The sequence below is a fragment of the Tiliqua scincoides genome, chromosome 5, assembly GCF_035046505.1.
Source record: "Tiliqua scincoides isolate rTilSci1 chromosome 5, rTilSci1.hap2, whole genome shotgun sequence".
In the NCBI taxonomy this organism is placed as follows: Eukaryota; Metazoa; Chordata; class Lepidosauria; order Squamata; family Scincidae; genus Tiliqua; species Tiliqua scincoides.
The window spans coordinates 106,558,179-106,629,472 of record NC_089825.1 but is presented as its reverse complement, the minus strand read 5'-3'; the positions used below and the strand labels follow the sequence as shown (position 1 = coordinate 106,629,472).

Below are 71,294 nucleotides of genomic sequence, written 5' to 3'. Positions count from 1 at the left end.
GGTGTACCCAGGGCTTTTTTTCTAATGGAATGAGGGGGGGGTGGAGTTCCGGCGCCTTTTCCAGGGGCCCCTCCCCTTCGGAGGCATTCCAGGAGGGGGGAGCAAAACAGAGGCATTCACTGGGTGGGTGCTGGGGGTGCAGGGTGGGTGGGTGCCTGGCCCCTGCCTTACCGCACAACGATCCCCTCCTGCCCCATCTCCAAGCTCTCGCCTGAGTCCAGCCTGCCTCCCCTCCCCCCGCACTCTGCTTCCCTGCGCAGCTTCCAAGCCAGTGGAGGGCGCGGGAGACACGTGCCGATGCTAAGGAGGACGGAGAGCCAGCCAGCCAGCCAGCCAGCCAGGGAGACAGGCTGCGGCACCCATGGAACGCGCAGGTAGTGGCTTGGTGGAGGAGGAGGGGAAGGAAGCTTGCTGGTGCAGCCCCCCCCTGCCAATCTGCAGCACGAGCCTAGGCATGTCTACTCAGAAGGAAGTCTCATTGTGCTCAGCGGGGCTTGCTCCTGGGAAAGGGTGAATAGCCTTGCAGCCTGAGAGCCAAAGCCTATGCATTACTCAGAAGTAAGTTCCATTTTGTTCAATAGGGCTTACTCCCAGGAAAGTGTCATAGCCTTGCAGCCTGAGTAGACAGGCAGAGGAAAGGCTCTGAGGCTTCAGTCCTCTACACACCTTCCTGGGAGGAAGCCCCACTGCCTCTACTGGGACTGACTTCTGAGTAGACAGCCATAGGCTTTGGCTCTGAGGCTGCAGTCCTCTGCACACCTTCCTGGCAGGAAGCCCCACTGCCTCTAGTGGGACTGACTTATGAGGAGACAGGCACAGGATTGGGCTCTGAGGCTGCCATCCTATCCACAGTAAGCCCCATTCACTAAAGTGGACTTCTGAGTAGACATGCATAGGATTGGGCTCTTAGGCTGAAATCCTAGGCACTTTCCTGGGAGTAAGCTCCATTGACTAGAATGAGACTTACTTCAGAGTAGACAAACCTAGAATTGGGCTCTTAATCCTGGCAGAGATATATATCTGCACCCGTTTTCACATGCTAAGGGCAGGTGAAAAGGGATTCTATGTGTGTACAACGTGCTATCCAGCCTTGCCAGAGATCCTCCTCATCCTTCCCCCACAAGCATGCCCTCCGCCAGCCAGCGTTTGCAGCTCCTCTCCAGCAATGCACAGCAGCTGCTTAGGGCAGCAGAGAACATACAATTGCATGCCAAGTGCCTTCCCAAAGACACAGAGTATTCTGATGACTGAATTAAACCATATTTAATCGCTTGTCTGCAAATGTAGCTGTTTCTATGTGCACCTAAGGACCCCTCTCAGGTAAGAATTCCTTTTTTGTTCTTACTCCCACAGTTGCTTAGAGTAATTTTACTACATGGAACTCATGTAAGCCATTTTTCAGAATCCATTCACTGCTTCCTCTCCTCAAAGTAGTGCCACACTACATACTACATGCTACAAGTGCACCTGTACAGTATTGTTCCCCATGTGTAGAAAAAGTAGCTAGGGGGAGGGGGATGTGGAGATTGACAGCCCAATCCTATGCATCTCTACTCAGAAGTAAGTTCATCTTTAGGGGGAAGCACATAAAAAATAGTTTATTTCTCCAATAGAAAAAGTTTATAAATAAATAAATAAATAAAAGATTAACAAATTGTGAGTTCCTGCAACTTTTTTTTTTTTTTTTACAAAAAAAGCACTGGGTGTACCTGTCCAAGAATGCATCCCTTGGTTTCTGATGTTAGGAACACCCTCTTTCCCCTGTTAGTGTAATTCAAACCAACCCCATTTTGGTTTAACTACATCTTGGTTTCTGGCTGACATTTTCTGACTGTCAAGAAGGTTGTTTCTCCTCTCAGATGTGTGGTCACAATGTAAATGTGAAATATCATGCTAATTCTTGCCCATTAAGGGTTGCAGCCTGTGGGAGATATGTACATCTCCTTTCCCCTAGGGTCTTGCAAACTTTGGATGCTCCATCCTGACCAATTTGCTGTGCATTTCAATTTCTGAAATTCAAATTATGTTTCACCCCAGCAGTGTCTTTTCTAGTGGCTGTCTGCTCATGTTCTTTTGCTTCTTTTTTGATTGTGAGCCCTTTTGGTACAGGGAGCCATTAATCGTCTGATTTTTCTCTATAAACCACTTTGTGAACTTTTATCCCCATACCCGCAAATAACGAGACCAGACTTCGGCTTGGATGTAAATGGGCCACTTTATTAAAACTCAATTGCAGCAAGGCAATAAACAATAACTATAGACGTGCGAGGCCATATGGGGGAAACAGTCCTAGCTGTCTACTGTAGTGGTGCACAGGCACTAGGCTTTGCGATGCTTTAGCAGTATTTGGTAACAATAACAGCCTCGGGCACACCTGCGGCTACGCAAGAGCAAACTCTTGGCCTTGAATACGCTTGGCATCTAAAAGCCCCGAAGCCTGTCAACAAGACAGTGTTGTGAAGATGTAGCCCTTATCTCAGTCAAAGGAATGTTGTGGTAAGAGCCTAGTAGAAGCTCCTAATAAAATATTTTACCGACAGTAACCTTTTTAGTATTGCAAGGGATTGCGACATGTTTAAAGTATACATAAAGCAGGCAAGAGGCGGAGCAGACTCACTTTCATTCTGATTCTCATTCTAATTCTCCTTCTCATTCTGATGCTCAAATCTGCTCCAGCCTCAAGCCTTTTTCCTACATTTACATTCAAACCTGTCTCTGTTGTCTAATCCTTGCCATGGCTTCTTTGCCACACCAACGCAGCATCTCAAGCTGCTCCTCAAGTAGCACTGAAATGCTACAGTCTACCTTGCCCTGCAAACTCATTGGGCATACCACCTAGCTCGAGGCCCCAGCTGTCAATTGCCAGCCTAGGTCTTTCAATGCCACCCCCAAAGGGGGCAAGGCAGCCAGACTTCAGACCAGTTGCCAGAGCATCACCGGCCTGACAGTCCAGGCAAGGGGTTTGCCTGCCTGCCACCTGGAGCCGGTCAGGCATCATGGGAGCGGTTCAGGCTCGCCCCTTACCTTGCTGCCCTGGATGGACACCGAGCCAGATACCTACCTACCCCGCCCCGCACGTATCCTGCCACAGGGGAGGACAGCCTAGCGCTTGTCCTCACTGCTCCCCATAAGGAGAAAATATCTCAAGCCCTGCTGCAGGTCAGCTAAAAACAAATTGGCCATTGGTGACAGGTGCACCCCATTGCTGTAGAACAGGGCAGGCTGTCTGAACCCAATAGCCGGGTGCTGGATCTCGGCTCCACCCTGCTCAACTACTATCCTCCCCAGATAAGCATTCACCCTCTTCCTAGTAATGTCAATTAGATGGACGCTCCTTGCCCCGCGCCAAACGTGGCGGGGGAGGAGATTGGACCAGAGGATGGTAATCCCCAGGAACCAACTTCTAAGCAATGAGAACTCCCTATGGGCCTGGAGCCTCAACGACATCGAAGTCCTCTGGCCCAGGTCGTTCTCCCCTAAATGTACCACAATTACCTGGGGTGGGGGGGTGCCACCTAAGAACAACATGGGCAAAAATTGTCCCCAGCGCATGCCCCTTCTGGCAGCCCAGGTGACACTGGCCAGGCCACCCAGTCCCAACTGGGAGCCAAAGCTGCTTGCCAATGCTCTTTTCCTGGCCCAAAAGATAATTGAATGACCGCAGATCAGGACCCTCACCGGAGTCAACTGGGGCAGACCTGCAACAGAAAAGGTAACATAAGCCACAGATTCCACTATAACAAGATGCCATTAGGCAACAAAACAGGGACTCCAACCAGACCATCCCTCTGAACTGAACACCGAGGCTTGTGATGCCAGTCAACACGCCCCCCCCAACCACTGGGGGAGCCCGATAACTTGCATTCCGGCCCCCACAACCGGCGGGCCTCAATGAACATACGTAATATTTGAAGGCAGCAGAGCGCCACCACCCAATCCTCCGAATAGCTCCCGCATGGAAGCCCAGTCTGGCTGCCGTCGATGCGGCACCAATTCCAAAAGAATGCAGGCTGAACTGCCCGGCCACCACTCCAAGCCTTCACAAGGCAGTGTTAAAGTTGGCCCTGAACTGATACACTGTCAGGGGGGAAGCATCCTGATGATGGAAAAACAGCCCCTCTCCCCGAGGTGCCACACAGCAGTAATCCACCACTGCCTGGACTGGGCAGATATCCACACAGGCCGCTCTTTTCAGGTGGACCCACTGGTTCTTACCTCTCTGGTCAGTTTTAGAACACCTTAAAAACAGAGAGACACAGTTAACACCCAACTGACAATCACCACATCGTAAGGCCCTGTCCCCGGGGGAGACTTTAGAGACAGACAGTACCTTGCTGGGGCGGAACGCCCCAAAAAACAAGACCAGGCAACAAGCCTTGAACAACACAGCCTTGTATCGTGAGGCACAATGCAGACCAAAGTTGGCACATAAGCCTTGCAATAGGTTTGGGGTGACCGGCCTTTGGGCATCCTGAGGAATGGGGACACTCCATCTGATCCCTTCCAGCATCCGCCGGACCCGGAAATTGGAGGTGTTATCAGCCCATCCCAGGTCCTTGAACTGGCAAGAAAGTGCAGCCAAGTAAACTGATATTGAGCGTGCTGACAGCTCCCTGCTCCTGAGGCCAATCATAAACCGCATTGGGTGGTACACTGGCACAGGCCACGCGTCCTCCAGACGCTGCTGCCTGCAAAAGACCAAAAACTCATGCACCTTCCTCCTGTAACTAACCCTGGTAGTGGATGCTAGGGAGGCCCAGATCATTTGTTGAGCCAAGGCTCCACAGCCATAGGGGCATGGGTTCTGGGTCCAAGCGAGCCTCCGGAGCCAGCTGCCGGAAACGCTCCACCTGAAAACGAGAGAGAGCATCGGCAATGCTGTTCTGAACCCCAGGCACGTGCCTCACCGAAAAGAGGACATTAATTGACAGGCATTGGAGAACAAACACCCTCACTAAGCGCATAACCCTGGGCGACTTAGACGTCTGCTAATTAATAATCGTAACTACCACCTGGTTGTCACACCAGAAACATATGGAGGAGTTGGCAAACTCGTGAGCCCATACATGCACGGCCCCCAGGATAGGGAAAAACTCCAGAAATGTGAGGTCTCTGGTGATGCCTTCTCACACCCATTCTTCTGGCCAGCATGCAGCGCACCAGCTCTCCCTAAAATAAATTCCAAACCCATGGCCGCCGGCCATGTCATATTACACCTGCAGCTCAACCTTGACCAGTTTCTGTGTCCTCCAAAAGGAGATACCATTAAACTGGTCGAGAAGCTGAAGCCACACGGCCACGTCGCCCCGCAGGGTGGACGTGACCCAAGTGCGATGGGAAGGTCTGCGCAGCCCAGCCATTGCCTCACACATGCGCCTTAAAAAGGCCCGTCCCGGTGTTGCAACTCGGCAGGCAAAATTGAGGTGCCCAACCAGCTCCTGCTGCTCCCTCAGAGAAATCTTCTTGGCGACCAGGGCCAGACTGAGCAAGCCCTCCAGCTTGTGCAGCTTGGCCTCTGGGAGCCTGCTACATTGATTGATCGTGTCTAGCTCGATGCCGAGGTACGTAAGCTGAGTGGCGGGGCCCTCGATCTAGTCGTGTGCCAGGTGAACTCCCAACTGCTCGCACAAAGAAACAAAACTTGCGAGCAGCAGCTCACATGTTCCAGTACCTGCCGGTCCCATAAATAAAACATCATCGATATAGTGAGCCGTAGACAACAACCCAGTCCAAAATTGGACAGCCCACTCTAGGAAGGTAATGAAACACTCAAAATCGGCACACAAGATGGCACACCCGATTGGCAGCACTCTATCAGCATAATAGGCACCCTCAAAACAGAACCCCAAGTGGCAAAAATCATCGGGATGGATGGGGAGCAGGCGAAAGTCTGACTCTAGGTCGGCCTTGGCCATCAGCACACCCCTGCAGCAGAACCGCAACCGTCCTACTGCTTGATCTAGTGAAGTGTACCTAACCGAGCACAGGTCACCCGGGATACCATCGTTCATGGAGCTGCCCTCCGGAAATGAAAGATGATGAATCATCCTAAACTCCCCAGGGGCCTTCTTAGGAACTCCCCCAAAGGAGAGACCCTTGTTGTGAATAGGAGGGGTTGAAAAGTGGCCGACCACCCTGCCAGCCTCCACTTCCTTCGCAATCTTTTTCCTGACAACGTGCTCCAATCCCTTAACTGAACGTAAATTCTCGAACAGCACAGGCTCAATGGGCTTTACTGCTGGAATTCGGAAACCCCAAGAAAACCCCTCCACCAAACAAATAGCTGCAACTTTATCAGGATAAAGACCCAACCACAAACATAACAGAGGCAGCTTAATCGGTGTTGGCCCCTTTGTTATTGGGAGGGGGAAGGAAGGGGTGCCTCCTCTATGGCCACTCCCGGGCTACTGTCCGGCACACTGCCTGGGCCCCCCCAACTTGGGGCAGGAAGGCACCAGGTGCTTTGCCCTGCACAAGCCACACACATGCAGGAAAGTGCAGTTATTCCTCCGACACTTCCCTGAGGCGTTGAACTCAAAGCACGTTTGTGGGTTTTGAACCCATGCAGTACCATTGCGTGCCTTGTTGGGTTCAGACTTATTTCTGGCTATGAGGTGCCCGCTATTGGAGCAGTCACCCCAAGTCGGCCTGGAAGGGATAACCAGTTTAGTCCAAAGTTCCCATTGCTGAACGCACCAGTCCAGCGCAGGATCTGGTTTGTAAGGAACTGATAAACACTTGGGCCCTGATGGCATCCACCCTAGAGTTACTAAGGAATTGAAGAATGAAGTTGCTGATCTCTTGACTAAAATATGCAACTTGTTCCTCAAAACGGCCACGGTGCCAGAGGATTGGAGGATAGCAAATGTCATGCTGATCTTTAAAAAGGGAAAGAGGGGGGACCCAGGAAACTATAGGCCAGTCAGCCTAACATCTATACCGGGTAAGATGGTGGAATGCCTCATCCAAGATAGAATCTCAAAACACATAGATGAACAAGCCTTGCTGAGGGAGAATCAGCAAGGCTTCTGTAAGGGTAAGTCTTGCCTCACAAACCTTTTAGAATTCTTTGAAAAGGTCAACAGGCATGTGGATGCGGGAGAACCCATGGACATTATATATCTGGACGTTCAGAAGGCGTTCTACACAGTTCCTCACCAAAGCCTACTGAAAAAACTCCACAGTCAGGGAATTAAAGGGCAGGTCCTCTCCTGGACTGAGACCTGGTTGAAGATCAGGAAACAGAGAATGGGTGTCAATGGGCAATTTTCACAGTGGAGAGAGGTGAAAAGCGGTGTGCCCCAAGGATCTGTCCTGGAACCAGTGCTCTTCAACCTCTCCATAAATGACTTGGAGACAGGGTTGAGCAGTGAGGTGGCTAAGTTTGCAGATGACACCAAACTTTTCCAAGTGGTGAAGACCAGAAGTGATTGTGAGGAGCTCCAGAAGGATCTCTTCAAAATGGCAGAATGGGCAGCAAAATGGAAGATGCGTTTCAATGTCCATGTTGGCATTCTTCAGTCTCGGAATACTATGGTATCACACTCTGAATGGTGGTTCTGGAACAGAGTGTCCTCTCCAGTGTGCGAAGCCTGGGTAAAGTAGGTATGGAGGATAGGCTGTTACCCATGCAGCAAATCCCCCCTCTCCACGTCGCTGAAATGGTCCAATGGAAAGGCAGAAGCCAATACGGTTGGTTCCAGCGGCATCGCAGGAGTTACCAGAACGTGACTGTGTTCAGTCATGAACTGCCTCAGGGACTCCGGCTCCGGATTTTGCCTTGGGGTTGACTCCTGAGGCCTTTTCCATAACTGGATGTAGCCACAAGGCAGTGGAGGTTTGGGATCAGAGTTTTCCTTCTCTCAGATGAGCTGCCTTCCCAGGCTGACAAGTTCCATCTACCCGGTGGCTGTTCAGTCGTCTTTTACGACAAGTACAGCCAATTTTGTACAATTTTGTACAAACAAACATTTTTGTTTCAATGTAAGTAAGTGTAAAGTCATGCACATTGGGGCAAAAAATCAAAACTTCACTTATAGGCTAATGGGTTCTGAGCTGTCTGTGACTGAACAGGAGAGAGATCTTGTGGTGGTGGTGAACAAGTTGATGAAAGTGTTGACCCAATGTGCAGTGGCAGTAAAGAAGGCCAATTCTATGCTTGGGATCATTAGAAAAGATATTGAGAACAAAACAGCTAATATTATAATGTCATAAGAACAGCCCCACTGGATCAGGCCATAGGCCCATCTAGTCCAGCTTCCTGTATCTCACAGCGGCCCACCAAATGCCCCAGGGAGCACACCAGATAACAAGAGACCTCATCCTGGTGCCCTCCCCTACATCTGGCATTCTGACTTAACCCATTTCTAAAATCAGGAGGTTGCACATACACATCATGGCTTGTCCCCCATAATGGATTTTTCCTCCAGAAACTTGTCCAATCCCCTTTTAAAGGCGTCTAGGCTAGACGTCAGCACCACATCGTTTTACAAATCAATGGTAAAGCCACACCTGGAGTATTGTATCCAGTTCTGGTCGCCGCATCTCAAAAAGGATATAGTGGAAATGGAAAAGGTCCAAAAGAGGGCAACTAAGATTATTGCTGGGCTGGGGCATCTTCCTTATGAGGAAAGGCTACAGCATTGGGATATATCCAAATAAAGTGGATAGAGAGATGCTCTTTACACTCTCACATAACTCCAGAACCAGGGGACATCCACCAAAATTGAGTGTTGGGAGAGTTAGGACAGACAAAAGAAAATATTTCTTTTGCATGAAACAGGAGCCTCTGCTGTATCCTAACCCCCTTCTCGGCCTGGCAGCTTTACACAGAGCTGGTTGGATTTTCGCCAGCAGTTTAGCTGGCACAGATTTAAGTAGCCCCATTGGGCAGGCTGCAGTGTTACACAGGGTAAGAGGAAAAATATCCCCTTTCCCCAAATAGACCTAAAGCCTGGTCCTAACTTCTGCAGGATACAGAGTAGGCTACTTGGCCTAGCTGCACCAGCGCAGGTTAGGACCGGGCTGCCCTTCGGCTGCCTGATATTTCCTCCCATTACACAACATGGTTTTTGCTATACTCACAGTCATTATTTCTTAATTGTATTGATCCATCCAAGTTCATTTATTCATTACTTTTTCTTTTTTTAATGCCTTTGTTGCAGAGTGGTGTTGGACTCCTGGGAGCAAATCTCTAGGAACTAATGAGAAAGAGTCATAAATCTCTGCTATTTTTGACTGAAGGAGGATTCAGAGTCTGGACACATGCAGAATATTTCAGTGTCAGTGGACCAGCAAGAAAATTAGAAGAATCCCCAGAACAAGCACTGTAAGCTATTATGTTCTTAATTTTCTTATCATTTTAAGAATGGCTTACGAGGGATCAGTGTAAACTACTCTTTTTACTTTTCTATTTTCTCAACCTTCTAATTTCTCTAATTTTTTTCCAACATCTGCCCATTTATCTTCCCATCTGCCCACTCTGCCTTCCACTCTCGTTTCCTTTTCCTTCTATTGCCTCACTGACTGTGACTAAGTCTGAATACAGGCATATTTTCAGATATTCTCACATCAACGTGCGCATTCCAACATGCATGAAAGCCCTCGTTGATGTCACCTGCTTCACAGATTAATAGATGGATGTACAAGAGCTGCCATCAAAATTTCACTTAAAGCAAAGATCGAAAAGAATTGGGTAATTCCACCTTAGACAAAACATCCAAAGAATCTAACAGCCCAATACTATGCTACCCAGTCACTGGCTCTGTGCACACAGTGCCGGTACTATGTGTTAAGAAGTGCTATATGACACTTTCCAGTTGGCAGGAGACAGCACCGGTGGAGGGGTCCGCACTAGTCAGCCTCAGCACCGGCAGGACACCAGAAGGATCACTGTGTGGTAAGTAATCTAGCTGAGCGGGGCGAAGGATTCTTGGGGCAGGGGAGAGAGGAGGAAGCTGGGGAGGGGGTGGAATGTGGTGGAGAAAGGGAGGACGCAGGTCGCCTCAGTTCTGTGCACAGTTCTGCAAAGGCACATTGGAACCATATGGGGTAAGGGAACTGATATTCCCTTATCCCAAGGAGACCTCTGGCTGCTTCCCTGGCCCTATAGCATACAACAATAACCGTTTCTCCACTGCTGTACTGCTGGGTGCTGAAGAAGCTTTTGCTTGGGCTGCAAAAAGTGAAAAGATGTTTGGTTAGAGCGGTGAACTTCCTGATATAGGAAAAGGACTTCACTGATCCCTCGTAGTCAAAGGATTCTCTGAAATGTTTGGCTAATCTACTGGGATTTAGGGAATGCAAACCTACATACATTGAAATGCCTGTGAGTGGCTTCTTTTTCTGTCATGTTTTGATACCAGATTGTTGGACAACTTGTAAATCAGGTATTTGCACAGCCAATTAGAAATCCAAAGAAGTGAAAAAGTGAAAGAATGAGTGAAAAATTCTGGTGAATTAGGCAAGGAAAAGTTCAAATGCACTTGCTGTGCTCATGACCTCTGTGTCTACTGCTGCTGCTAACATAAAAAACAAAACATGGTTGATTCACCTGTTCTGATATCAGGATAACCACCACTGCACAATATCATCAAATAGCCTTTGTCCTTTTCTTTCAACAGGTTGCATGTATCTTAGAGAGAGCAAACCGTCATCCTCATGACTAACCAGTCCTCTTTGTCTGGGTTTCTGCTCCTGGAATTCACTGAAGTTCGAGAACTGCAGATTCTGCACTTCCTGGTGTTTCTGGTGCTGTACTTGGTAACTGTGGCAGGGAATCTTCTCATCATCTCTGCAGTGGCCTTTGACCATCGCCTGCACACCCCCATGTACTTATTTCTCATGAACTTGGCCATCCAGGACCTTGGTGAAGTTTCAGTCATTATGCCCAAATCCATGGCCAATTCCCTCTTCAATTCCAGGCACATCTCTTATTTTGAATGTGTAGCTCAAGTCTTTTTTCTCTTTCTTTTTATATCATCTGATATTTACCTCCTCACAGCCATGGCCTACGATCGGTATGTGGCCATTTGCAACCCGTTGCAATATGAGATGGTGATGAACAAGCAAGTTTTCATCAAAATGATTGCTGGTATCTGGATTGCTGGCCTTCTAAATGCATCATTAAATGTGACAGGGACTTTTGCAACCCCCTTTTGTTCCAATGTAGTCAATCAATTTTTCTGTGAAGTTCCAGCAATACTTAAACTCTCTTGTTCTGACTTAAACCTACCTGAAATTGGAGCAATTTTCTTTATTATTATTCTTGCTTTTGGTTGCTTTGTCTTTGTCATCATAACTTACGTGCACATTTTCACTGCAGTGCTGAGGATGCCTTCTGTGCAGGGAAGGCAAAAGGCCTTCTCTACTTGCCTCCCACACCTCATTGTTTTCTCTATATTTCTATCCACTGGAGCCTTTGCCAACTTGAAACCCATCCCTGATGTGCCATCAAATCTAGATTTGACATTCACGGTGCTCTATTCCATGGTTCCATCCATGATGAATCCCCTCATATACAGCATAAGAAACAAGGAGATCAAAATGTCCATCTCCAAATTGCTAGGTTGGGTGTATCTGTCCAAAAATGTTCCAGCCTGACAAATCTGCTGTTCATTTCAATTTCTGAACTTCAAATTAAGTTTCACCCCAGCAGTGTCTAGTGGCTTTTTGCTCATGTTCTTTTGCTTCTTTTTTGATTGCAAGCCCTTTTGGGACAGGGAGCCATTAATTGTCTGATTTTTCTCTGTAAACCGCTTTGTGAACTTTTTGTTGAAAAGCGGTATATAATACTGATAATAATAATGTTTCAAATTGTTCCAGAGCCAGGCCACCTGGCAGTCTTCTTCAGTGTCTGGGCCAAGAAGAATCTCCCATCAAGTCCTGAACCTGGAAGTAACACTCACCTGGTCATGCCTTTTGTCCCTCAGGAACTTCTCCATTAGGGAGCTATGCTTTTGTGTGCCCCTCATCTCGCCATTTTGCCAAGGAACCCCCTTTTGCTCTATTTTTCTCTTTTGGATCCTGGAAACTTGCAGCCCTGCCCTTGTATTGTATTTGCGTTGAGACATATATAATGTTTTTTCATTGTAATATCTTTGTATAAATGTCCTTTGTACTGAGACATACAAAATTATGCAGGGGGTAGATAAGAGTGGATAGGGAGATGCTTTTATCCCTCTCACACCGCATCAGAACCAGGACACATCCACTAATACTGAGTGCTGGGAAAGTTAGGGCAAGACAAAAAAAAAATATTTCTTTATCCAGCATGTAATTAGTCTGTGAAATTCATTGCCACAGGATATGGTGATGGCTTGTGGCCTAGAAGCCTTTAAAAGGAGATTGGAATGATTTCTGAAGAAAAAGTCCATCATGGGTTACGAGCCATGATGGGCATGTGCAACCTGATTTCAGAAGTAGACTACTTCAGCATGCCAGATGCAAGGGAGGGCACCAGGATGTAGGTCTTGTTGTCTTTTGTGTTCCCTGAGGCATCTGGTGGGCCATAGTGAGATACAGGAAGCTGGACTAGATGGGTCTATGGCTTGATCCAGCTGGACTCTTCTTATATTCCTTACTGCTTAGAAACCACACCAGCAAGAACAGGATTGGTAATCTCCCCCTGCCCGCTTTTAGATTCCCATAACATTTCTCTCCCCCTCTTTCTCTTTCTCTCTCTCCCCCGCCTCAGTTCTCTCCTTCTCCAACTCACTCCTGCTGTCCAAACACAGCTCTTTGCAAGTATCTCTTCTGCCTATATGTTACCCTGCACATGCCCGATCTTGTTTGATCTCAGAAGCTAAGCAGGGTCAGGCCTGGTTAGTACTTGGATGGGAGACTGCTTGGGAATACCAGGTGCTGTAGGCTTATACCATAGTCTTTTGAGACTGAAGGTTGCCAACCAACCAACCAACCTTCTGCCTATAACCATTTAAAGCTCTGTAACTGATCTTCTGAGCAAAGTAATTGAAAGTAAACATGTCTTTTACTGTCTATATTTCTTTAATAAACCCCATCTTCTTTTGAAATGCTCACTCTGGTGGTTACTGGGTAGCCTAATTCTGAGGCCCCCTGAGGATGTTTGCACTGCTCCCCCATGTCAATGATCCAAAATGGTCACACTGCTACATTTGATCTCTTGCTACGAAAATATTGCTAATTCCCCAATTTTGGTTCAATTTGGTTCATGGCCTAGGTCAGATTGGACCCTAAGTTGAAATGAGAATTTAAAATTAAAGCAGAAGATGATTCTATCACTCAATCAACATTAAGAAAGCCACTCAATCCAATTAGTAAGAAAATTATTTTGAAACATTAAAAAAAATGGCCATAGAAACATAGTGATAGGGCAATCAGAATTCAGTAAAACTAAAATCCTAAAGGTGGTGTTGGTGCCAGCTATTTCTGCCACCAGAGGTAAGCCTGTGGTGTGAGTGGGTGGAATCGGCAGGGTTTAGGGCCTCGGGAAGGCAGGGCGAGCAGAGGGCGGATATTGGTGGCAATGTCTCCACTGATATCCTCCACTCAGCTCTGACCCCGACATATTCCCTTGCCTCTACTTGAACTTGTACCAACTGAAAAGCTGCTGCAGATGAGAATAGACCTGGAGGGGGTAGTTCAGGGAAACCGACCCACCAAATGATTGAGGGCCTGATCCTGAGCCCTGTGCACTGGCTTACCGCCAGTGGACCAACACTGGACCGAGCACTGGGTCGAGCACTGGACCAACTCCAGCGCTGGGCCCGTGGTCCACCTCCTCCTGTATGAAGCATCTGCTATGCTGGGTTGCTCTCCCTGAGGGCCCAGCTGGGAGAGACTTAGGGCACAATCCTAACCCCTTATGTCAGTGCTTTCCAGAACTGGCATAGCAATGCCAATGGGACGTGTGCTGCATCCTGCAGTTGGGTGTCACTCACGGAGGCCTCCTCAAAGTAAGGGAATGTTTGTTCCCTTACCTCAGAGCTGCATTGCCCTTAAGTCAGTGCTGGAGAGCACTGACATAAGGGGTTAGGATTGGTTCCTTAGGGCCCAATCCTTAGCCCTGTGCTTCATCTTACCACCAGCATGCAGTGTCTCAAACATGCCATAAGGGACACCTGTGACACATACCATGGATCCAATGCCGGAGCTAGCCCAGCATAAGCCCAGCAGCTCACTTGGTCTGCTGGGTGGCAGAGAGGAGAGTGGGGGTAGGGAGAGGTGAGGGAGGTATACCGGGGCAGGGGAAGGGTGAGGAGGAGGCATTGCAGGGGAGGGAGCAGGACAGGAGGAGCCAAAAAATGGCTTACATGAGTTCCATGTAGTAAAATTACTCTAAGCAACTGTGGGAGTAAGAACAAAAAAGGAATTCTTACACCAGAGGGGTCCTTAGGTGCACAAAGAAACAGCTATGTTTGCAAACAAGTGATTATATATGATTTAATTCAGGTATCAGAATACACTGTGTCTTTGGGAAGGTGCTTGGCATGCAATTGTATGTTCTCTGCTGCCCTGAGCAGCTGCTGTGCATTGCTGGGGAGGAGCTGCAAATGCTGGCTGGCGGAGGGCATGCTTGTGGGGGAAGGACGAGGAGGATCTCTGGCAAGGCTGGATAGCACGTTGTACACACATAGAATCCCTTTTCACCTGCCATTAGCATGTAAAAACGGGTGCAGATATATATCTCTGCCAGGATTAAGAGCCCAATCCTAGGTATGTCTACTCTGAAGTAAGTCTTATTCTAGTCAATGGAGCTTACTCCCAGGAAACTACCTAGGATTGCAGCCTAAGAGCCCAATCCTATGCATGTCTACTCAGAAGTCCACTTTAGTGAATGGGGCTTACTGTGGATAGGATGGCAGCCTTAGAGTTCAATCCTGTGCCTGTCTACTTAGAAGTAAGTTCCATTATAGTGAATGGGGCTTACTGTGGTTAGGATGGCAGCCTCAGGGCCCAATCCTGTGCCTGTCTACTCAGAAGTCAGTCCCATTAGAGTCAATGGGGCTTCCTCCCAGGAAGGTGTGGAGAGGACAGCAGCCTCAAAACCCCTCCTCTGCCTGTCTCCTGAGAAGTCAGTCCCACTAGAGGCGGTGGGGGTTCCTCCCAGGAAAGTGTGGAGAGGACTGCAGCCTCAGAGCCCTTCCTCTGCCTGTCTACTCAGGCTGCAAGGCTATGACACTTTCCCAGGAGTAAGCCCCATTGAACACAATGTAACTTACTTCTGAGTAGACATGCACAGGCTTGAGCTCTCAGGCTGCAAGGCTATGCACCCTTTCCCAGGAGCAAGCCCCATTGAGCACAATGAGACCTCCTTCTGAGTAGACACGCCTAGGCTCGTGCTGCAGATTGGCACGGGGGCTGCACCAACCAGCTTCCTTCCCCTCCTCCTCCACCAAGCCAGTACCTGGGTGTTCCGTGGGTGCCGCAGCCTGTCTCCCTGGCTGGCTGGCTGTCTGTCCCTCCGTCCATTTTCCTTCTCGGCATCGGTGCGTGTCCCTTGCGCTCTCCACCGGCTTGGAAACATTATTTCTGTGTGTTTATTCTCTTCTCTTCCCAATCATAGCTGAGTACCTCACTATCAAAATTTAGATAGGAGAGACTGTATTTTTGTATATGCTAAGTTCAGCTCAATCTTAACTAAACCCCTCTGCAAATGCTCCTGCACTAGCAAAGTGGTGGTGGGGCAATCAGGAGGCCTGCCAGAGGTAAATACTTTCTACTTACCTCTGCATAGGCTTCCTGTGGAAGTTCCTGTGGAACCTTCCATGCTGAGGTTCTCCTTAGACCTATACCAGCTGTATAGCTATATAGATCAAGGATGGTGTAGTGGTTCTGGTGGTGGACTTAGAACTAGATAGATAGATAGATAGATAGATAGATAGATAGATAGATAGATAGATAGATAGATAGATAGATAGATAGATAGATAGATAGCCAGCCAGCCAGCCAGCCAGCCAGCCAGCCAGCCAGCATTTTTTAAAAAGCAGAAAATAGTTCAGTCACTCATAGCCCAATCCTAACCCACACTGGAATGGGCAGGCCAGCTGGGCTGCCCCGTATCCAGAGTAGGGTTGGGGCTACCTCTGGCTCAGCTCGGGGAAAGGGGCATCCATTGCCCTTACCCCGGATAATGCAGCGGTGACCCCAATACATCTACTCTGATCTGTGCCACCTAGAGAGGTGGCACAGATTTGAGAAGCCTGGCACTGGGCCGGGTTGCCTGAGAGTGAGGTCAGGATCAGGCCTAAATGCCAGATCCTGATCCCACCACTGCTTTGCCCCAGCCTGCGTTGCCCCCACTGCAGACCGCCTCTATTCCACCCTTCCCCACCCTCCCTAAGCCCCCACGCTGGTCTGACTCAGCTGGCACTTCCTCACTGATGTGCCGGCTCCACAGGGCCCCATTGCATAACAAGCCTTTTACTCTACTCAGAAACAATCATTATTTATTAATTGCATGAATCCATCCAAGTTTATTTATTTTTCTTCCTTCTTTTTTGTGTGCCTGCTGCTGAAGCAGTGTTGGACTCCTGGGAGCAAATCTCTAGACACTCAAGAGAAACATTCATAAATCTCTGTTATTGTTGAATGAAAGAGGATTGGAATTAGGTTTTCTCAAAGCCTAGACACATATGGAATTATTTGGTGTCAGTGGACCAGAAAGCAATTCAGAAATTGGAAGAAATCTCAGAAGAAAAACTGTAAGCTACGAGAAAAAATCTCAGAAGAAAAACTGTAAGCTCGTATTTAATTTCTACATTACTTATCATTTTATGAATTTCAGATTTACACCATGAATCTTTTTTTCTTTTTGATTTTTCTCAACCTTCCCATTCATCCTATACTTTTTTTCAAACCCTTTTTGTAAAGGGTCTTCCTTTACCCTTACACCCCCCCCCCCCAAAAGAAGATGTGAGACAGAAGCTTGGAATTAAAACATGGGCCACTTTATTAATTCATTAATACAGAAAAAACTGCAGCAGGGCCGTCCTCAAGCCCACCATGGTATGCGGACACTAACATGGGGAAAACTGCCTCTGCCGTCTGCCACCCCCCAGGCTATTCTTGGGCATGCCACCAACCTCATAACTCAGACCTTGCTGAGCCGAGGGTCAGCTTATCCTTGCCAACCCATGCAACCCATGGGCCGGGGCAGCTTTCCAGGGCAAAATGTCACGGGCTGAACCCCAGCTGGCCCAAGGGGTTGCCAGCCTGCCTCATTGAGCCTGGCTCACAATGTGTGAGTGGTTCTGGCTCACCCCTGAACCCTGCTGCCTGTGGGTGAAAGCCAAGGTTCCAAACTGCCTTCCAACCCGCACGACACCTGCCTAAAGTGACTAGTGCTAACCAGCACTAATTAAACAACCTTTCCTGTTGCATCCTGTGGTAGGCAAAAAACCCACTAGCCTCACAGCCAATCTTGGCTGGGAGCAAAAAATTCCTACCCAGTTCCCCAAAAGAGCAACCAGCTAGTCTCAGGTTGAACATGGGGAGGGAAGGAGGAGCGACTGAGGGGTAAGAAACAGACCCTTCAGTCTGCTCCTCATCCCCAGCCCAGCAACAGTCCTAGAAGCCACTTGGCTGCTCTAAAATTCGCACTTCTGCCCCACACCTTACTGGTGGGTAGGGCAATTTGGCTGTGGTGTGGCAATCATGCCACAGTCTTTCTCCTTCTGAAATTTCCACCTTCACCTTCTCTTTTCCTCTACTTTCTCAGTGACTGTGAACCTATGTGATATATGTTTGCGTACATGAATATTTTTACATATTCACACATCAACATGAGAATCCCAACATGCATTAAAGTCCTCTTCATTAAAGTCTGCATCACAGATGAACAAATGGATGTATCAGAGCTGCCATTAAATTTTACTTGAAGCAAAGATTAAAAACAATTTGGTGATTCCTCCTCAGACAAAACATCTGAGAAATTTCTAAAAATGTTTGGTAAGATAGTGAACTTCCTGATAGAGAAGAAGAACTTCATAGATCCCTAGTAAACATAGGATTATCTGAAATGATTGACAACTATACTGCTATTTAAAGAATGAAAATTTATGCTCATTGACATGCATGTGAATGTCTCTTCTCTGGTGTTTTGATATCAGATTGTTCAACAGTTTGTAAATCAGATTTCTGAACACCCAAATAGAAATCCAAGTAAGTGACAGTGGGGTGAATATCACATTCTCAGGATGGGAGAGAGTGAGAGAGAGAGAGAGAGAGAGAGAGGATATACAATCTGTTAGAATCCAATGTTTGCCTGAATACATTAGGCAAGTAAACAGCAGGAAAATGTCAAATGCACTCATTGGGGTTATTGCCTCGGTAAATAGTGCTGCTACTAACATGAAAATTAAAGATGGTCAACTCTCTTGTTCTATCAGTGTAACTACTCTTATACAGTATCATTTTAGCCTTTGTCCTTTTCTTTCAACAGGTTGCGTGTATCTTACTAGGAACAGTCATAAATCTCTGTATTGTCGACTGAAGGAGTTTGGAATTGTCGCAGCCTGGACACACGCACAATTTTTCAATGTCAGTGAAGCAGCAAGAAAATTAGAAGTTGAAAGAAACCTCAGAACAAGCACTGTAAGTTATTTATGTTCTTAAGGGCACAATCTTAACCAACTTTCCAGCACGGAGGTATGGACAAAGCAGCTCCGAGGTAAGGAAACAAACATTCCCTTACTTTCAGGAGGCCTCTGTGACCGCCCTCCAACTGCAAGATGCAGTACATGCCCTATTGCCACAGCTATGTCTAAGCTGGAAAGCTGTCGGGGATCTGGGCCTGATATGTCAGAATGCCAGATGCAAGGGTGGGCACCAGGATGAGGTCTCTTGTTATCTGGTGTGCTCCCTGGGGCATTTGGTGGGCCGCTGTGAGATACAGGAAGCTGGACTAGATGGGCCTATGGCCTGATCCAGTGGGGCTGTTCTTATGTTCTTATGTTCTTATGATTTACTTATTTTAAGAATTTTTGAATTGCTCCACTGCTTGTTTCTCTTTACTTTTCTGTTTTCTCAACCTTCTAATTTCTCAGTTTTTTGCCCCAACATCTGCCCTTTTTCCTCCTCTAACTTTGCCTTTAACTCTCATGTCCTTTTCCCTCTGTTGCCTCATTGACTGTGACGAGGTCTGGTTATAGGAATATTTTCAGATATTCTCACATCAACATGCACATCCCAACGTGCATGAAAGCCCTCACTTGTTTCATCTGCATCACAAATCAACACATGGACACACAAGAGCTGCCATCAAAATTGCACTTAATGAAAAGATTGAAAGGCATTTGGTGATTCCACCTTAGACATAACATCTGAAGAATCAGAACATTTGAAGAATTCCAATCCTATGCTGCCCGGTTACAAGAGTTGCCATTACAATTTCACTTAAAGCAAAGATTGAAAAGAATTTGGTGATCCCTCCTCAGACAAAACATGAGGAATTTTTTAAAAGCCAAAAGATGTTTGGTAAGATAGCGAACATTCAGGTAGAGCATTCACATTCTCTTGGTGGGGGGAGAGAGAGGATATATTGTCTGACACAATTTTCACAGCAGGAAAATGTCAAATGCACTCTTTAGAACTATGAACTCTGTAAATACTGCTGCTCCTACTAACATAAAAATCTAAGTGTGGTTATGTCTCTTATTCTGATATGCATAATGACTACAGTGTAATATCATCTTAGCCTTTGTCCTTTTCTTTCAACAGGCTGCAAGCATCTTATTAGGAGCAAACCATTATCTTCATGGCTAACCAGACCTCTTTGTCTGAGTTTCTGCTCCTAGAACTCACCGAAGTTCGAGAATTGCAGATTCTGCACTTCCTGGTGTTTCTGGTGTTGTACTTGGCAACAGTCACAGGGAATCTTCTCATCATCTCTGCAGTGACCTTTGACCATCGCCTGCACACCCCCATGTACTTATTTCTCATGAACTTGGCCATCCAGGACCTTGGTGCCATTTCAGTCATTATGCCCAAATCCATGGCCAATTCCCTCTTCAGTACCAGGCACATCTCTTATTTGGGATGTGTAGCTCAAGTCCTTCTGCTCATTCTCTTTTTATCATCTGATATCTACCTCCTCACAGTCATGGCCTATGATCGGTATGTTGCCATTTGCAACCCATTGCAATATGAGATCGTGATGAACAAGCAAGTTTGCATCAAAATGATTGCTGGTGTCTGGGCTGCTGGCCTTATCAATGGCTCATTAAATGCAGCAGGGACTTTTGCAACCCCCTTTTGTTCCAATGTTGTCAATCAATTTTTCTGTGAAATTCCAGCAGTTCTTAAAATCTCTTGTTCTGACTTGAATCTACCTGAACTTGGAGCAATTGTCTTTTGTGCTGTTATCGGTTTATGCTGCTTTGTCTTTGTTACCATAACTTATGTGCACATTTTCACTGCAGTGCTGAGGATGCCTTCTGCGCAGGGAAAGCAAAAGGCCTTCTCTACTTGCCTCCCACACCTCATTGTTTTCTCCACATTTCTATTCACTGCAACCTTTGCCTACCTGAAGCCCATCCCTGATGCTCCATCAAATCTGGATTTGACATTCACTGTGCTCTATTCCATGGTTCCACCCATGATGAATCCCCTCATATACAGCATAAGAAACAAGGAGATCCAAATGTCCATCTCCAAATTGTTAGGTTTGGAATACCTGTCCAAGAATGCATTCCCTGGTTTCTGACGGGCCCTCTTGTTATGAGCACCCTCTTTTCCCCCAAAACTACCTCCATCTTACTTTAAATCCATCTTGGTATTTGCCTGGCATTTTCTGACAGAAAAACCAGCTGTTACATCCCCCACCCCCGCCCACGGTGAGGTCACACTGAAACAGTGGAAGTGTCATCCTTGCCCATTAAATGTTGCAGCCTGTCTCCTTTCCCCCATGTCTTGCCAATTTTGGGTGTTCTATCCTGACAAATTTGCTGTGCATCACAAGCTTTGTATTTTAAATCCAAATTGCCCCAGAGCCAGGCCACCTGGCAGTCTTCTTCATTTCCTGGTCCAACAAGTCTCTCCCATCAAGGACTGAACCTGGGGACAACATTCATCTGGCCATGCTTTTTATTCCTGAGAAACCGATTAGGGTGCAATCTTGCTTTTGTGTGCCTCTTGGAATGGTAGAAATGTTGCATGTTGCATAGATAAGAGAAGCTGGGATTCCTCTGTTTCTTTCATAAAGAGCCCTATGACAAGTTCCTGATCTGGAATCAGAATTTTCTCACTCCTATACTATCTCCTTCTTAGTTTAAGTCCCTCTGGGCATGCCCTTGCTTTGTGTTTCCCAAACAGACGCACCAGTGGATTGCGAGCTGATTTATGGTGGGTCGGGAAAAATTTTGAGAACATTAAAAAAAAAAAAAAAAAGCAAAACTAAGCCCAAAAAGCTTTGTGACTATCTTTGCCCTGTTTTCAGAAGAAAATCATTGGCTAAAATCCTAACCTGTGGTATAAGGTAATCTTTATATGCCCAAATTAAACTGCCACACTTTTGGATTTTCTGTAGTAATTGCAGGGCTTTGGATCACATGTGAACGCAGTTTCAGCTTTTTACATGCCCTGGAAGACCCTAACTGCACATCTAGCTCTCCATGTCAACCTTTTGGGTACCCTGTAATGATTTTTTTAAAAAATATTTTATTTATTTATTACAGATACAGGTAAGGAAAATGGGTTATACTTAGGGCTGGTACTACACAGGTTACACATGAGGGCATTGGCCCTAGATTACAACATGCATCATTCAAAAAAAAAAAAAAAAAAAAAAAGCTATCAAAATGACTGAAAAAATACAATAATCATCAATACAAAGGTTACCATAATTATCAGTATAAAAATTTAGATTTATCGAAACACTCAATACTGTTTAACTAAAAGTATCTATCCAGTCATAAAAGGCTTCCAATATTTTCTTACTCTATCTAAATCTCTCTCTTTCATTCTTTCTGTTAAAACTTCCATTTCTGCTATTTCATAAATTTTGTCTATTAAATTTTCTCTAGTTGGCACGTCTGTAGATTTCCATTTTTGTGCAAACAATATTCTTGCCACTGTAGCAATATATACAATAAGGTATTTCTTACGTTGGTCTTTAATTTCTGATGTCACATTTAGGAGGAATATTTCTGGTTTGAATGGTAATACACAATTCAATATCTCTTGCAACAATTTGTCTATTATTTTCCAGTATTTCTTTGCTTTTTCACATGTCCACCACATATGATAAGAGGTTCCTTCAACCTCTTTACATTTCCAACACTTATTGGATGACCCAGAATACATTTTTGCTAACTTCTCTGGAGTTAGATACCATCTATAAAACATTTTTATATAAATTCTCTTTAAAAGACACTGCTTTAGTTATCTTAATATTTATATTCCAAATTTTCTTCCAGTCATCCATCGATATATTATATCCAAAAAATTTTGTCCACCACAGCATTGCATCTTTAACTGTCTCATCCTCCATTCTTATCTCAAGGAGAAAATTGTACTTTTTTTATATATATACTTCCCCTCATCAATCAAAAATATTTTATCAAAGCTTATATCTTCTTCATAAAAATCTATTTTTTGGTCTTCTCATATATTCTTGTTCTTATTTGCATTTCGTTCCACCAGTTCAGTTTTATTCCTTTCTCTTCTAACTCAAGCTTACTTAGGATCTCTCCTTTAATATTCAGCAGATCGCTGTATGATTTATTTTGGTCTTTTTTAATCCAGTTCAGATTAGTTCCTATTTCAAGCAGTTTTATCCATCTGGGTAATTTAGAATATATCTTGTATTTTATCTCTTCCCATATCAAAATTAAAGATAAGAACATAAGAACAGCCCTACTGGATCAGGCCTTAGGCCCATCTAGACCAGCTTCCTGTATCTCACAGCGGCCCACCAAATGCCCCAGGGAGCACACCAGATACAAGAGACCTCATCCTGGTGCCCTCCCTTGCATCTGGCCTTCTGACATAGCCCATTTTTAAAACCAGGAGGTTGCACATACACATCATGTCTTGTAAACAGTAATGGATTTTCCCTCCAGAAACTTGCCCAATCCCCTTTTATAGATCTTCTTTTCTGAATATTTTCTGAATATCTGAATATTTTCAGATATTCTCACATCAACATGCACATCGCAACGTGCATGAAACCCTCACTTGTTTCATCTGCATCACAAATCAACACATGGACACACAAGAGCTGCCATCAAAATTGCACTTAATGAAAAGATTGAAAGGCATTTGGTGATTCCACCTTAGACATAACATCTGAAGAATCAGAACATTTGAAGAATTCCAATCCTATGCTACCCGGATGCCATGATGAATCCCCTCATATATAGCATAAGAAACAAGGAAATCAAAATGTCCATCTCCAGATTGCTAGGTTTGGTACACCTGTCCAAGAATGCATCCCTTGGTTTCTGATGGGACTCTTGTTAGGAACACCCTCTTTCCCCTCTTAGTGCAATTCAAACTAAGTCCATTTTGGTTTAACTACGTCTTAGTTTCTGGCTGGCATTTTCTGATTGTCAAGCAGGCTGTTGTGCTCCCCCATAGTTGAGGTCAAATTGAAACTGTGCAAGTATGCTAATTCTTGCCCATTAAGGGTTGTAGCCTGTGGGACATCTGTATGTGTATTATAAATAAGCTCGGTAAAATTCAGTCATTCATATAAGCTCTGTCTCTAGTGTATTCACTTATGCAAATTTTTTAAAATTTATTCAAATTTGAAATGTCAATTTTTTCCCGCCCCTTGACATAGTATCAGAGAGATGATGTGGTCGTCATGACAGCTGGGTCAACAAGGACATAGGACAGCTAAACAGCTGTTCTAATACTGTGCTTCCCTATGCTGCAAGATCAGGCCCGTTAAGCATGAAGGCCCCTATCCTGCACTGCATACATGAAGACCTGGCCAAATCTGACGTAGCCCTTGAGATACCCCAAATTCTGCTGATAAGTTGTGGGATTTGTTTTTCATGTCCACAATCCTGCCCAGACTGCTTTGATCAAGTTATGACTTGCGTGAAAGAAGAGGTGGGGGGCAGTGAACTTACGGTGCAATCGTATCCTGTGCTGGAACAGGCAAGCCAATAAGCTTGCGCTGCATCCAGTGCAGGATAGGGCCATAAGCAGTTCAGCCAGAAGCAAGGAAAACCTTTTCCCTTATCTCCGGGTAAGGGCCGTTGGTTCCTATGGGCCTCTGCTGGTCCCTATGGGCCACTTCTTGAGGTGTCGAAAGTCTGAGGAGAGTGGAGCAGCTTGAAGCCACTCCGTTCTCCCCTGGAATGGGGGCAGGGATCCAGCATAATTGCTGGATTCCAGCTCCGCCTCCTGCTCCCCACCCGCCCACTCCCAGGGCCACCCACCACCCACCCTCCCCCGCCCAGGAACACCTCCCACCTGCCTTCTCCCCTCCTCCCCACACCTACCTTTCCAGAGGAAAGGAAATGCAGAGCACAGAGGCTTGCGGCACGGAGGCTTGTGCTGGCCCACCTTCCTCCTGAGGAGGCGCACACGTGCCCTACAGCACATTTGCAACCCTCCTGGGCAGCGCAAGGGACTTGCACCAGCCCAAGTAAAGGGCTGGATTGCACCCTTAATCATAGAGACCCCTCCTTCCTCCCATAATCATGCAGCTGCAATTGTCATCTCACAATTGTCAATGGAGAGACAATTGTCTTTCACAAAAACCCTTGACTTCTGATGGACGAACTTCCCTCAAATGAGGAGGCTGGTTAGAAGGAGGTTGAAAGGGAAGGTAAAAAGAGTCCAATCTTTCCAGAGTGCATGGAGGCTGCTTAAAACAACAGTAATAGGAGCCCAGCAGAGGTGTATACCGCAAAGAAAGAAGAGCTCCACTAAATCCAGGAGGGTGCCCGCATGGCTAACCAGCCAAGTTAGAGAGCCTGTAAAGGGCAAGGAAGCTTCCTTCCATAAATGGAAGTCTTTCCCTAATGAGGAGAATAAAAAGGAACATAAACTGTGGCAAAAGAAATGTAAGAAGGTGATACGGGAGGCCAAGCAAGACCATGAGCAACACATGGCCAGCAACATTAAGGGCAATAATAAAAGCTTCTTCAAATATGTTAGAAGCAGGAAACCCGCCAGAGAAGCGGTTGGCCCTCTGGATGGTGAGGGATGGAAAGGGGAGATAAAAGGAGACTTAGACATGGCAGAGAAATTAAATGAGTTCTTTGCATCTGTCTTCACAGCAGAAGACCTCGGGCAGATACTGCTGTCCGAACGGCCCCTCCTGCTCAAGGAATTAAGTCAGATAGAGGTTAAAAGAGAAGATGTTTCAGACCTCATTGATAAATTAAAGATCAATAAGTCACCGGGCCCGGATGGCATCCACCTAAGAGTAATTAAGGAATTAAAGAATGAAGTTGCTGATCTCTTGACTAAAATATGCAACTTGACAAAAATATGCAACTTGTCCCTCTAAACAGCCACTTTGCCAGAGGATTGGAGGAAAGCAAATATCACACCGATCTTTAAAAAGGGAAAGAGGGGGGACCCGGAAAACTGTAGGCCGGTCAGCCTAACATCTATACCGGGTAAGATGTGGATGCGGTAGAACCCATAGACATTATATATCTGGACTTTCAGAAGGCATTCGACACAGTCCCTCACCAAAGGCTACTAAAAAACTCCACAGTCAGGGAATTAGAGTACAGGTCCTCTCATGGATTGAAAACTGGTTGAAGACCAGGAAACAGAGAGTGGGTGTTTATGGGCAATTTTCACAATGGAGAGAAGTGAAAAGCGGTGTGCCCCAAGGATCTGTCCTGGGACCAGTGCTTTCAACCTCTTCATAAATGACCTGGAGACAGGGTTGAGCAGTGAGGTGGCTAAGTTTGCATATAACACCAAACTTTTCCGAATGGTGAAGTCCAGAAGTGATTGTGAGGAGCTTCAGAAGGATTTCTCAAGATAGGCAGAATGGGCAGCAAAATGACAGATGCACTTCAATGTCAGTAAGTGTAAAGTCATGCACATTGGGGCAAAAAATCAAAACATCACTTATAGGCTGATGGGTTCTGAGCTGTCTGTGACAGATCAGGAGAGACATCTTGGGGTGGTGGTGGACAGGTCGATGAAAGTGTCGACCCAGTGTGCGGCAGCAGTAAAGAAGGCCAATTCTATGCTTGGGATCATTAGAAAAGGTATTGAGAACAAAATGGCTAATATTATAATGCCATTGTACAAATCGATGGTAAGGCCACACCTGGAGTATTGTGTCCAGTTCTGGTTGCCACATCTCAAAAAAGACATAGTGGAAATGGAAAAGGTGCAAAAAAAAAAGCGACTAAGATGATTACTGGTCTGGGGCACCTTCCTTATGAGGAAAGGCTACAGCGTTTGGGCCTCTTCAGCCTACAAAAGAGGCGCCTGAGGGGGGACATGATTAAGACATACAAAATTATGCAGGGCATGGACAGAATGGATACAGAGATGCTCTTTACACTCTCACAAAACACCAGAACCAGGGAACATCCACTAAAATTGAGTGCTGGGAGAGTTAGAACAGACAAAAGAAAATATTTCTTTACTCAGCGTGTGGTTGGTCTGTGGAACTCCTTGCCACAGGATGTGGTGATGGCATCTGGCCTGGATGCCTTTAAAAGGAGATTGGACAAGTTTCTGGAGGAAAAATCCATTATGGGTTACAAGTCATGATGTGTATGTGCAACCTCCTGATTTTAGAAATGGGCTATGTCAGAATGCTAGATGCAAGGTTGAGCACCAGAATGAGTTCTCTTGTTATCTGGTGTGCTCCCTGGGGCATTTGTTGGGCCGCTGTGAGATACAGGAAGCTGGACTTGATAGGCCTATGCCCTGATCCAGTGGGGCTGTTCCTATGTTCTTATGTCATCAGCAGGGCTGGAGCAGAAAGTCTGCCTCAAACATGCCTTCACCAGGGTACTCTTAAAAGGATGGTGTTTCTGTACTTCAAGATGTTCATTCCTTGTGCTCCCTGATGAAGGCAGGATGGAGAGCCAGCACTGAGGAGGCCCTGAAAGTTAGGTCAGTTTGGAGGGCACTCAGAGGGAGCTAAGAGGCAGGATGACAGACAGGTGGGTGCTTAACTGAAGTTGAGTTAAGCAACCCATTCATTTAAATACCCATTCATTTAACTGACATTTCCACCCATTCCATAACAAGCCTTTAGCTGTCCTCAGACAGAGTCATTATTTTTTGTATTAATCTATCCAAGTTCTCTTATTCTTTTTCCCCCCCTTCTTTTTTATGCCTCTGTTGCTGAGAGGTGTTGTACTCCAGGGAGCAAATCACTAGGCACACAAGAGAAACATTCATAAACCTCTGTTATTGTTGACTGAAGGAAGATATAAATTGGGTTTTATCAAAGCCTGGGCACATACACAATTATTCAGTCTCCGTGGATTAGCAAATCTGAAGTTGAAAGAAACCCCAGAAGAAAATCTGTAAGATATTTATCTTCTTAATTTGCTTTTCATTTTCAGATTTTCAGATTTACTCCCCTATTTTTTCTTTCTCTTTCATTTTTCTCAACCTTCTCATTTATCTTATACTTTTTCCAACATCTGTCTTCTTTTCTCTTCTAGTCTCACTTTCTCCTTCTCCCTATTGTCTCAGTTTCTATGAACGTATGAGCTATCTGTCTTGGAATACAAATATTTTTGGATTTTCTCACATCAACATTCACATCCCAACATGCATTAAAGGTCTCTTTAATTTAGTCTGCCTCACGATAAACAAATGGATATTAAAAGAGCTGCCATTATAATTTCACTTAAAGCAAAGATTGAAAAGAATTTGGTGATCCCTCTTCAGACAAAATATATGAGGAATTTTTTAAAAGTCAAAAGATGTTTGGTAAGACAGCGAACTTTCAGGTAGAGCATTCACATTCTCGGGGGGGGGGAGGAGAGAGGATATATTGTCTGATACAATTTTCACAGCAGGAAAATGTCAAATGCACTCTTTAGAACTATTACCTCTGTAACTACTGCTGCTCCTACTAACATAAAAATCTAAGTGTGGTTATGTCTCTTATTCTGATATGCATAATGACTACAGTGTAATATTATCTTAGCCTTTGTCCTTTTCTGTCAACAGGCTGCAAGCATCTTATTAGGAGCAAACCATTATCTTCATGGCTAACCAGACCTCTTTGTCTGAGTTTCTGCTCCTGGAATTCACCGAAGTTCGAGAATTGCAGATTCTGCACTTCCTGGTGTTTCTGGTGTTGTACTTGGCAACTGTCACAGGGAATCTTCTCATCATCTCTGCAGTGGCCTTTGACCATCGCCTGCACACCCCCATGTACTTATTTCTCATGAACTTGGCCGTCCAGGACCTTGGTACAATTTCAGTCATTATGCCCAAATCCATGGCCAATTCCCTCTTCAATACCAGGCACATCTCTTATTTGGGATGTGTAGCTCAAGTCCTTCTGCTCATTCTCTTTTTATCATCTGATATCTACCTCCTCACAGTCATGGCCTATGATCGGTATGTTGCCATTTGCAAACCATTGCAATATGAGATTGTGATGAACAAGCAAGTTTGCATCAAAATGATTGCTGGTGTCTGGGCTGCTGGCCTTATCAATGGCTCATTAAATGCAGCAGGGACTTTTGCAACCCCCTTTTGTTCCAATGTTGTCAATCAATTTTTCTGTGAAATTCCAGCAGTTCTTAAAATCTCTTGTTCTGACTTGAATCTACCTGAACTTGGAGCAATTGTCTTTTGTGCTGTTATCGGTTTATGCTGCTTTGTCTTTGTTACCATAACTTATGTGCACATTTTCACTGCAGTGCTGAGGATGCCTTCTGTGCAGGGAAAGCAAAAGGCCTTCTCTACTTGCCTCCCACACCTCATTGTTTTCTCCACATTTCTATTCACTGGAATCTTTGCTTACCTAAAGCCCACCCCTGATGCAACATCAAATCTGGATTTGACATTCACTGTGCTCTATTCCATGGTTCCACCCATGATGAATCCCCTCGTATACAGCATAAGAAACAAGGAGATCCAAATGTCCATCTCCAAATTGTTAGGTTTGGAATACCTGTCCAAGAATGCATCCTCTGGTTTCTGATGGGCCCTCTTGTTATGAGCACCCTCTTTTCCCCCAAAACTACCTCCTTCTTAGTTTACATCCATCTTGGTTTTTGCTTGGCATTTTCTGACAGTCAAGCAAGCTGTTGCTCAGTAAGAGGTGAGGTTTGGGACACCTGTCCAAGAATGCATCATTCGGTTTCTGACGGGCCCCTTGTTAGAAACACCCTCTTTCCTTTCTTAGTACAATTTCAACTAACTCCATTTTGGTTTAACTCCATCTTGGTTTCTGGCTGGCATTTTCTGACAGAAAAACCGGCTGTTACACCCCCCCTCCCCCGCCCACGGTGAGGTCACACTGAAACAGTGGAAGTGTCATCCTTGCCCATTAAATGTTGCAGCCTGTCTCCTTTCCCCCATGTCTTGCCAATTTTGGGTGTTCTATCCTGACAAAATTGCTGTGCATCACAAGCTTTGTATTTTAAATCCAAATTGCCCCAGAGCCAGGCCACCTGGCAGTCTTCTTCATTTCCTGGTCCAACAAGTCTCTCCCATCAAGGACTGAACCTGGGGACAACATTCATCTGGCCATGCTTTCTATTCCTGAGAAACCGATTAGGGTGCAATCTTGCTTTTGTGTGCCTCTTGGAATGGTAGAAATGCTGCATGTTGCATATCTAAAGAGAAGCTGAGATTCCTCTGTTTCCTTCATAAAGAGCCCTATGACAAGTTCCTGATCTGGAATCAGAATTTTCTCACTCCTATACTACCTCCTTCTTAGTTTAAGTCCCTCTGGGAATGCCCTTGCTTTGTGTTTCCCAAACAGACACACCAGTGGATTGCGAGCTGATTTATGGTGGGTCGGGAAAAATTTTGAGAACATTAAAAAAAAAAAGCAAAACTAAGCAAAAAAAGCTTTGTGACTATCTTTGCCCTGTTTGCAGAAGAAAATCATTGGCTAAAATCCTAACCTATGGTATAAGGTAATCTTTATACGCCCAAATTAAACTGTCACACTTTTGGATTTTCTATAGTAATTGCAGTGCTCTGGATCACATGTGAACCCAGTTTCAGCTTTTTACATGCCCTGGAAGACCCTAACTGCACATCTAGCTCTCCATGTCAACCTTTTGGGTACCCTGTAATGATTTTAAAAGTTTGGGGGAACTGTTTTTGAACTCCATTTCTAGAGAGAGGTCAGCAAATGGCTTTACGCACATACTATATGAAAGGTCACTAGCACACTTGGGAGCATAGGACCCTGATTATTAAGTAATAATAAAATAAACAAATAAATAAAATATTGTTTCATTCTATCTCTTATGTGTATGCGTACATGCATAAGAAAGCTTTTTCTGGTAGTTCATGGTGTTGTGTAGGATCGAAAGAGACCACTGATACCAAGCTGAGTTTTAAGGCTTTTTATTCGGAGGAATGGAACCTGAACCAAACAAATCAAAATGACCTTTTCCAAATTCCCTGAGGACCTGAGGTAGGCAGGCAGGCAGGCTTGAGGCAGGCACGAGGCAGCAGGACTTGAGGCAAGCCAGGCAAAGGCTGGGTGGTTGTTCCCTTCTCTGGTTCCCAGGCTCTCCCAGGGGCTCCTTCCAGTAGCTCTCTCCTCAGCGTTCCCTCAGAATTTAATGAGAATTTAAAATTAAAGCAGAAGATGGTTCTGTCACTCAATCAACATTAAGAAAGCCACTCAATCCAACCAGTAATAAAATTATTTAGAAAGATGAAAAACAAAAAAAACAAAAATTGAAGGCCATAGAAACATACTGACGGGGTGATTTGAATTCCATAAAACTAAATTCCTAAAGGTGGTGTCTGTTCCAGCTGCCTCTGCCACCAAAGGTCAGCCTGTGGCATGGATGGGTGGAATGGGCAGAGTTTAGGACCTCAGGAAGACATGGCAGGACAAGCAGAGGGTGGATATAGGTGGCAATGCTGCTACTGATCTTCAAACAGTTCTGGCCCCAACACACTCTACCTCTACATGGACTTGCATCCCCTCTTAGCAATGTGATCCTGGGGATTGCGTCGCTGCCCTAGCCCCTTCCCCTGCCTTTTAAAGAGACCAGTGGACCTTTACATGAAATGGTGGGTCACGGCCCACCAGATTGAGAACCACTGTAGTACAGGAAACAAGTTTACATCACCAGATGCTCTTTGCTCTGATCACATTTTAGAGTTAGACCGTAACTCTCTCAGAAAGGTTTTATGACGTCATAATATGAAATCTGTACTTTTTATTGGACATTTTTAACAGGGCTGCTTGGATCTCTCTGTTTCTCAGGCAATAAATGATCAGGTTCATGAGTGGTGGTAAAACTGTATATAAAATAGCAGACAACAAATTTATTGATGGAGAGGACCAAGATTTGGGCCTAAGGTAAGAAAAAGTGACCGGGTGGGGGGGAGTTTGGTTTATTGAGTAGAGGGTGTCGTACGTGTATCATAGTATGGGTTTGCTTATGGTTACTGTATTAGAGTATGAACACCACACATGTGCAGCCATAAGGCACGTTTGCGCCTCCTTGTGAGTCGGCAAGGCCAGCGTACATAAGCCTCCGCACTGAGGCAGCGAGTCATGCATTGGCCGAGCTCAGCCAATGCAAGACTCTGGGGTGGGCGGAGAGGAGGCGGGAGGGAGGTATTCCAGGGCGGTGGGTGGCCCCGGGGCGGGCAGGTGGGATAACTGCCAGATCCCAACCCCCATTTCCGGGGAGCTCAGAGCAGCTTCAAGCTGCTTCGCTCTCCTCTGACTTGTACTACCCCAGGAGGTGGAGCAAGTCTGAGGTGACCCATAGGTGCCAGGATGCCTTACCCAGGGGTAAGGGGAAAAGTTTCCCCCTACCTCTGGCTGAACCACTTTGGGCCCCTATCCTGGGCTGGATATAGCGCAAGCCTCTTGTTGTGCCTGTTCCAGATCAGGATAGGATTGTGCCCTTAGACCCCAATTCTATGCAAATCTACTCAGAAGAAAGTCCAATTAAAATCATTGGGCTTCCTCTCAGGAAAATGTGGATAAAATTGCAACCACTGGGCAATATGAGACCCCTAATGCAGCACAATGTGCCTTATCAATTGTCAAAAAACTGGTAGTGTGCCTTGACCATTTTAGCACCTTGTCAGTTTGCCATGAGGTGAAAAAGGTTCACAATCTCTGTGCTATAGCATGGCAGAGGATAGAACTGGGTTGTTAGTTTGATAGTGATATCACTAGACTTGCTCTCCACCTAAGCATTTCTCTCATGCTGCTTTAAATTGTCAAAAGAATGTTTATACATGCATGTATGAATGAAAATGTGGCAGGGAAGGACCTGGCCAAATCTGGTTTAGCCCCTGAGACACCCCAAATTCTGCTAACAAGTTGTGGAATTTTTTTCATGTCCACAATCCTTCCCAAGACTTCCTTGACCTTATTATGACTTGAATGAAAGAGGAGGTGGGAGGCAATAAATAAGATACATTTCTCACATACTGCTGCTGCTGCAATTCTCATCAGCAGTGCTGGAGTGGGAAGTCAACCTCAATTAAATTTAGCCAGAGCAAGTGACAAGAAGATGGGATCATGGTTGGGCAGCAAATGGGTGTGGACAGTGCTGGTTCACACCTGCACCAATGCCACAACTCAAAGTCACTGCTTCAGTGGACCTCATGAATGGGCAGCCCCAACTCTCATGAACTGTCATTCTCATCTACAATAATCCCGAACACCCAATTAAAGAGGTGTTTGGAGTTTGTTTTGCCTGGCTGGGACACGAGAGTCCAGTCCCTCCCCAAGGGGGAGGTGAAGGGGCGGGGTCTGGCAGCCACAACGGACCTTTCAAAAGGGGACCAGACCCAGCCCTCTTCCTTCTTGTGCACGTGGGCACCGTGGGAATACCCACCCGCCCGCCCTAGAGGCAGTCTGAGTTTAACTGGTTGCCGTTTGGGGCCGGGTAGGAATTTTTTGCTGCCTGCCAAGATTGGCCAAGGGCAGGCAGTTTTTTCGCCTACCCCAGACTGTTATGGGCCTGGGGGTTACATCCCCCCCCCCGTTTGCAAGCTGCCATTGGTCACTTTAAGAGGGCAGGTGGTGCGGGTTAGGCGTGAATGGGACTTTGGCATGCACCTTCAGGCGGCATAGGCAGGGCAGAACCCTATTTCAGTCCTCAGGGGCTTGGCGGCACGAGGACGTAGACGGGACCCTGGCCGGGACCGCGGGGCACACCTTAGAGGCTCAGCGGCTCGAGGTGGTGCAGTCTGCGGTCCGGCTGCCTTCTCCTTAAGGGATAGACATGGATGAGACGCGCTGTCCCAGCAGCGGGGCGCAACTTGGAGTCGGGTGCATGCCCGCCTGGGGGCAGAGGTTTCTGGTACCGCCCAGAGGTCCCTCCCCGCACCACAGAGGCTTTTGCTGCCTCGGATGCTGCAGGTCTCAGCCTCTGCTTCTCTTGGTAACATGAAATAAAGTTGCCCTTTCTCCCATATCTGTTGTCTCGAGTGTTCATTGGACAGTGCGGAAACAAAAGTCAAGTTATCCGGCATTCCTTACAGAATGGGTTTCCAGTTATGAATGTACCATTGAACACAACTTTCACAAACCCTCAGAGCTCCCTCCCACACTTGCCTACCTTATAAGGTTCTCTCCATGGTGCAACTGTGACCTCCACCATGCCATCACCAGGGTGTTCTATAGATGGCATTCCTCCATTTCTAGGTCTCCATTCCTAAATTTCCCTGGTGAAGGCAGGATGGAGGACCAGCACAGAGGAGGCCCTAAAAGGTATGTAAGTGTGGCAGGGAACTCAGGTGGCAGGAGGCAGATGAGTGTTTAACTGAGGTTTAGTTAAGCAACCCATTCCTATAACTAACATTTCTACCCTTTGCAAACATGGCTTTTACTATCCTCAGACTTAGTTATTATTTCTTATTTGTATTACTCTATCCAAGCACATTATTTTTTTTCCCTTTACTTCTTTATGCAACTGCTGCAGTATTGGCCCCTGAGGAGCAAATCTCTAGGCACTCAAGAGAAACATTCATAAGCCTCTGCTTTTGTCGAATGAAGCAGGATTTGAATTAGGTTTTATCAAAGCCTGAACACAAACACAATTATTCAGTCTCAGTGGACAAGAAAGCAAATCAGAAGTTGAAAGAAACCTCAGAAGAAAATCTGTAAGTTATCTTCTTAAATTACTTATCATTTTAAGAATTTTGGATTTACTCCCCTATTTTTTATTTCTTTCATTTTTCTCAACCTTCTTATTTATCTTATACTTCTGTCAACATCTATCTTCTTTCCTCCTCCTCTAATTTCTACAGTCATTTTCTCTTTCCCTCCACTGTCTCAGTTACTAAGAACCTATGAGTTGTCTGTCTTGGAATAAGAATATCTTCAGATATTCTCACATCAACGGGTGCATCCCCACATACACTGAAGTGCTCTTTGATTTAGTGTCCATCGCACATAAAGAAATGGAAATACATGAGATGCCACCAAAATTTCACTTAAAGGAAAGATTGAAAAGAATTTTGTGATTCTTCCTCAGACAAAACAACTGAGGAATTTTACAAAAGCCAAAAGATGTTTGATAAGATAGTGAACTTTCTGATAGAAGAACACTGATCCTTAGTAAACTTATGATTATCTGAAATTATTGACAACAATACTGGTATTTAAGGAATGCAGTCTTATTCTCATTAACAAGCATGTGAATTGCTTCTCTCCTGTTTTGAATATCAGATTGTTTGTCAGTTTGTAAATCAGACTTTTGAACGCTTGGGCCCAATCCTATCCAACTTTCCAGCACTGATGCAGCCATGCCAATGGGGTGTGTGTTGCATCCCTGGGGAGGGCGTCAGTCACAGAGTCCTCTAGGAGCTAAGGGGACACTTGGTCTCTAACTTTGGGGCTGCTTTGCTGCTGATTCAGTGCTGTAAAGTTCATTAGGATTGGGCTCCAGGTAAGTGAAAGGGGGAAATCCAGGAAAGTGAAAGATGGTGAATATCTCATTCCTTGGAGAGAGAGAGAGAGAGAGAGAGAGAGAGAGAGAGAGAGAGAGAGAGAGATTATGCATCATGTGATATAAAAAAAAATTGCCAGAATAGGCAGGTTAACAGCAGGAACATGTCAAATGCTATGTTTTTGACCTCTGTAACTACTGCTGCTACTAACATAAAAATCAAAACATGGTAGACTCTCTTGCTGTGAAACCAGTGCCTTATAACCACTATTATACCATATAAACTTTGTCATTTTCTTTCAGCAGGCTGCAAGCATCTTAGTAAGAGCAAACCATTATCTTCATGGCAAATCAGTCCTCCCTGTCTGGGTTTCTGCTCCTTGAATTCACCGAAGTTCGAGAACTGCAGATTCTGCACTTCCTGGTGTTTCTGGTGCTGTACTTGGCAACACTAACAGGAAACCTTCTCATCATCTCTGCAGTGGCTTTTGACCATCGCCTGCACACCCCCATGTACTTATTTCTCATGAACTTGGCCATCCAGGACCTTGGTGCTGTTACAGTCATTATGCCCAAATCTATGGCCAATTCCCTCTTCAATACCAGGCACATCTCTTATTTTGGATGTGAAGCTCAAGTCTTCTTTCTCTTTCTCTTTCTAGCATCTGATATCTACCTCCTCACAGCCATGGCCTACGATCGCTATGTTGCCATTTGTAACCCGTTGCAATATGAGATGGTGATGAACAAGCAAGTTTGCATCAAAATGATTGCTGGTGTATGGACTGCTGGCCTTCTCCAAGGCGCATTTCATGCAGCAGGGACTTTTGCAACCCCCTTTTGTTCCAATGTAGTCAATCAATTTTTCTGTGAAGTTCCTCTAATACTTAAGATCTCTTGTTCTGACTTAAATTTACTTGAAATTGGAGCTATTGTCTTTTGTGCTGTTATTGGTTTCGGCTGCTTTGTCTTTGTTACCATAACTTATGTGCACATTTTCACTGCAGTACTGAGGATGCCTTCTGTGCAGGGAAGGCAAAAGGCCTTCTCTACTTGTCTCCCACACCTCATTGTTTTCTCCACATTTCTATCCACTGGAACCTTTGCCTACATGAAACCCATCCCTGATGCGCCATCAAATCTAGATTTGGCATTGACTGTGATATACTCCATGGTTCCACCCATGATGAATCCCCTCATATACAGCATAAGAAACAAGGAGATCAAAATGTCCCTCTCCAAATTGCTAGGTCTGAAACACCTGCCCAAGAATGCATCCTTTGTTTTCTGAATGGCCACTTGTTGTGAGCACCCTCTCTTTCCCAACATGTTTACAGTTTAAAATACCTCCTCCTTAGTTTAGTCCTCCCCAAGAGTGGAAGTGCCATGCTTATTCTTGCCCATTAAGGGTTGCAGCCTGTGGAACATCTGTATGTCTGTACGTCTTCTTTCCCCCTAGGGCAGGGGTGCCCACACCTCAGCTGGGTCCATTTGTGGCCTTTGGGGAGCCCCAATCTAGCCCCCAGGGAGCTCCTAGTCTCTAGTGAGCCTCTGGCCTGCCGGACACTTGCTGGAGCCCATGTTGGCCCAACATGAATACTCTCAGCACGAGGGCAACTGTTCGACCTCTTGCACGAGCTGTGGGCCAAAGGCTCCCTCCACTGCTTGCTGTTTCATGTCTGTGAAGCAGCAGTGGCAGCAAAGGAAAGGCTGGCCTTTCTTTGTACAAGGCCTTTTATACACCTTGAGCTATCGCAAGACCTTCATTCATTCATTCATATAAGTTCCATCACTAATATATTCATTTATGTAAATTTATGTAAATATATTCAAATTTTAAATGTAAATTAATTCTTTTCACCTGTCCCAGAGAAAGTGTCAGAGAGATGATGAGGCCCTCCTGCCAAAAACTTTGGACAGCCCTGCCCTAGGGTCTTGCAAATTTTGGGTGCTCTATCCTAACAAATTTGCTCTGCATTACAAGCTCTGCATTTTAAATTCAAATTGTCCCAGAACCATGCCACGTGACCTGGCAGCCTTCTTCAGTTTCTGGGCCAAGAAGTCTCTTTCATCAAGTCTTGAGACTGGGGCCTGGCCAAATGTTTTGTCCCTCAGGAACTTCTCTAATTAGGGGGCAATCATGTGTGCCCCCTGGAGTGGCAAGAATACTGCATAGCTAAGGAGAAGCTAAAATTCCTTTGTTTCCCTTTCCTAAGCCCTATAACATGTTCCTTCTCTGTTGCCAACACTGCTCCTTCACATGTACCTGTGTGACCTGAGGCAAAGTGACCTTTGACCCTAGACTGTAAAGCCACTAGGTAGCCCAGTAATACTATAGCATACACTAGCATACACACAATGGTCAAAAGCTGCTTGGTGTTAAGAAAGAATCATTTTGCAAAAAGTCTAACTGAAGCTGGGACTTTGGGGCCTCAAAGGCTGTGTTACATGATGGAAGGTGACAGAATAACCAGGGTGACAGCAATCTGGGTAACATACCATTTGTGCAAAAGCTTAAAAGCCACATTGCTAAAGCATGGAAACACAGAGAATGGTAAAAAGCTGTTTGACTTCATTTAAAAGCAAAATTGTTAGTCTCACAGAAGCTGTCTAGGCCTCAGAGTGTAAAAACTGTGGAATTTAGAAAACATAGTGCAACTAGGAAAAGAAGAGATAGGCTTCATCTTGGCAGAAGTACACATCTTACCAAGGACATAAGAACATAAGAACAGCCCCACTGGATCAGGCCATAGGCCCATCTAGTCCAGCTTCCTGTATCTCACAGCGGCCCACCAAATGCCCCAGGGAGCACACCAGATAAAAAGAGACCTCATCCTGGTGCCCCCCCTTGCATCTGGCCTTCTGACATAGCCCATTTCTAAAAATCAGGAGGTTGCACATACACATCATGGCTTGTAACCCGTAATGGCTTTTTCCTCCAGAAACTTGTCCAATCTCCTTTTAAAAGCATCCAGGCCAGACACCATCACTGCATCCTGTGGTAAGGAGTTCCACAGACCAACCACATGCTGAGTAAAGAAATATTCTTTTGTTTGTTCTAACTCTCCCAACACTCAATTTTAGTGGATGTCCCCTGGTTCTGGTGTTATGTGAGAGGGTAAAGAGCATCTCTCTATCCACTCTGTCCATCCCCTGCATAATTTTGTATGTCTCAATCATGTCCCCCCTCAGGCGCCTCTTTTCTAGGCTGAAGAGGCCCAAATGCTGTAGCCTTTCCTCATAAGGAAGGTGCCCCAGCCCAGTAATTATCTTAGTTGCTCTCTTTTGCACCTTTTCCATTTCCACTATGTCTTTTTTGAGATGTGGCGACCAGAACTGGACACAATACTCCAGGTGTGGCCTTACCATTGATTAGTACAACTGCATTATAATAATAGCCATTTTGTTCTCAATACCTTTTCTAATGATCCCAAGCATAGAATTGGCCTTCTTCTATGCCTGCCTGCCAGTGCTCACTTATAGCTTTATATTTTATTCTTTCATGTTTTCAGAGCAAAAGACATATATATATATAGGCAAGAGCTAGGGCAAAATAATCTTTGCCCTAAATTGTAATTCACATATGGGGACATAGTAGTCATTAGAAGTAAGTCTTAAGGAAACAAAAGGTTGCTTGATTTTAGAAATGTCTTAAGAGACACTTAAGAAAAGACAAGAAGCTTTTAGTTTTGCAGAGATGTTCCACAGGTGTTAAAAGTTTGGATTAACACAGGAGAAAGGTATGCCGATAAGATAATGGTACCAGGCAGAAGCACATTGTGTCATCTCTTTTAATGAGGAGACCTGTCAATTAATTTTAATTGGGTTGATGGATGTGAATAAGACCCAACACTGGATAAATGGTACTATAGCAAACCCTACTGGTTTTTGAAAACTTTTGGGAATTGTGTAATTTTGGCTAAGTTTTAAGGTGAAACCCCACCGGTATGTAAATCGGAGCCAATCAGTGGTTTTGCCCACTTATTGCCCACCTATTTTCTATCTTTGATGTAAATTGTATCTTATCTGTATCCCATTAGGAGTTAGCCCCATTTCTGATGTCAAATATCAGCCAATGGGAAATCTATAAAACAGAGAAATCTATAAAAGTTCTGGACACCATCAAACCGGGTCCATGCTTTGTGACATGAGTCCCGTGGATCAATTGCATGCAATTCAAATAAAAGCTTGTGAACGTTCACTCCTGAAGTACCCAGTTGTTCTTGAATCTTGAGTTGCTCTATCAACCTTGCAAGAACCTACACATGTCATGTGCACATAACTAAAATTGGGGACATTAGCAAGCAAGAGGTCAGATCTAACAGTGTGACAAGGTTTGGGATCGTTGACATGGATGAGCAATGCAACCAGTCTCAAAATGTCTCAAAGTTAGGTTAACAGTAACCATAAGACAGAGCTTTTCAAACAGGATAATTAGTTTATTAAAGAAATAATCTCTTGGGGGAAGAGAGAGAGAGAGAGAGAGAGAGAGAGAGAGAGAGAGAGATCAAAAAAAGGGGGAAATCACCTATCCTATTCTGCTGGTTTGCTTGAGTGTGAAGTCCTTCTTGAACAGCAAGGCAGGGCTGCAAAATTCCCAGGTTGAACAAACTCTGCTCTGTTCCTGTGTCTTGTCTGTCTCTGCCCTTGTGTCTTGTTCCTTCTTCTTGCTGTGTTGACTAGTCCTTGTCTTGCCCCTCTCTTCTACCTTATTCTAAACTGCTTCCAGAGCAGGGAAGTTATATGACTTTTTACAAAGGAAACAAAGGAATATCTGCAGGACAAAGGAGTTTGGAGAGCTTCTTGGGTGATGCATTTTGGGCTTCCTGGCCTTGATTGAGTCAGAAAAGAGCTTGATGGCCCATCCAGGAAGTTTCTACTGAACAATAGTGTGGCAAGGTGTGTGGCAATGGTGTGGCAAGGACAATCTAAAACTGTCACAAGTTTGACCCCTCACTATTGGGGATGTGTGTGTGTTTCATATCCGGGGATCCCATATCCACCCTAAGTTGAAATGGGAATTTAAAATTAAAGCAGAAGATGGTTCTGTCACTCAATCAACATTAAGAAAGCCACTCAATCCAATCAGTAAGAAAATTATTTAGAAAGATGAAAAACTAAATAAAAAAAAATTGAAGGCCAAAGAAACATACTGATGGGGTGATTTGAATTCCATAAAACTAAATTCCTAAAGGTGGTGTCTGTTCCAGCTACCTCTGCCACCAAAGGTCAGCCTGTGGCATGGATGGGTGGAATGGGCAGAGTTTAGGACCTCAGGAAGACAGGGCAGGACAAGCAGAGGTTGGATATCGGTGGCAATGGTGCCACTGATCTCCAAACAGTTCTGGCCCCAACACACTCCTCTCCCTCTACATGGACTTGCATCCCCTCTTAGCGATGTGATCCTGGGGATTGCGTCGCTGCCCTAGCCCCTTCCCCTGCCTTTTAAAGAGACCAGTGGACCTTTACATGAAATGGTTGGTCACGGCCCACCAGATTGAGAACCACTGTAGTACAGGAAACAAGTTTACATCACCAGATGCTCTTTGCTCTGATCACATTTTAGAGTTAGACCGTAACTCTCTCAGAAAAGTTTTATGACGTCATAACATAAAATCTGTACTTTTTATTGGAAATTTTTAACAGGGCTGCTTGGATCTCTCTGTTTCTCAGGCAATAAGTGGTCTGGTTCATGAGTGGTGGTAAAACTGTATATAAAATAGCAGACAGCAAATTTATTGGTAGAGAGGACCAAGATTTGGGCCTAAGGTAAGAAAAAATGACCGGGGGGGGGGAGTTTGGTTTATTGAGTGGAGGGTGTCGTACGCGTATCATGGTATGGGTCTGCTTATGGTTACTGTATAAGAGAATGAACACAACACATGTGGAGCCATAAGGCATGTTTGCGCCTCCTTGTGAGTCGGCAAGGCCAGCATCTAGAGGTGCACCGGCCTGCAGAGGCTGGCATAAGCCTCCGCACTGAGGCAGCGAGTCATGCAATGGCTGAGCTCAGCCAATGCAAGACTCTGGGGTGGGCGGAGAGGAGGCGGGAGGGAGGCATTCCAGGGTGGTGGGTGGCCCCAGGGCAGGCAGGTGGGATAACTGGCAGATCTCAACCCCTATTCCTAGGGAGTTCACAGCAGCTTCAAGCTGCTTCACTCTCCTCTGACTTGTACCACCTCAGGAGGTAGAGCAATTCTGAGGTGACCCATAGGTGTCAGGATGCCTTACCCAGGGGTAAGGGGAAATGTTTCCCCTTACCTCTGGCTGAACCACTTTGGGCCCCTATCCTGGGCTGGATATCGCGCAAGCCTCTGGTCGTGCCGGTTCCAGAGCTGGTTCGCATCTGCACCAGTGCCACCACTCAAAGCCACTGCTTCAGTGGACCTCATGAATGGGCAACCCCAACTCTCATGAACAGTTCTGTCATTCTCATCTACAATAAAAGTCATGTTATCCGGCATTCCTGCAGAATGGGTTTCCTGTTATGAATGTACCATTGAACACAACATTCACAACCCTCAGAGCTCCCTCCCACACTTGCCTACCTTAAAAGGTTCTCTCCATGGTGCAACTGTGACCTCCACCATGCCATCACCAGGGTGTTCTACAGATGGCATTCTTCCATTTCTAGGTCTCCATTCCTAAATTTCCCTGGTGAAGGCAGGATGGAGGACCAGCACAGAGGAGGCCCTAAAAGGTATGTAAGTGTGGCAGGGAACTCAGGTGGCAGGAGGCAGATGAGTGTTTAACTGAGGTTTAGTTAAGCAACCCATTCCTATAACTAACATTTCTACCCTTTGCAAACATGGCTTTTACTATCCTCAGACTTAGTTATTATTTCTTATTTGTATTACTCTATCCAAGCACATTATTTTTTTTCCCTTTACTTCTTTATGCAACTGCTGCAGTATTGGCCCCTGAGGAGCAAATCTCTAGGCACTCAAGAGAAACATTCATAAGCCTCTGCTTTTGTCGAATGAAGCAGGATTTGAATTAGGTTTTATCAAAGCCTGAACACAAACACAATTATTCAGTCTCAGTGGACAAGAAAGCAAATCAGAAGTTGAAAGAAACCTCAGAAGAAAATCTGTAAGTTATCTTCTTAAATTACTTATCATTTTAAGAATTTTGGATTTACTCCCCTATTTTTTATTTCTTTCATTTTTCTCAACCTTCTTATTTATCTTATACTTCTGTCAACATCTATCTTCTTTCCTCCTCCTCTAATTTCTACAGTCATTTTCTCTTTCCCTCCACTGTCTCAGTTACTAAGAACCTATGAGCTGTCTGTCTTGGAATAAGAATATCTTCAGATATTCTCACATCAACGGGTGCATCCCCACATACACTGAAGTGCTCTGATTTAATGTCCATCGCACATAAAGACATGGAAATACATGAGATGCCACCAAAATTTCACTTAAAGGAAAGATTGAAAAGAATTTTGTGATTCTTCCTCAGACAAAACAACTGAGGAATTTTACAAAAGCCAAAAGATGTTTGATAAGATAGTGAACTTTCTGATAGAAGAACACTGATCCTTAGTAAACTTATGATTATCTGAAATTATTGACAACAATACTGGCATTTAAGGAATGCAGTCTTATTCTCATTAACAAGCATGTGAATTGCTTCTCTCCTGTTTTGAATATCAGATTGTTTGTCAGTTTGTAAATCAGACTTTTGAACGCTTGGGCCCAATCCTATCCAACTTTCCAGCACTGATGCAGCCATGCCAATGGGGTGTGTGTTGCATCCCTGGGGAGGGCGTCAGTCACAGAGTCCTCTAGGAGCTAAGGGGACACTTGATCTCTAACTTTGGGGCTGCTTTGCTGCTGATTCAGTGCTGTAAAGTTCATTAGGATTGGGCTCCAGGTAAGTGAAAGGGGGAAATCCAGGAAAGTGAAAGATGGTGAATATCTCATTCTTTGGAGAGAGAGAGAGAGATTATGCATCATGTGATATAAAAAAAAAATTGCCAGAATAGGCAGGTTAACAGCAGGAACATGTCAAATGCTATGTTTTTGACCTCTGTAACTACTGCTGCTACTAACATAAAAATCAAAACTTGGTAGACTCTCTTGCTGTGAAACCAGTGCCTTATAACCACTATTATACCATATAAACTTTGTCATTTTCTTTCAGCAGGCTGCAAGCATCTTAGTAAGAGCAAACCATTATCTTCATGGCAAATCAGTCCTCCCTGTCTGGGTTTCTGCTCCTTGAATTCACCGAAGTTCGAGAACTGCAGATTCTGCACTTCCTGGTGTTTCTGGTGCTGTACTTGGCAACACTAACAGGAAACCTTCTCATCATCTCTGCAGTGGCTTTTGACCATCGCCTGCACACCCCCATGTACTTATTTCTCATGAACTTGGCCATCCAGGACCTTGGTGCTGTTACAGTCATTATGCCCAAATCTATGGCCAATTCCCTCCTCAATACCAGGCACATCTCTTATTTTGGATGTGTAGCTCAAGTCTTCTTTCTTTTTCTCTTTTTAGCATCTGATATCTACCTCCTTACAGTCATGGCATATGATCGGTATGTTGCCATTTGCAAACCATTGCAATATGAGATGGTGATGAACAGGCAAGTTTGTATCAAAATGATTGCTGGTGTCTGGACTGCTGGCCTTCTCCAAGGCTCATTTCATGCAGCAGGGACTTTTGCAACCCCCTTTTGTTCCTATGCTGTAAATCAATTTTTCTGTGAAATTCCTCTAATACTTAAGATCTCTTGTTTTGACTTAAATCTACCTGAAATTGGAGCAATTGTCCTTGCCATTGTTCTTGCTTTAGGTTGCTTTGTCTTTGTCTTTATAACTTACGTGCACATTTTCACTGCAGTATTGAGGATGCCTTCTATGCAGGGAAGGCAAAAGGCCTTCTCTACTTGCCTCCCACACCTCATTGTTTTCTCCACATTTCTATCCACTGGAACCTTTGCCTACATGAAACCCATCCATGATGCACCATCAAATCTAGATTTGGCATTGACTGTGCTATACTCCATGGTTCCACCCATGATGAATCCCCTCATATACAGCATAAGAAACCAGGAGATTAAAATGTCCATCTCCAAATTGCTAGGTCTGAAACACCTGCCCAAGAATGCATCCTTTGGTTTCTGATGGGTCCAGTAACAGACCTTTCCCTTGACATGCCCTGGGACAAAGGTCATTTATGCCATCCCTCTGCATTATGCCACCCCCCCATATTTATCCAGTGCAAAAGAGCCATTAGGGATGACTCTGAAAGCCTTCTGAGGCTTCCCATGTGGTATTAAACAGTATTTCTAGAAAACTGGAAATACTGCCTACAATCACATTGGAAGCCTCAGAAAGTTTTCAAAGTGTAATGCTGCTAGAGGCATTTGCCTACCTGCCCCCCCCCCCACTCCAGGCCTGCAACCGATGGACACACTCTTTCTTTTCTTAGTACAATTCAAACCATCTCCATTTTTAAGTCCATCTTGGTTTCTGGCTGGCATTTTCCAACAGTCAAGCCGATTGTTGCTCCCCACCCCCAAGAGGTGAGTTCACACTGAAACTGTGCAAGTTCATGCTAATTCTAGCCCATTAAGGGTTGCAGCCTATGAGACATCTGTATGACTCCTTTCCTTTCCTCCTCCTTGCAAATTTTGGGTGCTCCAGCCTGGCAAATTTGTTGTGCATTACAAGCTCTGCATTTTAAATCCAAATTGTCCCAGAGCCAGGCCACCTGGCAGTCTTCTTCAGTTTCTGGGCCAAGAAGTCTCTTCTTAGATCTGGATCATGAATCTTGAGCCTGGGAACAGCACTCAACTGGCCATGTCATTTGTTCCTCAGGAACTTCTCCTATTAGGGAGCTATCATGCTTTTGTGTGCCCCTCATCTCACCATTTTGCCAAGGAACACCTCTGTTGCTCTATTTCTCTCCTTTGGATCCTGGAACCTTGCAGCCCTGCACTTGCTGCTTAGGAAGGACTTTGTGCTTGGACCTCAGGAGGAATAGGATTGGTAATCTCCCCCCCCCTTTGACCTTTTGATCTTCATAACCCTTCTATCTCTGTCGTTCAAAACCCCCCATTCTCTCCTTCTCTGTCACTCCTGCTGTCCAGTCACAGCTATTTGCAAGTATCTCTTCCACCTATAATCATTTAAAGCTCTGTAACGGATCAGCTAAGCAAAGTAATTAGATATGAATATGACTTTTACTGGTTATCTATATTTCTTTAATAAACCCTATCTTGAAACTCTCAGTCTTGTTGCTACAGGTAGCCTGATTTTTAGGCACTCTGAGGTTATTTGTACTGCTTACCGATGTCAACAATCTAAAACTGTCACATTGCTAAGTTTGACCACTCACTATTGGGGATGTGTGTGTGTGGCATATCCGGGGATCCCATATCCACCCTAAGTTGAAATGGGAATTTAAAATGAAAGCAGAAGGTGGTTCTGTCACTCAATCAACATTAAGAAAGCCACTCAATTCAATCAGTAAGAAAATTATTTAGAAAGATGAAAAACTAAAAAAAAATAAAAAAATTGAAGGCCATAGAAACATACTGATGGGGTGATTTGAATTCAATAAAACTAAATTCCTAAAGGTGGTGTCTGTTCCAGCTACCTCTGCCACCAAAGGTCAGCCTGTGGCATGGATGGGTGGAATGGGCAGAATTTAGGACCTCAGGAAGACACAGCAGGACAAGCAGAGGGTGAATATTGGTGGCAATGGTGCCACTGATCTTCAAACAGTTCTGGCCCCAACACACTCCTCTACCTCTACATGGACTTGCATCCCCTCTTAGCGATGTGATCCTGGGGATTGCGTCGCTGCCCTAGCCCCTTCCCCTGCCCTGTAAAGAGACCAGTGGACCTTTACATGAAATAGTGGGTCACGGCCCACCAGATTGAGAACCACTGTAGTACAGGAAAGAAATTTACATCACCAGATGCTCTTTGCTCTGATCACATTTTAGAGTTAGACCGTAACTCTCTCAGAAAGGTTTTATGACGTCATAACATGAAATCTGTACTTTTTATTGGAAATTTTTAAGAGGGCTGCTTGGATCTCTCTGTTTCTCAGACAATAAATGATCAGGTTCATGAGTGGTGGTAAAACTGTATATAAAATAGCAGACAACAAATTTATTGGTGGAGAGGACCAAGATTTGGGCCTAAGGTAAGAAAAAATGATCTGGGAGGAAGTTTGGTTTATTGAGTGGAGGGTGTCGTATGTGTATCATGGTATGGGTCTGTGTTAAGGGATCATCCCCGGGCATGCAGATAATTTGCAAGCTGGATAGTATCAGGCCCTGAAGCCTTGGCCTGACTGCACACAGCATCATGGGAAGAGATGATGCAACATCTGGTGATGCATACCAGGTGACTGTCACCAGGTATGTCACCCCATGTGCCATCAGAGTGACTAAGCACTTTCTAGTTCACTCTGATTGGCTGTGGCAAGTATATACTCCAGCCAGGGCAAGCTGGGTTGTGGGAGATGCAGAGTGGAGTTTGTGCCGAAGGCTATGTCAGTGTGATCCGTGAATTGTGTGCTATCTGGACTGTTGCTGTACATATTGTACATAGTAAAGAGACGTTTGGTGGGGGACTTCTGCCGTGTGTCCTCTTTGTTCCCGGGAGTGCCTATGCTCTGTCCTTGAGAGATAGGTGGAGAGTGCAGCCGGACAGCTGCTTGCTGCGGTAACTATACCCGCATCGTAACAGTCTGCTTATGGTTACTGTATTAGAGAATGAACACAACACATGTGCAGCCATAAGGCATATTTGCGCCTCCTTGTGAGTCAGCAAGGCCCGCGTGTAGAGGTGCACCAGCCTGCAGAGGCTGGCATAAGCCTCCGCACTGAGGCAGCGAGTCATGCATTGGCCGAGCTCAGCCAATGCAAGACTCTGGGGTGGGCAGAGAGCAGGCGGGAGGGAGGCATTCCAGGGTGGTGGGTGGCCCCGGGGCGGGCAGGTGGGATAACTGGCAGATCCAAACTCCCGTTCCCGGGGAGCTCAGAGCAGCTTCAAGCTGCTTCGCTCTCCTCTGACTTGTACCACCTCAGGAGGTGGAGCAAGTCTGAGGTGACCCATAGGTGCCAGCATGCCTTACCCAGGGGTAAGGGGAAAAGTTTCCCCTTACCTCTGGCTGAACCACTTTGGGCCCCTATCCTGGGCTGGATATAGCACAAGCCTCTTGTTGTGCCTGTTCCAGAGCTGGTTCGCATCTGCACCAATGCCACCACTCAAAGCCACTGCTTCAGTGGACCTCATGAATGGGCAGCCCCAACTCTTATGAACTGTCATTCTCATCTACAATAAAAGTCAAGTTATCCGGCATTCCTTACAGAATGGGTTTCCTATTATGAATGTACCATTGAACACAACTTTCACAAACCCTCAGAGCTCCCTCCCACACTTGCCTACCTTAGTTCAGTAAGACCTTTATTGGCATAAAATACAGAGAAAGAACAGAACAAGACAGGAATGTACAAAGACAACACAACATAAGCAAAAACATCAGTCACTGCCCAGAGTCCCAGGGCTCTGCCTGGCTATTACCCCAGATAAAAAGGAAGCAACATTATCCAGAGTCTCAGGATCAGGAGTGGACAGGAGAGACTGAAGCATGGTTGAATCCTCCCAGCCCTGCATCCTAGCTAGCAATGGACCTAGAAATTTCTTGTGTGACACAACATGTAGCGGGCAATAAAAAAAGGTATGCATTAAAGTCTCAACGCAATCCCTACCACACTTGCATTTCCTCTCTAAGTAGGGGATACCGCTGAACCTGCCCGTTAACAAGGCTGATGGAAGAGCGTTACACCTTGCCAGTGTGAAAGCTCTCCCGGCCTGTGGGCACACCAGGTGGTAAAAGAAGGAGGCCGGTTTCCCAAGACTGACTGGAATATGAAGATGGAGTGGAGAACATGTGGTTCTGGCAGCACTAAACAGCTCTTGTTGTTCAATATCTAGAATTCTTCCTTTGACAATTCTGTAAGCTGCATCACAACCAATCATACCTAACTCTTCAGTGTCAAGCCCTATTGACTTAATTTTAATTAGAAGATCAGTGATCTCAATAGGCAGGACTGGATCCGATAAAAATTGTTGCATTAGATCAGAAGAGGTGGGGTTAAATAAAATCCTAAACCAAAATTTCAGAAGTCTTAACCATACAGTAGTCCTTAGTCGAATTAACCCCACCTCGAGACACAGGACCGAGTAGGGAACGCACCTGGGTAAGCCCAAAATCTTCCGTAAAAAGGAGGCTTGGATGCGTTCTAGTGATTGGTTAATAACCTTATACCAGACAGGAGAACCATAAAGAACCTGGGAAAGAACCTTTCCCTTAAATGCCTCCAGAGCAGCCGGAACATAACCATTTCCGCAGGTGAAAAAGAAATGGGAAATGGCTGAGGAAGCTAGTTTGGATGCGTTCTGCACTGCCCTGCGATGAAAAGCCCAAGTGAGTCTGTAATGGAAGTTGATACCCAGGTACTTGAAATGCTTAACCTGTTCCATTTTGTTGCCATTACAAGACCACTTAAAAGCTTTCCATCTGTTAGCAAATATCATTATCTTAGATTTAGCATAATTGATCTGCAATTTGTTGGTCAAAAATACTCTGTGGCACGACTGAGCAGACGTTTCAGGCCAATCCTAGTACGAGATATCAGTACTGCATCATCCGCGTACAGAAGTAGTGGCACTTGGCTTGCGCCAAGCTTTGGACAATGGCCATCTACTTCCTTCAGGGAAGGGGCAAGATCATTTAGAAATAGGTTGAAAAGCATGGGGGCCAAGACACAGCCCTGTTTGACCCCTTTGTTAGTGATGATGGAGTGAGTTAGATTCCCCCTCCAGGAGCATCTAACCCTGCACGAGGTATTTAGATGGAGGGACCTAATCAGCAGCAGTAATCTTTTATCAATCCCCATGTCTTCCAACTTGGCCCAAAGAAGCTCCCTATCCACAGAATCAAAGGCACCTTTCAAATCAAGGAAGGCTACATAAAGACGGGCCTTACATATCCTGACCTGCTTATAGGCCAAATGAGACAGGATCAGGCAATTATCCAAAGTTGATTTGCCCCAACAGAAGCCAGATTGCTCGGGGCCTAAGATGCCTTGCGAAGTAACCCAGAGAGTGAGTTTATTGCAAAGATATTTAGCATAGATCTTACCTAGTACAGAATGCAAACTAACAGGCCGAAAGTTTCCTGGTATGGTAGGGTCACCCTTTTTATGAATAGGCACGACTGTTGCTGTAAGCCAGGCATTGGGTAATAGGCCAGAGCTGTCGATCATTGTAAAAAAGTGGGCAAGTAAGTATTTCATCTGGCCCTGCGGCCTTCCCTGGCTTCCATTGCATAATTAGCTCTTTAATTTCATCAGGGGTCACAGGAGGCCAGATAGGCAGATCCACAGAGGTAAAGTCTGGGTTGGTGTCCGGGGATTTGCTCTTATCATAAAAAAGATCTGTAAAGTGTTGAACCCATGTGGACGAAGGGATAATAGCAGGGTCGTATGTTTCTGATCTACATGAACCCGCTACAACTGCCCAAAATTGTTTATTATTTTTGTGTTGAATCGCTTGATGCAGCTTGTTCCATTGAGTTAAAACAAACTTTTTCTTTTTCTCTGTCAATAATACTCTGAGTTGTTTTTTGAGAATGGAGAGTTTAATTAAACAACTGGGTTCGTTGTACTTTCTAAAATCTAAATAAGAAGCCCTGATACACATCTTAAGATCCCTACATTCACTGTCAAACCAATCCTTTTTGTCAAAAGCACTGCATGTCTTAACTGACATGGGCCTGGTACTCAGGGCCTTAAAAATGTATCCAATAAAACCTTCAAAGGATTTGATTTGAATAAAGGGATCAGAGTCCTGTCGAATGGCCGATAAAAAATCTCTGCTTGCTGGTTCCGTACATAAATGATGGAAGTTTGAAAAAAGAGCACTGTTAGCCACAATTTTATACCTACACTCTAGATTTGGCTCTACCTCAGCTTGTGATGGAACACTTGCCTACCTTATAAGGTTCTCTCCATGGTGCAACTGTGACCTCCACCATGCCATCATCAGGATATTCTACGGATGGCATTCTTCCATTTCTAGGTCTCCATTCTTAAATTTCCCTGGTGAAGGCAGGATGGAGGACCAGCACAGAGGAGGCCCTAAAAGGTATGTAAGTGTGGCAGGGAACTCGGGTGCAGGAGGGAGATGAGTGTTTAACTGAGGTTTAGTTAAGCAACCCATTCCTATAACTAACATTTCTACCCTTTGCAAACATGGCTTTTACTATCCTCAGACTTAGTTATTATTTCTTATGTGTATTACTCTATCCAAGCACATTATTTTTTTTCCCTTTACTTCTTTATGCAACTGCTGCAGTATTGGCCCCTGAGGAGCAAATCTCTAGGCACTCAAGAGAAACATTCATAAGCCTCTGCTTTTGTCGAATGAAGCAGGATTTGAATTAGGTTTTATCAAAGCCTGAACACAAACACAATTATTCAGTCTCAGTGGACAAGAAAGCAAATCAGAAGTTGAAAGAAACCTCAGAAGAAAATCTGTAAGTTATCTTCTTAAATTACTTATCATTTTAAGAATTTTGGATTTACTCCCCTATTTTTTATTTCTTTCATTTTTCTCAACCTTCTTATTTATCTTATACTTCTGTCAACATCTATCTTCTTTCCTCCTCCTCTAATTTCTACAGTCATTTTCTCTTTCCCTCCACTGTCTCAGTTACTAAGAACCTATGAGTTGTCTGTCTTGGAATAAGAATATCTTCAGATATTCTCACATCAACATGTGCATCCCCACATACATTGAAGTGGTCTTTGATTTAGTGTCCATCACACATAAAGAAATGGAAATACATGAGATGCCACCAAAATTTCACTTAAGGAAAGATTGAAAAGAATTTTGTGATTCTTCCTCAGACAAAACAACTGAGGAATTTTACAAAAGCCAAAAGATGTTTGATAAGATAGTGAACTTTCTGATAGAAGAACACTGATCCTTAGTAAACTTATGATTATCTGAAATTATTGACAACAATACTGGTATTTAAGGAATGCAGTCTTATTCTCATTAACAAGCATGTGAATTGCTTCTCTCCTGTTTTGAATATCAGATTGTTTGTCAGTTTGTAAATCAGACTTTTGAACGCTTGGGCCCAATCCTATCCAACTTTCCAGCACTGATGCAGCCATGCCAATGGGGTGTGTGTTGCATCCCTGGGGAGGGCGTCAGTCACAGAGTCCTCTAGGAGCTAAGGGGACACTTGATCTCTAACTTTGGGGCTGCTTTGCTGCTGATTCAGTGCTGTAAAGTTCATTAGGATTGGGCTCCAGGTAAGTGAAAGGGGGAAATCCAGGAAAGTGAAAGATGGTGAATATCTCATTCCTTGGAGAGAGAGAGAGAGAGAGAGAGAGAGAGAGAGAGAGAGAGAGATTATGCATCATGTGATATAAAAAAAAATTGCCAGAATAGGCAGGTTAACAGCAGGAACATGTCAAATGCTATGTTTTTGACCTCTGTAACTACTGCTGCTACTAACATAAAAATCAAAACATGGTAGACTCTCTTGCTGTGAAACCAGTGCCTTGTAACCACTATTATACCATATAAACTTTGTCATTTTCTTTCAGCAGGCTGCAAGCATCTTAGTAAGAGCAAACCATTATCTTCATGGCAAATCAGTCCTCCCTGTCTGGGCTTCTGCTCCTCGAATTCACCGAAGTTCGAGAACTGCAGATTCTGCATTTCCTGGTGTTTCTGGTGCTGTACTTGGCAACACTAACAGGAAACCTTCTCATCATCTCTGCAGTGGCTTTTGACCATCGCCTGCACACCCCCATGTACTTATTTCTCATGAACTTGGCCATCCAGGACCTTGGTGCTGTTGCAGTCATTATGCCCAAATCTATGGCCAATTCCCTCCTCAATACCAGGCACATCTCTTATTTTGGATGTGTAGCTCAAGTCTTCTTTCTCTTTCTCTTTTTATCATCTGATATTTACCTCCTCACAGCCATGGCCTACGATCGGTATGTTGCTATTTGCAACCCATTGCAATATGAGATGGTGATGAACAAGCAAGTTTGCATCAAAATGATTGCTGGTGTCTGGACTGCTGGCCTTCTCCAAGGCTCATTTCATGCAGCAGGGACTTTTGCAACCCCCTTTTGTTCCACTGTAGTCAATCAATTTTTCTGTGAAGTTCCTGTAATACTTAAGATATCTTGTTCTGATTTAAATTTACCTGAAATTGGAGCAATTGTCTTTTCTGCTGTTATTAGTTTAGGCTGCTTTGTCTTTGTTATCATAACTTATGTGCACATTTTCACTGCAGTACTGAGGATGCCTTCTGTGCAGGGAAGGCAAAAGGCCTTCTCTACTTGCCTCCCACACCTCATTGTTTTCTCCACATTTCTATCCACGGGAACCTTTGCCTACATGAAACCCATCCATGATGCGCCATCAAATCTAGATTTGGCATTGACTGTGATATACTCCATGGTTCCACCCATGATGAATCCCCTCATATACAGCATAAGAAACAAGGAGATCAAAATGTCCATCTCCAAATTGCTAGGTCTGAAACACCTGCCCAAGAATGCATCCTTTGGTTTCTGAATGGCCAGTTGTTATGAGCACCCTCTCTTTCCCAACATGTTTACAGTTTAAACTACCTCCTCCTTAGTTTAACTCCATCTTGGTTTTGGCCTGGGATTTTCTGACAGTCAAGCAGGCTGTTGCTCACTAAGAGGTGCTGTTTGGAACACCTGTCCAAGAATGTATCCTTTGGTTTCTGATGGGCCCCTTGTTAGGAACACCTCTTCCCTATCTTAGTGCAATCCAAACCTATTCCATTTGTGTGGAGTGACAGACCATTTCAGAAGAGGGAGGCAATGAATCCAGCAGTAGACTCTCATGCTGGATATTATCTCCTCTTTTTAAAAATCTCCTTGGCCTCCTTAGCTTTCTCACTAAAATGTCTGGAATATGTCTGAGAAGACCCACAGAAGAATTGTAGGCTTATGAGGAAGAAAGTATTTTTTTTTTTTTTACTTAGGTCTGGTTTGCCTTCAGATTGCCACGCCTCCCCCAACAGCATGCAGTGCTTGCCTTTTGGGTGCAGCTACATGATATAGCATGGCGGGGGATAGAATTGGGTCTTTGCTAGTGATTTCACTAGACTTGCTCTCCACCTAAGCATTTCTCTCAGGCTGCTTCAAATTGTCGAAAGAACATGTATATGTGCATATCTATTTGAAAATGTGGCAGAGAAGGACCCACATCTCATGAAGATCTGGACAAATCTGGAGTAGCCCTTGAGACACCCCAAATTCTGCTGACAAGTTGTGGGAATTGTTTTTCATATCCACGATCCTCCCCAGACTGCTTTGATCAAGTTATGACTGGAGGGAAAGAAGAGGTGTGTGACGAATAGGTAAATGTATCTGACCTTGACCTGATTCCCCTTTAAATAAGTTTGTCTTGCTGCTGCTTGATTATACTTTGAGCGATTTGCTCATTAAAGCAGATGTGAGAGGTTAGTAATTAAGGGCAGTGTTTGGTTAGAGCAAGGGTCTCCAAACCCCGGCCCACGGACCACATTCGGCCCTCAGCACCATGTTAAGTTATATGATGTGGTCCTGGGGGCAAAACGTTTGCTGACCCCTGGGTTAGAATTTTGAAGTAAAAAAGAGGGACTGTGTGTGGTTGTGGGGAGAATCCTTCCTTCTTTTAATTTGAGTATTTTCCTCAGCTGGGGGTGTTATAAACTGAGGCAATTGCTCTTCAGGATTGAAGCTGTGGTGGGATGAGAGTGAGAATAAGTTAATGTAGGACATCTAGTCCTGGTTATTTTTCAACTGCATGTGACATGTAGGGGACCAATCCTATGCAACTTTCTTGCACCAGTGCAACCACAGTGCAGCCCCAAGGTAAGGTAACAAATGTTCCCATACCTTGAAGAGGCCTCTGTGACTGCCTCCCGAACACAGGATGCAGTGCGTGCCCCATTGGCACAGCTACACCAGCACCAGAAAATTGAATAGGATTGGGTCCTAAGTGTCCTCTGTAATGCTGAATTTGCCTTTTATTTTTGTGAAACCTTATGTGCTGTACTAAATTAAATTGGATTAACCTTGCATCAGCTGAAACTTTGGTGCATTCCTACAGAGTATGGAACCTTAACATTCTGACGTGGTGGCAGCGGTGAGATTGAGTGCACCTTGTTTTGATTATTGTGGTTACAAAAACGACAAGAGGGCAGTAAAAGACACATGCAGTTGATAAATAATCAGGACTAGATGATTACATGAACTAATTATAGAGACACCTAATACCTCCCATAATGCTGCTGCTGCAATTTTCATCAGCAGTGCTTGAGTGGGAAGGCAGCTTCAATTAACTTATGCCAGAGCAAGTGACAAGAAGATGGGGTTCTGGATGGGCAGTAAATGGGTGTGGGCAGTGCTGGTTCTCACCCACACCACTGACACCACTCAAAGCCACTGCCTCAGTAGGCCTCATGAGTGGAAGCCTCAGCTCTCATGAACAGTTCTGTCACTCACATCTAAGTAGTATATCGTACATACTTCATTTCAAAACTATCTTGACAGCAGAAGTCCCACCCCTTTTTACCGGAAATCCCGCCCCCTTAGGGGGTTCAAGTGACCCCTCAAACAACTCGCCCAAGACCATAGACCATTAGGGAGGGGTTTTGTGGCGCCCCGACATTTGGTTTGGCGGGAAAAGGAGCCCACCAATGAAATGTAGGAAAGGGGTTCAAGTGACCCCTCAAACAACTTCTCCAAAGACCATTGACCACTAGAGAGAGGTTTTGTGGTGCCCCGACATTTGGTTTGGCAGGAAAAGGAGCCCACCAATGAAGTGTAGGAAAGGGGTTCATGTGACCCCTCAAACAACTCGCCACCATCCTCCCGACCACTAGGAAGGGGTTTTGTGGCACCCCGACATTTGGTTTGGTGGGAAACAGAGCCCTCCAATGAAGTGTAGGAAAGGGGTTCATGTGACCCCTAAAACAACTCCCCCTATCCCCCCAACCACTAGGAAGGGGTTTTGTGGCACCCCAACATTTGGTTTGGCAGGAAAAGGAGCCCGCCAATGAAGTGCAAGAAAGGGGTTCATGTGACCCCTTGCCCCATCCCCGCTGACCAACTTGCCCCATTCAACTTGCCATTCAACTTGCCCCATTAAACTTGCCCCATCCCCGCTGACCAATAGGCATAGGTCTTCTTCTTCTTTCTATATTTCTATATTTTTTTTCTTTGAAAGCATCAACCAATATCTTCAATTCCCTAACATGCAAGACCTGTATTTTATTTCCAATCAGACACATATTAATAAACCACCCCCACCCCATCAGTTCAGATAAAACCAGAAAGATTTTACCTTGACTACTCTTTCAACAGAGAACAGCAAGACACGGTCTTCAAATCTGATTAGCTTGTCTACTGTTTTATAGCGTTCAGAATCAAATTTTTGTAATTGATGTAGCAAGGACATCAAATATTCTGGAAAATCCTGCCTAATTTCCAGTGAAAACGCTATACAAACACATGTATGGATAATACAGCCAATATTTATTTTTTTCATAACCCTACTCAATTTATCTCTAATAAAGTCCTAACTCCAGTCCAAACATTCATGCCCATCTTGCGCTGGTGCCCGTGTTCTGCACCCCTCGCATGACACTTTGAGATATTTGGACACACAGTACTTCACAATGGTGAATAAGCTTGCTCTCAGCACACTTTTCATGATTCTTAGTCGTGTTTGTGATGTCAAATTGTTATGTCTGTCCAGCGGGAGAACCCCCAGGATGTTACGTAAAGTTTTGTAAGCGTCTTGCTTCTCATACTCTGGATTAGCCTACAGAAAAAAACACAAAAAAGTATTTTTACCATTTTTTTGTGGTTTTTTTTACATTTCAGTCAGTCAACACACACACACACATGCAAGCACACACACGTTTGCACTTTAACACACAGATTTACCTCTGGCTCTGACTCATTCTCTGCTTTCAGTTTTACGAGGTACAGGCGCATCTTCCATTGCAAACTGGTAAACCAGGTTCAGAGATGGAAACACGTCTGAAGTTTCATCATCATCATCATCATCATCATCATCATCATTTTTTTTCCCCTTTTTTATTTACTTACTTTAAGACATGGGTACAGGAAAAATCACAAACATATATGTACAGGGTAATACACAAGGGAAAAAACACCAGGAAATCGCAGAACTATAGCCGATACTACTATGTTTCCCTACCTATCATCCTTGAATAACTTATTGTTTATCTAACCACTCATACAATGGTTTCCACAATTTCTGTATTCTCTCTATTTCGCCATCTCCCAATCTTTCCGTCAACACATCTATTTCAACCATCTCATATAATTTCTCAATCCACATCTCTACAGTGGGAGTATCAGGGTTCTTCCACAATCTAGCATAGACCAATCTCACTGCAATAATTGCATACAACAAAATATGTCTAAGATCATTATTATAACTTTCAGGAAAAATGCTCAAGAGAAATGTTCTGGTTGGAAATGTATTTCACAATTAAAAATAATTTGAATAGTTCTATATATTTTTTCCCAAAATTTTTTTGGCCTTAGGGCAAAGCCACCACATATGATAAAAAAAACCTTACACCTCTTTGCTTTTCCAACATTTATCGCATGTGCCGGGATACATTTTTGCTAATCTATCTGGAGACAGGTACCATCTATAAAACATTTTGTATATGTTTTCTTTCAATGTTACTGCCTTAATCATCTTCATATTTCTCTTCCAAAGCTGGTCCCAATTATTCATTGTTATATTATGTCCAATATTTTTTGCCCATATAATCATTACCTATTTTACTGATTCGTCTTCCATTTCCATACTCAACAAATATTGATACATCCTTCTGATATAATTTTGCTCATTTGATAAAAATATTTTATCAAATTCCGTCTCCTCTGGGTAGATTCCTTCTTTTTTATCTTTCAACCATCTTGTTTTAATCTGTAACTCCATCAACCAATCCAGTTCAATCCCTTTCTCCCACAATACCTCTTTTGAGTACATATCTGCTTTCTCATCTAATAATTCATCATATCTCCTATTCTGTGAACCTTGCAACCACATTGACCTAGTATCAATTTCTAACGGTTTCACCCATCTTGGAATCTTCTCGTAAACTTTATATCTGATTTGTTCCCAGACAAACAATGCTCTTCTTATCAGATGTTGTTTAAAGTAACTATGATATTTGGCTTTATCATAAATCAAAAAGGCATATGGACCAACCTGCAAATCGTGTAGTTCTAATTTTAACTCTCTAGATTTTTCAGCTTCTGCCCAATCCTTTATCCAATTTAATGTCGCCGCATAGTAATAAATTTCCCAATTTGGCATTCCGAAACCAGCTCATTCTTTAACATCTTGTAATAATTTCATCTTTATTCTAGCTTTTTTCCCTTGCCAAATGAAATTAGCCATCATTTTATTCAAATATTGAAAGAAAGCCTTTTTTAATAAAATTGGGATTGTCTGAAATAAGAATAATATTCTTGGCAGCACATTTGACTTAACTGTTGCTATTCTACCCAACAATGATAAATTTAATCCATTTCTTCTTTTTATGTCTTTCTTAATCTCCATCATTAACTTTAGATAATTATTTTCCATCAACTCACTACATTTATCTGATACAGTAATTCCCAAATATTTAACTTTCTTTGTGATATTTATACCAAATTCCTGTAGTTGCTGTTTCTCTTGTTTTCTCATATTTTTCACTAATATTTTCGTTTTATCATAATTTATCTTCAATCCTGCCATTTCACCATATTCTGTCAGATTCTCTATCAAATATTTTAAAGACTAGTTTGGATTCTCCAAGATAAAAGTAAGATCATCTGCATAAGCTTGAATTTTAAATTCTTCATTTTGGACCTTCACTCCCACAATTCTTTCATTTCTTCTTACTATATTATTTAATTATATATACCAGTACTTCCATTCAGAAGTACTTCCATTCCAAATACCAGTACTTCCATTCCAAATACCAGTACTTCCATTCAGACAATGTTAACCCTTGAGAAGAGTACAGAAAGAAAGAAAGAGGACCAAGCAGGAATTATGGATGTTCTCAGAGAGTTCCGCGAAGAGTCCAGACAGATGAAAACCCAGATCTCTAATCTAGATAAAAATTTGACTGAGAAACTAGACCAGTTATCATTTAAACTGAAAGAGATGGATGAGATGGTGAAGGAGACACGTAAAAAGGTCAATAGAAATCAGAAAGAGATCAATAAGATGAAAGAACAAGCAAAAAAAGACCAGGTAAAGATTGAACAGCTCACTCAATGCGTGGAGGTTGCTGATCAGCGAAATTTAGTGCTTGAAAGAAGTATTATGTTGCTGGAACTTCAACAGGCAGGCTACATGCTCCACGTTCAGAACTATCCAGAAGAAAAACAAGAAGATATCAGAGCAACGATGATTCATTGGTTGGGAGAACAAACGGAGTTTGAGACAGAACTTTTAGAAGGTGGATTGCATGCAGTGTATAGACTCAGATCTGTATATGCAAAAGCTCACAATGTACCAAGAGAAATAATGTTGAAGTTTACACAGAAAAGGGTGAGAGATATGGTTCAACAAGCATTGATGGAGAAAACATTAACGGCTGGAGGAAATCCTGTGAGAATTTTAAGGGAAATACCATGGAGCATAAGACAAAAGAGATTACAATATAGGACTCTTACATCATTTTTGAGAAGAGAGAATGTTAGATATAGATGGTTACTCCCAGAAGGATTAGTCTTTACATATCAACTGAAAAGATATAGTATAACATCAAGAATGAAAATGAGAAACTTCTTGGAGACTTTGCAAAGAGATCAAGAGGAACAAGAACCACCAAAAGACGTAAGTAAGGATAACTATGATCGAGGAAAAATTAAAGAAACTCTAGAGGATACAACATCCTTAGAAAAAGAATCAGAAGTAGTATTGGACCACAGCCTAGAAGATGAAGAAGCAGAAGGGAAAGAAGAAGATGACGAGGAAGAGGAGCAGGATGATGAATCTGAAAAGAAAGAAACCATTAAAATTAAACAACAAAGATGTCAACCAAGAAGAGAAGTGAAAATAAAAAGGAAAAGTATAGAATGATAGCTTCAGATACCCAACTTGATATTTTATCCATAAATATTAATGGATTAAACGCACTACGAAAGAGAAAAAGGATTTTTCATCAGTTAGAAAAAGAGCATAAAGATCTAATAGCAATTCAAGAAACACATATATTGAAAAAAGATTGGAATTTTTTACAAAATAAGAAGTTAGGTGAACTAGTCTATACAGCAGAAACAAAAAGGAAGAAAAAAGGCTTAGCCTTATATGTTAAACCTTGGTTGAGTCCAAAATTGATTTATACAGATGAAGATGCCAGAATATTGATAGTAGAAATAACATATGCTGAAAAGAAATTATTGGTGGTAAATATATATGCTCCTAATGACTCTCATGAAAATTTTTTTGAAAAATTACATAGAAAATTGGCTAATCTAAATGAATTTGACTTGATCTTGTTAGGTGATTTTAACTCAACGTTTGACATAAATCTAGACAGATCAGTTAAAAGGAAAAAAAAAAGGAGGTAATCTACCCAAATCATTCTTACAAATGGCAGAAGAATTTAATTTGATTGATACATGGAGAGTCCAAAATCCAGAGAAAAGGCAATATACTTATTTTTCAACACGACATAAAGTATGGTCAAGAATAGATATGTGTTGGATTACAGCAACAACAGAAGCATTTGAAGCAGAAATATTACCAAATACCTTCACGGATCATAATCCAATTAGTTTAAAATTTAATAGATCTCGGAGGAAAGGGCTCTGGAGATTGAATGTTATTGATATGAAAGATAAAGACTTTGTGAATTTAGCTAAAGAAGAAATGAGCTGGTTCTTTAAAATAAATAATCATCCAGAAATGAAACCACAAATTATTTGGGATACAAGTAAAGCGTACTTTAGAGGAATTATGATGAAATTTTCAGTAAGGAAAAAAAGGAAGGATAATCAACTTATCAAAGAACTAACCTTAAAATTAAAGAAGAAAGAGCAGGAGTTCCAAGAGAATCCTTCTAGAGAGGAATTAGTTGCGAATATACAGAAACTTCAACATGAGATCAGAATCATACAAACAGAAGAAATGGAGAGAAAATTAAGATTAATTAAACAGAATTATTTTGAAAACGCTAATAAACCTGTGTGGGTTCTACATCCCACAGACTGGCACACAGACTGAAAATCCCACAGATGGCTGGCACACAGACTGAAAAAAGAACGACAGAGGAACTTTATAAATAGTTTGATAGATGAAAATGGAATTGAGAAATACAAATCCTCAGAAGTTAAACTTATTATTGAAAATTTTTTTCAACAATTATACAAGAAATATAATGTAGATCCGGACCTGCAAATGGATTATTTATTAAAAAACAATATGCTAAAATTGACATCAGAACAGAAACAAATTTTAGAGCAAAAAATTTCCATGCAAAAACTATCAGAAGCAATTAAAAGACAGAAAAATCAGAAATCCCCCGGACCAGATGCAATTCCAGCGGAATATTATAAATTATTTGAAGAGACGATACAATTACTATTTAAGAATCTGGTTAATGATATATGGGAAACGGGAAATATTCCAGACTCATGGACAGAAGCTTTAATTACGTTAATACATAAACAAGGAACAGAAAAGAAAGAAATTAGAAATTACAGGCCAATTTCTCTTTTGAATACAGACTACAAGGTTTTTGCATCAATAATGGCTGGAAGATTAAAGAGAGTTCTGCTGCAAATAATACACCAAGATCAAATGGGCTTTTTGCCAAAACGACACTTAAAAGATAATGTGAGAGTTATTATTAATATAATAGAATATTTTGAGGCACACTCAGAGAAAAAAATAGGATTAATTTTCGTAGATGTGCATAAAGCATTTGATAGAGTAAATTGGAACTTTATGATTCAACAAATGTACCAGATGAACTTTGGGCCAAAGTTTATAAGGGTTATAGAGAAGATATATACCAATCAAACTGCAAGAATAAAGATAAATGGTGACATAACAAGAATGATAGAAATCCAGCAGGGAACAAGACAAGGATGTCCTTTATCTCCATTATTGGTTATTTTAACTCTGGAAATATTAAATCATCATCATCATCATCATAACGTCTGCGTTTCTGCTTCTTATTCATAGGGGCCAGCGGTAGGCTTTGAGAATCAGTGGGTCTGTCCAGGATCTCCACCCCAGAAGGCTGCACAGTCTCCGTGTCTTCGGGGCTCTCCATCTTGAACAGTTGCCGAACGTAGTTTTGAGAATCAGCGGGTCTGACTGGGGTCTCACCCCCAGAAGGCGGCATGTTCTCCGTCTCTTTGGGGCTCTCCATCTTGATCATTTGCTGAGCGTTGCTTTCACACTCCATTCCGGCAGGCGCTGAGGGTGAGCTTTTCAGAGGGGAGGGCATGGCAGCAGCAGCACCAGGCTGAATGACTTTCTCCCTCCCCTGAAGGCCAGGGTCTTAAATACAGGGGGCATGCCCGGGCCTGTTCCCATTCCCCCTTTTCCCCATTGGGTCCCTGCAGTGGTCCGAGAGCTACGAAACCTATGCCTATTGGTCAGTGGTGATGGGGTGAGTTGTATGAGGGGTCACATGAACCCCTTTCCTGCACTTCATTGGTGGGCTCCTTTTCCTGCCAAACCAAATACCCTGGCGCCACAAAAACCCTTCCTTCTGGTCGAGGGGGACGGGAGAAGTTGTTTGAGGGGTCACATGAACCCCTTTCCAACACTTCATTGGCGGGCTCCTTTTCCCGCCAAACCAAATGTCAGGGTGCTACAAAACCCCTCCCTAGTGGTCAACGGTCATGGCGGAGTTGTTTTAGGGGTCACTTGAACCCCCTTAGGGGGCAGGATTTCTGGTAAAGAGGGGCGGGACTTCCGCTGTCAAGATAGTTTTGAAATGAAGTATGTACTATGCTTCAAGTATATACTTCAAGTATGAAATCAAGTATATATGTACTATATACTACTAATGGGTGTGGGCAGTGCTGGTTCTCACCCACACCACTGACACCACTCAAAGGCACTGCCTCAGTAGGCCTCATGAGTGGAAGCCTCAGCTCTCATGAACAGTTCTGTCACTCGCATCTACAATAAAACCTTTGTTATCTGGTACACTTGGGGAATAGGTTTACCAGTTATGAATGTACCACATAACACAAACTTTCACAGTCCCTCAGAGGTCACCCACACCTGCCTACCTAATACTCTGTTCTCTCTGTGGTGCAACTATGACCTCCACCATGCATTCACCAGGGTATTCTTGAAAGGACAGTGTTCCTCCATTTCAAGGTTTCCATTCCTTGAGCTCCCTGGTGAAGGCAGGGATATAGAACCCACACAGAGGAGGCCCTGAATGGTAAGTAATTATGGTAGGGCATACAGAGGAAGCTTTCAGGCTGGAAAAATAGACTGGTGGGCACAATCTTAACCCATTTTCCAACACTGACATAAGGGCAATGCAGCTCCAATGCAGAACAAAAATTTGAGGAGACTTCCATGAGTTCCATCCAAATGCAGGATGCCACACATGTCCCACTAGCACAGCTGTGCCAGTTCTTGAAATTTGGTTCAGATTGCACCCCCATTCATTTAACTGGCATTTCGGGCTATTGCATAACATGGCTTCTACTGTCCTCAGAGATAGTCATTATTTCTTAATTGCATTAATCCATCCAAGCTCAGTTATTCTTTTTTAAAACTTCTTCTTTTTTATGTGTCTGCTGCTGAGAATTGTTGGACTCCTGGGACCAAATCACTAGGAACTCAAAAGGAACATTCATAAACCTCTGTTGTTGACTGAAGGACTATTTGGATTAGGTTCTATGAAAGCCTGGGCATACACACAATTATTCAGTGTCAGTGGAACAGAAAGCAAGTCAGAAGTTGAAAGCAGCCTCAAAAGAAAAAGTGTAAGCTATTTATCTTCTTAATTTACTTATCATTTTAAAATTTTCAGATTTTCTTCCCCAATCTTTTTTCTTTCTCTTTCATTTTTCTCAGCCTTCTCAATTATCTTATACTTTTTTCAACATCTGTCTTCTGTTCTCCTCTAATTTCCACTCTCATTTTATCCTTCCTTCCACTGTCTCAGTTACTAAAAACCTATGAGGTATCTGTCTTAGAATTTGAATATTTTCTGATATTCTCACATCAACGGGTGCATCCCAACATACATTGAAGTGCTCTTTGATTTCGTGTGCATCACATGTAAAGAAATGGAAATACAAGAGATGCTACCAAAATTTCACTTAAAGCAAAGATTGAAAAGAATTTGATGAATCTTCCTCAGACAAAACAACTGAGGAATTTTACAAAAGCTAAAGGATGTTTGGTAAGACAGTGAACATTCAGGTAGAGGAAAAGAATTTCATTGATCCCTAGTAAAAGTATGATTATCTGAAACCATTTACAACTATACTGGTATTTAAGGAATGCACTCCTATTCTTGTTAACTATGAATTGCTTCTCTGCTGTTTTGATACCAGATTGTTCTTCAGTTAGTAAATCAGATTTTGGAACGCCTAGGGCCCAATCATATCCAGCTTTCCAGCATTGATGCAGCCATGCTAATGGGTTGGGTGCTGCATCCCTGCTGGTAGTGGAGCAGTCACAGAGGCCTCTGTAAGTTAAGGGGACACTTCATCTCTTACTTTTCAGGTGCATTGCCACTGAATTGGTGCTGGAAAGGATTGGGCTCCAAATGAGAAATCCAGGTAAGTGAAAGAGGGTGAATATTGCATTCCTTGGACTGAGAGAGAGAGAGAGAGAGAGAGAGAGAGAGAGAGAGATTATGCATCATCTGATACAAAGCAACATTGGCCTACACTCATTACAGTTATGACCACTGTAATTACTGCTGCTGTTACTAACATAAAAATCTAAGTGTAATTGTGTCTCTTGCTCTGATAGGTCTTTGTTTGTTGGCAACCTTCAGTCTCGAAAGACTATGGTGTCGCGCTCTGAAAGGTGGTTCTGGAACAGCGTCTAATGTGGCTGAAAAGGCCAATTCGGGAGTGACAATCCCTTCCACACCAGGAGCAAGTGCAGTCTGTCCCTGGTCTGTCTCCCTGGCTATGGGCCTTCCTTCTTTGCCTCTTTGCCTCAGACTGTTGGCCAAGTGTCTCTTCAAACTGGGAAGGGCCATACTGCACAGCCTGCCTCCAAGTGGGCCGCTCAGAGGCCAGGGTTTCCCACTTGTTGAGGTCCACTCCTAAGGCCTTCAGATCCCTCTTGCAGATGTCCTTGTATCGCAGCTGTGGTCTACCTGTAGGGTGCTTTCCTTGCACAAGTTCTCCATAGAGGAGATCCTTTGGGATCCGGCCATCATCCATTCTCACGACATGACCCAGCCAACGCAGGCATCTCTGTTTCAGCAGTGCATACATGCTAGGGATTTCAGCACATTCCAGGACTGTGTTGTTTGGAACTTTGTCCTGCCAGGTGATGCCGAGAATGCATCAGAGGCAGCGCATGTGGAAAGCGTTCAGTTTCTTCTCCTGTTGTGAGCGAAGAGTCCATGACTCGCTGCAGTACAGAAGTGCACTCAGGATGCAAGCTCTGTAGACCTGGATCTTGGTATGTTCCGTCAGCATCTTGTTGGACCAGACTCTCTTTGTGAGTCTGGAAAACGTGGTAGCTGCTTTGCCATTCCGTTTGTTTAGTTTGGTATCGAGAGAAAGAGTGTTGGAGATCTCTTTCTGATAGGTCTAACAACTACTATACAATATAATTTTAGCCTTGTCCTTTTCTTTCAACAAGCTGCGTGCCTCTTAGGAAGAGCAAACCATCATCCTCATGGCTAACCAGTCCTCTTTTTCTGGGTTTCTGCTCCTGGAATTCACTGAAGTTCGAGAACTGCAGATACTGCACTTCCTGGTGTTTCTGGTGCTGTACTTGTTAACTGTGGCAGGGAATCTTCTCATCATCTCTGCAGTGGCCTTTGACCATTGCCTGCACACCCCCATGTACTTATTTCTCATGAACTTGGCCTTCCAGGACCTTGGGTCAGTTTCAGTCATTATGCCCAAGTCCATGGCCAATTCCCTCTTCAATACCAGGCACATTTCTTATTTGGGATGTGTAGCTCAAGTACTTTTCCTCATTCTCTTTTTATCCTCTGATATCTACCTCCTCACAGTCATGGCCTATGATCGGTATGTTGCCATTTGTAATCCATTGCAATATGAGATGATAATGAACAAGCATGTTTGCATCAAAATGATTGCTGGTGTATGGACTGCTGGCCTTCTCCAAGGTTCATTACATGCTGCAGGGACATTTGCAACTCCCTTTTATTCCAATGTTGTCAATCAATTTTTCTGTGAAATCCCACCAGTACTTAAAATCTCTTGTTCTGACTTAAATCTTCCTGAAATTGGAGCAATTGTCTTTGTCATTGTTCTTGCCTTAGGCTGCTTTGTCTTTGTCATTATATCTTATGTGCACATTTTCATTTCTGTGTTGAGAATCCCTTCTGTGCAGGGAAAGCAAAAGGCCTTCTCTACTTGCCTCCCACACCTCATTGTTTTCTCCACATTTATAGTCACTGGGTCCTTTGCTTACCTAAAGCCCATCCCTGACACTCCATCAAATCTGGATTTGACATTCACTGTGCTATACTCCATGGTTCCACCCATGATGAATCCCCTCATATACAGCATAAGAAACAAGGACATCAAAATGTCCATTTCCAAATTGCTAGGTCTGAAACACCTGCCCAAGAATGCATCCTTTGGTTTCTGATGGGCCCAGTAACAGACCTTTCCCTTGACATGCCCTGGGACAAATGTCATTTATGCCATCCCTCCGCATTATGCCACCCCCCCATACTTATCCAGTGCAAAAGAGCCATTAGGGATGACTCTGAAAGCCTTCTGAGGCTTCCCATGTGGTATTAAACAGTATTTCTAGAAAACTGGAAATACTGCCTACAATCACATTGGAAGCCTCAGAAAATTTTCAGAGTGTAATGCTGCTAGAGGCATTTGCCTACCTGCCCCCCTCCTCCAACTCCATTTTTAAGTTCATCTTGGTTTCTGGCTGGCATTTTCCAACAGTCAAGCCGATTGTTGCTCCCCACCCCCAAGAGGTGAGTTCACACTGAAACTGTGCAAGTTCATGCTAATTCTAGCCCATTAAGGGTTGCAGCCTATGAGACATCTGTATGACTCCTTTCCTTTAGGGTCTTGCTAATTTTGGGTGCTCCAGCCTGACAAATTTGCTGTGCATTACAAGCTCTGCATTTTAAATCCAAATTGTCCCAGAGCCAGGCCACCTGGCAGTCTTCTTCAGTTTCTGGGCCAAGAAATCTCTTCCTGGATCTGGATCAAGAATCTTGAGCCTGGGAACAGCACTCAACTGGCCATGTCATTTGTTCCTCAGGAACTTCTCCTATTAGGGAGCTATCATGCTTTTGTGTGCCCCTCATCTCACCATTTTGCCAAGGAACAGCTCTGTTGCTCTATTTCTCTCCTTTCAATCCTGGAACCTTGCAGCCCTGCACTTGCTGCTTAGGAAGGACTTTGTGCTTGGACCTCAGGAAGAATAGGATTGGTAATCTCCCCCCCCCTTTGACCTTTTGATCTTCATAACCCTTCTATCTCTCTTTCTTTCAAAACCCCCATTCTCTCCTTTTCCAAGTCACTCCTGCTGTCCAGTCACAGCTGTTTGCAAGTATCTCTTCTACCTGTAATCATTTATAGCTCTGTAACTGATCAGCTAAGCAAAGTAATTAGATATGAATATGACTTTTACTGGTTATCTATATTTCTTTAATAAACCCTATCTTGAAACTCTGAGTCTTGTTGCTACAGGTAGCCTGATTTTTAGGCACTCTGAGGTTATTTGTACTGTTTACCATGTCAACAATCTAAAACTGTCACATTGATAAATTTGACCTCTCACTATTGGGGGGGGTGGCATATCTGGGGATCCCATATCCACAGATTCACTTAACCACAGATCAAGTCCGTAGCCCCCCCCCCAGCATGGGGGAAAGGAGAGCACCACTCCCCTCACTTCTGGAAGGTCCTCTGAGCCCAGCAAAGGCTGCACTCATCTGTCCATGCCTCTGCCAGGTCAGACCGAGCCTAATAACAAAACAAAAGCAAAAACACCATGACTTTTGGTTTTTCCGTAAAACTGGAAGTGACATTTTTAATGCCTTATAAGGCATTTAAAACATCACTTCCAGTTTTATGAAAAACCGGAAGTCACTTTTTCTATTTTAAGGCCCAGTCTGAGCCTGGCAGAGACTGCAGATGGGCTCGGAGTTCCCCTTGTCTCTGGAGGGTGGGGAGCGTTCCCTGGTATCCATAGTTTCAGTTTACCATGGGAGGTTCCAGAATGGAACCCCCGCAGATACAGATGCATGTGCACTTGGGAATACTTGTTCTCGTAGAGCAGTGTTCTTCATCCTTGGGGTCAGGTCCCCCAATGGGGTCATGAAGCAGCAACTTAAAAGAATGAAAAAGGCTGAAGACCATTGAACAAGAGCACCACCAGGTAAAGGGAAAGTGTGTATCCCTTCAGGTACCAGGAAATTGTGTCCCAGTCCTGCTCAGATTCTTAACAATTGTGCTTAGATAGCTTTCACTAGTGTCAGGCTTGTTGGTAACTTTTCCTGCTCTCTCTAATAAGAATATTTGTTTGCAGTGAACAGTGTTGGAAGGGCATTACATGGGTGAGGAGTAGGCATCGATAGGGGCAGGGGAGGGAGAATAGTGTCCCAGAAGGAGAGGCAGATAGATGGTGGGTCCCCACTCCTATACTTTATTTCTCTATTTGGGTCATGGCACAAAAATGTTTGAAGACCACTGTGGTAGATCAAGGTCCAGGCCATATTGGGCCCTAGGTTGAAACCAGCATTTACATTTAAAGCAGAAGATGGTTCTGTCACTCAATCAACTTATTAAGGAAGTTACCGTAGATGCTCGCCTATAAGGCGAAAAATTCATGCCTTGAAATCCAACATGGATTGCTTCTTCGTCTTATCTCCGGGTCACTGAGGAGCTTGGGTGGTTTAAGCGTATCGCGACAGCTATCAGAAGCCCAGAGGAGCTTCCCTCTGGCTTGCAGCACCCCCCCCCTCCCGTTTGCAGCTGTGCTTCTTTGGCTGCTAGAGACGGCAGCCTGTACTTGCAGCTGCAGTACAATCCTATGACGGGAGCAAGTCATGGACCCTGGAGCTCTCTCTTTTGTTCTGCAAAAGAAACAGGCTGCAGCTCCAGCATGGACACAAGCTGCAAAGCCTTGCTTTGTAAGACTTTGCAGGAGCGTGGGACTGGGAGCACCACGTGGACAGGCTTGCTTAAGGAGAAAGTGAGGAGCTACACATGGTAGCAGCAGTGGCTGCATTAGAAATCTCTCCAATTTGTGCTTTCCCATTGGAAGGTAGGGTGTGGCAATCCCTTTTCCTTCCACTTAGTGTTCCTCCCTTATGCTTTTGTTCTGGTTATTTGCACTGTAAAGATAAGATAAGGTCTATCTGCATTGTAAAGAGGTACTTACCTACACTTTCCTGGGAGTAAGCCCCATTGACGATAATGGGACTTACTTCTGAGTAGACATGCATAGGATTTGGCTCCAAGAGCTTTTGCACTGCTGTTGCTGTGATGTCTATATAGAGATCTTCCCTCCCTCACACCTTTCTCCTGTTTTTGCACTGGTCTGTATGGAGATCTGCCCCCCCACTTCCATCTGTTGGTTCTGAGTGTGCAAGGGGTTTTCAACTGGTGTTGCTGTGATGTCTATATAGAGATCTTCCCTCCCCCACACTTTCCCCCTGTTTTTGCACTCGTCTGTATAGAGATCTGTCCCCCCACTTCCATGTACACAAATGTATTTTATGATCTTTTACTTTATTTTTAATAAATTAGATGGTACAGTTCTTAGATAACAATTACTGGACATTTTTCAGGTAAAATCAGACAAAATTATAGTCAGACACCTCCCAAAGTTAAACCCCCAACTTATCTGAGGGTCATAGCAAATTCCATGATTTTGGGCTCAAAACCTGCCCTCATTTTATCTGTGAGATCGACTTATATGCGAGTATCTACGGCAGGGGTGCTCAATAGGTGGATTGCGATCTACCGGTAGATCACGAGGCAAAATGAGTAGATCGCGGAGTGCTGACCCCCCCTTCAGGTGCCTCTGGGAGGAAACGTCGGGAGTAAGGCCCATTGTACTCAATGGGCCTTACTCCCAGGTAAGTGTGGCTAGGATTGCAGCCTCACAGCCTAATCCTAGGCATATCTACTCAGGAGTAAGTCCTGTTATACTCAGTGGGGCTCAAGGTACACCAACATACATTGTACACATAAATGTTATATGTTATGATGGCAGAACATTGTAAAAAAAACTCTGGTAGATCTCCGTGCCTTGCTAGGTTTCAAAGTAGCTCTCGAGCCAAAAAAGTGTGAGCTCCCCTGATCTATGGTATGTGTAATATAGTTTTTCATTTAATAATAAGTAATATAGTGTTTAAAATAGCCACATGAAATCAATATATGAGTGTTTTTAGCCTTTGTTTTGTCATGTTCTGCATTTCTCTTGGAGTCCTACATTGTGGGGTGCCTTATCCTCTTTTGCCGTTATGACAACTGGTCACCCTGTACGTGGTTTTATGTTATGGATGTGGCCTTCACAACTACACTGAAACATAAAGTAATTTGAGGTGGGGTTTCCATTTCTGCAGAGTATCCAAGGAATGTCAATAAAGTCAGAGGAATTTTCATACAGCCAGCAAAAGTTCTTAAGGACTTTGTCCCTGATTCTTCCTGTACAGAAGAGCCCCAGAGTATGCCAGTGATGACTCCCCTGTGAAGAGAAGGCAGCTTGGAGCAACATGAAAGCAGCAAGAACTATGGCCCAATCCTATGTGCAAATTAATAAAAGTGAGACACTGTCATAACTTGACTGCCAATAAGAGACATAGAACACCACTACTATCCATTTCCAAGACACTGCCACAAGGTGGTAGCATAGTCCACAGCTGCAGTCAGATGCCCATATTGGAGCTAGTAAGACTGCACAGGGCTGTGGGTGGGGAGGGGGGAGTAACTGAATGTTTTGGGGAGCATGGAGATGAATCCAGCAGCAGTCAGGCATGCTGGATCTTATCAGCTCTTGGACATCAAAATGATTGGTGTTTGTCAACCCATAGGAGGCTTGAGGCTTATGTGGAGGTAACCAAAAAAAGTTGTAAGAAGCCTTCTACAGTTTAACCTTGAGTCTGCCTGGGTCCTGGTATGGGAAGAACAGGCATCCTTCCCGTAACCATGGAGGTTCTTTTCTCTCCCCCCACCCCGTAGATACAGAAATGATGGATACAAGGAACCCTAGCAGAACCCGCACAGTCCCCACATCAATTACCTTTGTTTTTTCTTGAGTACTGGTTGAAGCATGTGACATGCAGGCAACCAGCCTGCATGCTACAAGGAGGAGTCTTCCTGCTTCCTCTTAATGTCCTGGCTGTGTCCCTGCAGCGTGCAGGCTGCCTGCCTGCATGTTGCACTCTTCAGTTACACAAGAATGCTCCTCTGTTAATCAAGAAACACCAACTGGTACTATAGAAAAATGAAGGTACAATATGTTACAATATGTTATTTTTTATCTGTTTTAAACTAAGTTTTTAATGTGTTTTAACCTTGTTTTGCAAGCCACCTTGAGTCCCTCTGGGGAGAAAGGCGGGGTAAAAATAAAGTATAATAAAAATAAAGTATAATAATGGGCATGGAGGGGGGCTGCGGAGAACCGCAGATAATGAGATCTGCAGATATCGGCTCAGTGGATAGAGGGGAAGCCTGTAAGTGGATTGCCATGTCTCCTTGCTCTTCAGGCACTATGATGAGAGGGATTTTGATAGAGACCCCTCAGGTTCAGTATTGTTCTAGGAAGGGGGTTCTGTTCAGGGAGCCCTTGTGGTTAACCTGATTTTCTGAGCTGGTGCCAGTAGATTCAGTCTACCTCTCTTGACACCAACACAAGGCTTTTAACATAAACACAGCATTTACAGTCATTATTTCTTAATTGTATTAAGCAATGAAAGTTATTTTTGTTTCATTATGCTTCTGATGCTGAGTGGTGTTGGACTCCTG

General features: G+C 44.0%; 7 protein-coding genes and 1 pseudogene across 7 annotated transcripts in view; all 8 read left to right on the top strand.

Moving 5' to 3' along the window:
* LOC136652973 (olfactory receptor 14A16-like) overlaps positions 1 to 25 on the top strand; it is a 936-nt gene extending 911 nt beyond the window's left edge. Inside the window, exon 1 of the mRNA XM_066629899.1 lies at positions 1 to 25. This exon is cut by the window's left edge and continues 911 nt beyond it. Within this exon, the coding sequence (XP_066485996.1) occupies positions 1 to 25 (25 nt within the window).
* Positions 26 to 12,755: 12,730 nt separating this feature from the next.
* Positions 12,756 to 12,870, top strand: LOC136654473 (5S ribosomal RNA; annotated as a pseudogene).
* A 6,865-nt stretch (positions 12,871 to 19,735) lies between these two features.
* LOC136652972 (olfactory receptor 14A16-like) lies at positions 19,736 to 20,683 on the top strand. Its single transcript, XM_066629898.1, has one exon. It carries the CDS (start codon positions 19,736 to 19,738, stop codon positions 20,681 to 20,683), a length of 948 nt encoding a protein of 315 aa, XP_066485995.1.
* A 7,458-nt stretch (positions 20,684 to 28,141) lies between these two features.
* Positions 28,142 to 29,089, top strand: LOC136652971 (olfactory receptor 14A16-like). Its single transcript, XM_066629896.1, has one exon. The coding sequence runs from the start codon at positions 28,142 to 28,144 to the stop codon at positions 29,087 to 29,089; it is 948 nt and encodes a 315-aa protein (XP_066485993.1).
* Positions 29,090 to 35,346: 6,257 nt separating this feature from the next.
* LOC136652970 (olfactory receptor 14A16-like) lies at positions 35,347 to 36,294 on the top strand. Its single transcript, XM_066629895.1, has one exon. The coding sequence runs from the start codon at positions 35,347 to 35,349 to the stop codon at positions 36,292 to 36,294; it is 948 nt and encodes a 315-aa protein (XP_066485992.1).
* A 6,897-nt stretch (positions 36,295 to 43,191) lies between these two features.
* LOC136652969 (olfactory receptor 14A16-like) lies at positions 43,192 to 44,139 on the top strand. The gene has a single exon (XM_066629894.1). The coding sequence runs from the start codon at positions 43,192 to 43,194 to the stop codon at positions 44,137 to 44,139; it is 948 nt and encodes a 315-aa protein (XP_066485991.1).
* Positions 44,140 to 51,699: 7,560 nt separating this feature from the next.
* Positions 51,700 to 52,647, top strand: LOC136652968 (olfactory receptor 14A16-like). Its single transcript, XM_066629893.1, has one exon. It carries the CDS (start codon positions 51,700 to 51,702, stop codon positions 52,645 to 52,647), a length of 948 nt encoding a protein of 315 aa, XP_066485990.1.
* Positions 52,648 to 64,989: 12,342 nt separating this feature from the next.
* LOC136652967 (olfactory receptor 14A16-like) lies at positions 64,990 to 65,937 on the top strand. Its single transcript, XM_066629892.1, has one exon. It carries the CDS (start codon positions 64,990 to 64,992, stop codon positions 65,935 to 65,937), a length of 948 nt encoding a protein of 315 aa, XP_066485989.1.
* The last annotated feature ends 5,357 nt before the right edge of the window (positions 65,938 to 71,294 follow it).

Coding starts and splice junctions, on each gene's coding strand:
- LOC136652972 (XM_066629898.1), top strand. CDS start 19,736: ATGGCTAACCAGACCTCTTTGTCTGAGTTTCTGCTCCTAGAACTCACC.
- LOC136652971 (XM_066629896.1), top strand. CDS start 28,142: ATGGCTAACCAGACCTCTTTGTCTGAGTTTCTGCTCCTGGAATTCACC.
- LOC136652970 (XM_066629895.1), top strand. CDS start 35,347: ATGGCAAATCAGTCCTCCCTGTCTGGGTTTCTGCTCCTTGAATTCACC.
- LOC136652969 (XM_066629894.1), top strand. CDS start 43,192: ATGGCAAATCAGTCCTCCCTGTCTGGGTTTCTGCTCCTTGAATTCACC.
- LOC136652968 (XM_066629893.1), top strand. CDS start 51,700: ATGGCAAATCAGTCCTCCCTGTCTGGGCTTCTGCTCCTCGAATTCACC.
- LOC136652967 (XM_066629892.1), top strand. CDS start 64,990: ATGGCTAACCAGTCCTCTTTTTCTGGGTTTCTGCTCCTGGAATTCACT.